At 36.3% G+C, this 72,089-nt stretch overlaps 3 protein-coding genes across 6 annotated transcripts; 2 read left to right on the top strand and 1 right to left on the bottom strand.

Moving 5' to 3' along the window:
- The first annotated feature begins 205 nt into the window (after nt 1–205).
- Nucleotides 206–9,998, top strand: LOC115412078 (E3 ubiquitin-protein ligase AMFR). 3 transcript variants are annotated; one of them, XM_030124384.1, is made up of 14 exons: nt 206–352; nt 870–1,187; nt 1,280–1,372; nt 1,931–2,095; nt 3,609–3,761; nt 4,029–4,069; nt 4,497–4,629; nt 4,727–4,860; nt 5,007–5,117; nt 5,443–5,639; nt 5,727–5,830; nt 7,000–7,134; nt 7,311–7,498; nt 8,038–8,194. In XM_030124384.1, the coding sequence occupies exons 2-14, from the start codon at nt 936–938 to the stop codon at nt 8,192–8,194; spliced, it is 1,863 nt and encodes a 620-aa protein (XP_029980244.1). In that variant the 5' UTR covers nt 206–352; nt 870–935. The 3 variants fall into 3 exon arrangements, with proteins under 3 accessions (XP_029980244.1, XP_029980232.1, XP_029980238.1); XM_030124372.1 differs by having other exon boundaries at nt 214–353; nt 875–1,187; nt 5,443–5,830; nt 8,038–9,998; XM_030124378.1 differs by having other exon boundaries at nt 214–350; nt 872–1,187; nt 5,443–5,830; nt 8,038–9,998.
- A 1,199-nt stretch (nt 9,999–11,197) lies between these two features.
- gnpnat1 (glucosamine-phosphate N-acetyltransferase 1) lies at nt 11,198–15,623 on the top strand. Of its 2 annotated transcripts, none has more exons than XM_030131027.1 (6): nt 11,198–11,376; nt 12,836–13,002; nt 13,205–13,267; nt 13,512–13,639; nt 14,437–14,498; nt 14,674–15,623. In XM_030131027.1, the coding sequence occupies exons 2-6, from the start codon at nt 12,849–12,851 to the stop codon at nt 14,819–14,821; spliced, it is 555 nt and encodes a 184-aa protein (XP_029986887.1). In that variant the 5' UTR covers nt 11,198–11,376; nt 12,836–12,848; the 3' UTR covers nt 14,822–15,623. The 2 variants fall into 2 exon arrangements, with proteins under 2 accessions (XP_029986887.1, XP_029986889.1); XM_030131029.1 differs by having other exon boundaries at nt 12,839–13,002.
- A 1,212-nt stretch (nt 15,624–16,835) lies between these two features.
- On the bottom strand, nt 16,836–24,132 carry styx (serine/threonine/tyrosine interacting protein). Its single transcript, XM_030130995.1, has 11 exons — nt 23,921–24,132; nt 23,514–23,546; nt 21,983–22,036; nt 21,796–21,893; nt 21,619–21,679; nt 21,491–21,527; nt 21,370–21,409; nt 20,731–20,781; nt 20,277–20,349; nt 17,815–17,905; nt 16,836–17,404 (listed from the first exon to the last, which is right to left on the bottom strand). Exons 1-11 carry the CDS (start codon nt 23,978–23,980, stop codon nt 17,331–17,333), a joined length of 672 nt encoding a protein of 223 aa, XP_029986855.1. The 5' UTR covers nt 23,981–24,132; the 3' UTR covers nt 16,836–17,330.
- Between the last annotated feature and the right edge of the window lie 47,957 nt (nt 24,133–72,089).

Genomic DNA, 72,089 nt, shown 5'->3' on the forward strand with positions numbered 1-72,089 from the left:
TATTTTTATTGTTATTATGAAATGTTAACCCCAGTTTAAATGTCCATCACTGATTACTTAACAATTTTATTTTATTCAGTGGGTTTTATTACAAAATACAGCGGTGTGCTTTCACTTCAGAGCTACTTCTACAACAGTCTATAACATGTTTTATTTGAATCACTATGACTTTAACGCTGTTCTCATGACGCTGTTTCATCTTCCTCCTCCTCCTCTTCCTCCTCCTCTATCCGCTCTGTGGAATAAACATGGCGATGTTGACAAGTACAATGTTTTCAACGCAGCAGCATTGATCCTCTAGATTAAATCAAAAGGACGTTGGATATTATATGTAACCGGATTAGGACACACTGTAAGTGACTTTTTACATAAACTCAGTGACCGGTGCTTGCTATCGGTGGCTACTTATGCAGCTAAAGCTAGTTAATGTTAGCTAACTAAGAAGCTAGTGTTGGGTAACCTTAGCTAGGTAAATAGCTAACGACAGGGGCGTGAACTCTTGTTATTTAGCGTCACAGATGCTAGGTTTTTCTATGAAATTTGATCAGCGATTTACATTTTTAACGACAATATCTGATTCAGATCTTTTGCTGTCCATTGTTGTTGCCTTTTTCTACTTTTGTCAACTGATTTGAGCTAAGTTAGCTTGGCTGGTCGGGAGCTCGGAGTAGATTAGCTAGCAAGCAGCTTTGCGTTAGTCTTCATCTAACTAACTTCTTACAAACTACAAAACAACGCATACAGATGTATGATTTTGTTACTTTGACTAAGCCATTAACTCAGTGTTGAAATTGTATTTATTTCGGAAATATTTCCTCGGACTTGAACAGAGTTTTGTCAGCTCAACTAACCCTCTTATGCTCTGACAGGTTGTTTGGGTTCCTGGAGCGAGACAAACAATATTCACGAGTTAAAATTGGATCGAAAATTCCACCATGCCTCTGCTGTTTTTGGAGAGGTTTCCCTGGCCCAGCCTGCAGACCTACACAGCACTGAGTGTAGCTTTGCTTGCTGGTAGCATCTTCAGTGCCTATACTACTGTGACAGATCCAGGTTTTGGGTCATTGGAAACTGATGAAACACAAGCCCCTTCAGAAGTGGATCTGGATCTTAACAATGACATTAGCAATACAGAACTGGCAACCACTGTCCTGTGGTACCTTGTCACTGATAGTCTTTTTGTATGGGTGAGTGTCATTCAACACCATGCTCTGTACTATGTTTTTTTTTTTTAAATTCTAAATATGTAATAACCATTTCTTTCCCTGTGTTCCTGTAGGTATTAGTCAACACATTCTGCTGCTCCTTGATGTTAATTGCTAAAATGATTCAGTATGTGGTGTTTGGTCCACTTAGAGTCAGTGAGAAACAGGTGAGTGTAATAAGTAATAACCTTGTCTGTGGGTAACTACTGTACACATACAATATTGTATTGATTCAACTTGAAGTAGTTTCTGAAGTTCTTTACAGGTTCAGATTTGTTTATGTTAAAATATCTAATATAAACAAAAAATTATCTTGAAATTTGATGTGATTATAAAGTTAATGTTATGCTCATGTTATTAATCTTCATTATGTTAAGTCATGCTAAGTTTATTATACTGTAACAAAAGTACGGAACATAAATGTAAATGCAGTCAAATGGTCAGAAATTACTGAAACACACCCAGGTAGTGTGCTGTTGTTGTGTGTCTTGCCCGATTAAAAATAGCTACTTCTAAAAGTTTTATCTTGTGACTCAACAATGGAAATCTGTCTTAAATTGTATTTGTATTGATAATAAAATATTTAATATTTTAAAATGTCAAAGTCTGGTGAAGACCTGAAAAGATCTTAATCTTTAATTAGCAATTTTAACACCAGTCTGTCTATAATGTTTGTATCAATCATCTTCTAACTATTTGTTTGACCTGTGTTTATTCCTCCCCAGCACCTTAAAGATAAGTTTTGGAACTTCATATTCTACAAATTCATTTTTATCTTTGGCGTTCTGAACGTGCAGACAGTAGAGGAGGTTGTCATGTGGTGCTTGTGGTTCTCTGCCCTGGTCTTTCTCCACCTTATGGTGCAGCTCTGCAAAGACCGATTCGAATATGTAAGTCTTGAAAACTCCTATTTGTTTTCACTTTTTGTCATGCCCTGAAGCAAGGCATATGATTTCTCTCCATGGTAGGCAAGAGCTATAAATAAATCATGTTTATGAAGTCCTTGACAAATTAAATTTTTCCTGACTGTGTGGATAATTGTCTTATCAGTTGAGGCATTGAACAGGAACTCAGCTCACCCCACAACCCAGAATCCCATAATTTCATATTTTTTAATACAGTAGCGACATGGAAAGTTTGCAGAGCATGCCCTCAAAGTCTTAACATGACTGATCACTTCACAGCTCTAGACCTATTAATAGGTCCTTGTGCTGGCATGCTAAGCTACTGCTACAGTTTCCCTTGCTTCGTGAACATGCTCCTGTATCAGATTGTGTTTTCATGTTGGGGAAAACAAAATATCAGATTTAATCGCCTCCTCACAAGTAGTCACATTTTAGATTGACGTTAAATTGCTGTGACGTAGTGTGGTGAGGATTACGGTTTTGTGATCTGTACTGTAAAGTGTGTTCTTAGTGTCTGATGTCATGGTTGTGTGTGTGTATCTGTTTGTCTTTGTAACTGTCACTTTCATGTTACGGTTACGCCACAGAGTTGCACGTGTAGTTGTTCTTGCACCAGTTGTGCTTGCCCAGCTGTCTTCCCTTCAACTCTTTTATGTGGGTTCCACCTTAAGGGTTAAAAAAAAAAAAAAAAATCACGCATGCAGGTTGAAACTATTCAGCATTGCAGGATTACTGGGTCAGTAGGTTGGGAAAAGTAACTTTATTATTATGTCATAAATTATATCTCTGCAAAATGTTAGCTTTTAGTTCTCCGTCTTATCATTTTCTCAGGTCATAGGTGTTTGTGAGGGCTGCACGTGAGAGGTTTATTGACTTTCAGGGATTGTGGAAAATGTGTAAGAGAAAAGTACAAGCACATTTTTCTCCCAGGTACTACATTAGTGCTGCCCTTCAAAGTTCAGTGTTACTGATGTCACTGATTAGTGGCCAGTAGTTTTCTTTGAAGCATTTTTTTTACCTGTGTTCCCCCTTTTCAAATTATATTTTTGTTTGTTTGTTTTTTTGTTTGTTTTTTAAATCTTGATGCACATGCTGGTGCATTGTGGGATTTAGTGGTAGCCTATTTATAATTCTTTTTAAAGTGAAAATAAGATAAACATTAAAATTGCTGTGTTTTTGATACCTTAGTGCCATTTATTTCTTCACTGCTGAGTTCACAATGTCACACCAGCATATTCATGCAGTATCTCAAAATGGACAAACAAAACAGTGCTTTTTGCTTTTTTTTAAAAATTAGATACTGTAGTTTCTTTTACATTAGAAAGCCCCCTCTGTCATATGAGTGTGGGTATATGTATCTGAGATCTGTGATAGTCCAAAATCTCCTATCATGGGTGTGTGATAGTCTGAGGTCTTATATAAAGCCAAGTGGTGAGGTAGATGTTTAGGTTCTTCTCAGACCACTTGAATTACAAATTTTAATGTTTCTCCCCTACAGCTGTCATTCTCGCCTTCCACCCCCATGAACAGCCATGTGCGAGTGCTGTGTCTGCTGGTTTCCCTGCTGCTGGACTGCTGTGGCCTGGCTGTGGTCTGTGGTTTGCTGGGAGCTTCCCATGGCTTGCACACACTCTCTTTCATGGCAGCAGAGGTGAGACTGTTTAGCCACAGCTGTATGAAAACAGATAAAAGCCATTTGACCATACAGAGCTGAATGAATAACTGTACAGCTCATTATTTACGTCTTTGGTTAGCCTCATGTTGAAGTTGCATATTCAGTAATTTCCTGAATGTTGAAAAAGTAAAGGTATAGAATGACAACCAAATGTGGGATTTCACCATCTTTTATATATATATGGAAAATAGAAAATAGAGTACCATTACTAGATTAAGGTAACTTGTGTCTTTTTGTCATCAGTGTCTGCTTGTGACTGTTCGCACTGGTCACGTCATCATGCGGTAAGTCTCATCACACCTCCATGCACATGCTCGCACTATTTGACATGGTCTCTGCACAATTAGAGTCAACCTAATTATATCTACACCATTTGTTTTTCACTATTTCATTTGTCACTGCTTGTGTCTCAGAGACTGTTAGCAGCTCTAATCAGCTTCTCATACATACATTAAAACCAGTAAACATTAATCAATGGTACTGCTGTAGCTTGGTACAGAATAGTATAGTTTGTGTGTTAAGTAAGTGTTGTGTACTCAATAGATAAAAGTCCCTCTGGCAGTGTAGTCCTGTGTTGCTTGGAGATATAATGTTATTGTGCCATATATATATATATATATATATATATATATATATATATATATATAGTGTCCACATGACATGTGCATGGTGTTAAATGATTTGATGTTCCTGATTCTTCTTTCTTCTCAGCTACTCCATTCATTTGTGGGATCTAAAGCATCCAGGAACTTGGGAAAGTAAGGGAACATACGTCTACTACACAGACTTCATCATGGAGTTGGCCATGCTGTTTCTGGACCTCATGCACCATATCCATATGTTGGTAAGTACACACTGGGAAAAACTATGCATATTATGTTATAAAAAACCTGTCTGCTGCTGTGTCCTTTTCATCTTTGTCTTTATATTTCTATCCTCAGCTCTTTGGTAACATTTGGTTGTCCATGGCAAGCTTGGTCATCTTCATGCAGCTGCGCTACCTCTTCCACGAGGTCCAGCGCCGTGTCCGAAGACACAAGAACTACCTACGTGTCATCAACAACATGGAGGCCAGGTTAGACTATGTTTCCATATCATTTCCTTGCTTTTTTACATTAGGTTTTGAGTTTATTTTAAATTAAATGGTTTTTCCCTTATATTTACTTGATGTTGTGCAGAGTATTTGTATTTAGTGTGTGGTTGTTTTTTTTTCCACTGCAGATTTGCTGTTGCTACTGCAGAGGAACTCGCAGCTAATGATGATGACTGTGCCATCTGCTGGGATACCATGTTGACAGCACGTAAACTACCCTGCGGACATCTCTTCCACAAGTAAACAGGGCTTTTTTTTTTAAGATAAGATAAGACTTTATTTATCCCTCCATGGGAAAATTTCATAGTGAGCAGCAGCATACAATTACATTCATCAGGTCACCTCTGGAGTTGATTCCTGGGAAGGATAGAGAAACTTTGTTGGAATTTGTAAAGAAATCTCATGTATCTGCTTGACTTAGAGCTTTGTAAGAAATCTTATATAAATCCCAACATGAACTGCATTATCTTGAGCACAAACATATACTGTAATTCAACTTTTCATCCAATGAAATAACACTTAACCATGCTTGTTTGTATAATTTGTATTATTTTGTGTCTTCAGCTCATGTCTTCGGTCATGGCTGGAGCAGGACACTTCATGTCCCACGTGTCGGACATCCCTAAATATTAATGGGGACGGGGGTCAAGCGAGGAGCCAGCAGCAGGGGGCAGGCTTAGAAGACAACATGGGTGCAGTCGGACCTGCTGCAGATGCTAGACCACATATTAACCAACACAACCACTTTTTCCACTTTGACGGTCAGTTGTTGAGCCATACGTATGCGTTTTTTTGTCACACAGGTTTACTGCATGTGAAGAATAATAATGAAACATGTTTGTTTCCAGGATCCCGCATTGCCAGCTGGCTGCCAAGTTTTTCTGTGGAAGTAATGCACACAACCAATATCTTGGGTATGGCTCAGGCCAACAACTCACAGCTCACAGCCATGGTGAGTTTGTTTACAGTAAAATTACATTAGAGTGATGATACACAGTTTAGGACTACTTTATCTTTGTGAACACAATTGCAGCATCCATTTGTTTTTAACCTACGTTTTACTTTTTACTCTTATGTTTTATTGCTTGTTTTATACTCTCCTTGTTTACTGTATGGTGTCCTTGAGTGCCAAGAAAGGCGCCTATAAATAAAATTAGGTATGCACCGATCCGATACCAGTATTGGGCATCAGCTCCGATACTCAGTGTGTGTACTCGTAAAAGTAATCTGATACAAATGCACCGATACCACTTGCGGCAGTGTGACATTCACAGTTAAGTGCAGCAGGTACGCGGCTGTGGAATGATGTGTGGGGAGTGTGAAGAGTGTTGGGGGTACGGAGCGGTGCAGACCGCCGCCAGCGGAAGTGAAAACGAAACTTATCGCTCAATTATCTTTTCTGTACCTGCTGAAGCTTCGCTTTTAAACCTTACTAGCGAAAACGCTGCAATATTAGTATCACATTAGTGCTGCCCTTGTCATCTCCATGTTTGTTATTACTGACTTTCTTCTTCTCAGAAAACCTTAGTCTTCTTCGTGGTATTTGTCCAGTATGGTTAGTTCAGAGTGGCGCTCCCTGGTGGAGTAATTGAGAAACGCTCATTCCAGCTCATTAAATGCCAGTAGCAGCACTTTGTTCCAGTCAGACTAATGACAACGACAATAAAGCACATTTACAAAAGGAACTAAGAACTGGAATGGGATTATTAAGTACTCGTATCGGTACTCGGTATCGGCAAGTACTCACATGTAAGTACTCGTACTCGTACTTGGTCTGGAAAAAAGTGGTATCGGTGCATCCCTGAATAAAATGCATTATTATAAATCCTGAAAAGAAATTTAATACTTTTCTGGCATTTCATGTGTAAAAATACTAACAGCTTGATCATAAAATCTTAGTCAAGACTTAGTTTGTATTTAGTTTGTATTGACTTAGTTTGTATATCTTAGTTTGTATTTCAGTCAAAAAAAAGAAAACTAGTTTTTTCAAATAGTTTTCCACTGATCAACCAGTAATACCATATACTACCTATTTACAAATGTTGTTTTACCCAAATATATTAATCTCTTTTCCAACCTCCTGAAAACTCCACCTCTGTTTTATCTTCTTCTTGTCATTAGGCCCATCAGATTCAGGAGATGTTCCCTCAGGTGCCGTCCTATCTGGTAATGCAGGACCTCCAACTGACACGCTCTGTGGAAGTCACCACTGACAACATCCTGGAAGGACGCATCCAGGTTCCTTTCCCCACACAGGTCAGTCAGAGGCCACTAAAGCTTGTCAGTAGATCAAAAAATTAAGCCCTGTCTTGATAACACAGTTGCTAATTATTGTTTGAGAATCAATTGAACTTATTTCTTCTCTTTTTCTTGAAACATAATGTGACCATACAGTGTGTCCCTTTAATACAGCTGTATTTATTCGTCCTCAGGCCATAGAGCGGGGCCCTATACAGGTGAACTCTGCAACGGAGGAGCAGGAGGAGGCCAGCGGATCAGCAGAACAGGCCGCTGAGCCAGACAACATCGAGGCCAGAGGAGGGCGCTTTTCCAAGTCGGCTGAGGAGAGGCAGAAGATGCTGAAGCAAAGAAAGGAGGAAATGCTCCAGCAAGCACGCAGGTTTGTACAATCTACGCAAAAATATGTTTTACATTTAGGGGTTTAGTGGGTAATATTCAGCGGCATCTGAGTTCCCTGTTTGCAACCAACTGAATACCCCTAAACCTCTAAAGGAGCCGGGGTTTTTTTCATTGTGGACTAATAACTCTCACACTTAAACATAGTTAGCAGTAATCACACCTTAATTCTGGTGGCAACCATAACATGAAAAAAAAAAAAAGAAGAGGGGTGTGATCTGGGTAACTGTAGAAACATGCATGAACATAATTACACAAGTTGAACTATAAAAAGTGAACACACTAAACCTGCTGAGACCTAGGGAAGTAAAAGTTTTGGCTTTTTTACTTTAAATATTTGCTTTAGATGAGAAAGGCATGATGCATCAGTGTTTTCAGATGCATTGTAGTCAAGCTGTTAATGTCTTGTCTCCTACAGAGGACAAAAATGCATTGCTGGGTGTCAGGAGGGTAAAACCAAATTTCTTGTATGTTTGGTTACCTGTCTTTCACCATGTGCTTCATTCTCTGTTTAATTTGTAGGAGATATCTAAACAAGACCCCAGAGGACCAAGATGAGGATTTGCCTGGGCTCGAGGAGGACTCTGCTCTGGAATTAGACTTAACTGTACTGAGACGTACAACCATGGCTGCAGCTGCAGAGAGACGCATGCAGAACCAACAAGACCCTGCACCCTGATAAACACAGATTGTCATACTGCTGGCAACATGGTCCACCACATTATCCTCCAAGAGGCACCAAAAGAGCTTGTCGAACCTTCCCCTGCGTGGTCGACTGTCATCACTCATTGAAAAATGTAGTTAAAAAGTATCATCGACATGGCCTTCGTGCCATTCAAGCTGCCTAAGTAAAACGCGACTAATGTGAATGGCCTCTACATCACTAATTCCCTAAAGCCTGTGTTTTTGGAACATCATTTTAAATTTGGAGGGTGCAAGTAAAAAAGAAAAGAAATAGAGGATGCATCTTCTTTTATTCACGTGCCACACTCTGCAACCACCAGCTTCAGTGGAGAGCCAGTATCTGCCATAACTCAGACTGGCTGTCAAACATAAGCATGCTTTGCAATCGGATTATCAAAGTCTTTATGAGAAGGGGTTAAAGGTATCATTTCTGTATAGAGCTACTCTTTGGGTTCTTGTTTGTTCTATTTTATCTGACTTTTTTTTTTTTTTTTGCCGATGGAGTGTCAGACTCCGTATTCGGGATGGAGAAACTCATGATGTATTTGTGTGTTATTTTATGGGTTTTCACTGTGAATTAAATGTAGACAAATGACAATATGTTTTACGTCTTACCTTTGAGTAAGAGAATGTCACTTTAGTATTTTTCAGCCTTTCTGTCAAATATGAATGTGTCTGTCAAAAAAATGCTGCAAAACAAAGTGTTTTTGGCCCGCATGGGTTCTTCTGTATTTAGTGTGTAATGTCACCCATTGCAGATAGTTTGCATTATATTATTTAACAAGGAGGGAGAGGACTTGTGATTCTTTGTTTTTTCTAATACTGGTCCCCTGAGACGCTTGCAGAAAAGGGGATGTATTACATTTTTGTGTAAGTGCAATGGGTGTCATCTCATTCTTTCTTAAATTACCCTTCAGTTAAGATCATCAAATATTTTTCTAAATTCTGTGTAGTAATGCTACGCATGCAGTCTTCCTCTGTTTCAGTAGTGTTTTCCTCTGGAAGAAAATGATTAAACCTCTTGAATGAGCAGCAAAACAATATGTGAGACTGAATCCCATTGGCTTTGTAAATTCTCTATTAACTGGATGACTAAAAATGTTTGTGGACAATTTTTGAGGGTGATTATTTGTCTGCTCACATTGAGGTAAAAAATTATACCTGCAAGGAACATAATCACCCTCTGGTCAAACATGATTTTTCTGTAATTTTCCAGCAATGTGCAGCATTGCCCTTGAAGCTTTTTGGTATTGAGTCTGTAGCCGGTTGACACATATCAGCTGAAATACAGATGTAGACTGTGTATTATAAAGGTTTGAGTTATGTGGTTACAGTGCAAGAGCAGTTTGGGGTGAGATGTGCATGAATCTAGCAAGTGCTTTTGTTTCCTTTCACTTTATCCCAAAGAGAAGTCCACAAACCCCCATGAAAATCTCAAGTGTTGTGATCTTTACTCTGTTATTTTATTTTCAATCTCTGTTTGGGGGTGTTGTAAGAAGATAGATTCAAGACTCAAAATGTAAAAAAAATAAAAATAAATTCCAGTTTTGTTTTCATTTTCAGTTTTGTCGTTCAGTAACTTTTAATATCCATGATATATTTTCCTATTCATGGGTTGTCTTTCGTAACCATGACTTATTTAATCAAAACTGAAATACTTTCTTCGACTGAACATTCTTGTAATTTTGTGCCTAAATCAAGAATGGTTCAGTTATGGATAATTTCTGTAAATCTAGTTTTTGTAAAATACGTTACTACAAAATACTCAATAAACAGAGCTTTACAGCTTTTTAACAAAATGAAGTGCCTTGTTTTATTTATTTTTTTTATTTTTTTATGTTTTACATTCAGTTGTATAGATTTAGTTTTTTGTATCTGTCATATGACATTTATACTTTATACTTTTATAACATGTTTTCTGAGTACATCTAATAGAAGATGAGAAACAATATCAAAAATAAATATAGAATTAACAACATGACAAAATAATGCACTCAATATTAACATCAACCCTCTTGTATAATTTGTACTTGTTATATGGGTAAATATTGGGCAAAATTGTAAAATAAAGTTACTCGATTTTAGTAGAAATTCAGAATTGAATTATTTAATCATCCTTATATGATTATTATTATTATTATTATTATTATTATTTTTTTTTTTTTACAATTTGTATTCTTTCATCACAGTTTTAAAACAAGGTGTTTGGATGTTGGTATATTTACAACCTAAATGATATTTCATTAATCCAATTATACCAGGGGGAATAGCTTTAATAAGTAGAGAAACAAATTCTTTGACTTATAAAATTGTTCCAAAAAAAAGAATGAAAGAAAATATAACAGTAACATTTCAGTAACAAAACTGATAATATGTTAGTAAAACGTATAAATATCTAACCCACTTTTATTTGTATAGCACATTTTACCAACACAAAGTCTCTAAAGTGCTGCACAGGGTACAAATTAGCATAAATAAAATAAAAAATAAATAAATAAAACACGTGTTCATAGGTACGGAAGCCACCAACAATATAATAAATATATAGAAGTATTGTGAACTATTATAGTGACTATTTCTGTATAAATAGAGGTATTTAAAGAGCTACAGCTTCGTATGTAAAATCATTTAAGGGCTTTTATATGTAACGGAAGCTCATTGTGGAATACTAAAAATGTTACAAACTAGAAAGCCATCCTTTCTTTCTTTTTTTTTTTTTAATAGTGTTCAGCACACCTCCATAAATATTGTTCAGCTGAGAAAAATAATAAGGGTGTGAAATGTTTGGGTGAAGTCAGTCGTGTGCATCAAACAAACAATGGAAAAATAAATGAGTAGTTTAATTTTCATCACATAAAACATACGGTGATGCAGATTTTATGTAGTGATTTATTAGTCGTAATTCCAAATTGTTGTAACACTCATTCATTCCTTTCATTCGTTCGTTTGTTCAGTGACGTCATCGTGCTGCGCCCCATACGTTCTGCGTCTGCGCCACGTCATACGGAAGGGTTCCTTCCAGGCAGAGCCCAACCGCTGACACCCACGCTGTAAGATTAATGCCAATGATGTAGTCTGGTTTCATAGTGAAACCAGCAGAAGAGGCTAATTGTCATTCTACAGAACCTCGGTGTGGGAATTCAACTGGACCTTCTCCTCTCTCTTGGGTGTTTACCGGTAAGTAGGTTAGCTCTTTGGCTAACAGATTAGCACGACAGGAGATCCATACGGAAGTTTAATATGACAGAAGAGCTGAGTGACTGTGCCTGCTTTTAATTAAGTGTAGCCTTGTGTAACCCACTGACAGAACGCAGGGAGTTTTTTTTTGTTTCTTGAACATGTTATGGTTCTATAACGTAGCCGTGACGATTTATAATGTATAGTTATTGCCGATTTTGACAAAGTTGACAGCTCATAACACACGCTATTATGAGAACTTATTTTGACTTCTTACATGTAACCAAACCTATGTTTAGTCCGTACAAGGAAGTAATAACACTGAGGAGTAATAGTGCTTTGGTGCCATGGAAACCAAAAGTCTTGTTCTGCTGATTAAATGGCGATGATTGATGTAAGAGAAAGAGGAGTGAACCAGAAAACACAACCACCAGCTCTAGTCTTGTTACCTCCTGGCCAGGACTTTATGAATGGGTTCATGTGGGATGGGCTGGTTTCACATTACATCCTGAACTGGATCCGGCTGGATTATGTCCCCTGGAGAAAATCACAAATGAATGCAGGGTAGTGGAGTCTCTATTATGTATTGAGGTGTATTTTATTGATGTGGGTGTGCCCATCAGTGTACCATTTGACTGGTCATCTCATGAGTCTTTCGATTTTCAAGTTACAACATATTTCTGACAGCTAAATTTGTGTATTTGCCAGGTCAAAGTTCTCTGTGACTGAGAACAAATACACCCTGTATTTGGGGAAGCAAAATTTACAATATTTTGAGGCAGGGATTGAAAGACAGTGTATGACCAGTTAGTTTATTGAACGTCATGAGAATTTATTTGCCACAAGAAAATTTACATAATAGAAAATGTTTTTATTCTGTGTCCTTTCTCAATAACTGCCTTCACACGCTTCCTGAAACTTGCGCAAGTGTTCCTCAAATATTCGGGTGACAACTTCTCCCATTCTTCTTTAATAGTATCTTCCAGACTTTCTTGTAATAGTTTTGCTCATAGTCATTCTCTTCTTTACATTATAAACAGTCTTTATGGACACTCCAAGTATTTTTGAAATCTCCTTTGGTGTGACGAGTGCATTCAGCAAATCACACACTCTTTGACGTTTGCTTTCCTGATTACTCATATGGGCAAAAGTTTCTGAAAAGGTATGGATAATAGTGTTAGGTACGATTATGACATCAATATATGTTTGGTTTCAAAACAATTGACGTAGTGCCTGCTGAGAAAAAACAACTAAATGTTCATTGTAAATTTTGCTTCCCCACCCTGTATATTTCCAAAAGAGGCTGGGAATATGGCACCGTCAAATGTTTGCCAGTGCATCTATTTAAGGATTGTGAAGTTGTGATTGTCAGTGTTTTATATATGGGTGTGTGTGTGTGTGTGTGTTCATTGTACACATTTGGATTTACCTGTCCCTCTCTCTCCCTCTGTTTCTGAAGTAGAGTTTGTGGAATGCTGCTGGACGAGACTCCACTCTTTGACCCGTCTCTGCTTCAGGAGCTAGACTGGAGTAGCAATAGTGTTTCTTTCTCTCCTCCCATCTCCCCCTCCAGCCCCGGTGAGGGTCTGGTGATCAGGCCGCTCTGCACAGCCGACTTCAACCGGGGTAAATATGGAAAAGACTTGGAGAAATCTTATATGTCTACTTGGAGAAAAAACAGAATACGGCTACAGGATGAACATGATACTCTTTGTGACAGATGTTTTAACATAAGTAGTATTTGTAGTGTTAACACATATCGATAAGATTTGACTTTATCTCCTAGGAAAATCTTTCATCTAGAAACAACTTTGCTTTTATGTTGCAGGGTTTTTCAAGGTTTTATCTCAACTCACCCAGACTGGTGACGTCACACCAGAGCAATTTACAAGTAAGTAATATTTAAAGGCATGCCAGTTTGACTTAGTAGCAAACATTTGTAGCAAACATTTTTCTATTTCGAATTAATATGAATATAGTCCAACACTGCCTTCTAATGTTGCATTTCGTGCCTTTGCACCTTTACAGATATCAGAGGCTATAGCGCAAAGAGGAAACATTTACCCAGAAAAACATTGAAATATAAATAAATGACATAGGATCTAACTACAACATGTTTGCTTTTTGTCTTTTAGAAAAGTTTGAGCACATGAAGAAAACAGGAGACTACTATGTTGTGGTGGTGGAGGACACAACTCTAGGACAGATTGTTGCCACGGCAACATTGATCACAGAACATAAATTCATCCACTCCTGTGCTAAGGTACATTGCAATCCCATAAACGATATATGTGCATCTAGAGCTAATTCAGCTGCCTTATAGTCAGATTCCATTTGGTTATCTACTAAAGAGGCATTTATTTGAAAGCTGGATAATCATTAACCCATAAAGACCCAGTACTACTTTTGTGGTGGTTCCAAAATATTTTTTCCCTCTATATTTAACTTTTCTTAAGTGATTTATCACCATTTCTTACATTATCCTCTGTATTTTGCATTTTTCAGTGAACATCAGGTATTTTTCTATATTTGATTTACTGATCATGTGGACGTTCAGAAAAGCTCAGATTAAAGTTGATGGTTATTTTATCAAAAACAGAGAAAACTGAAGAAAAAGTGACTTTTATTTTGCAGAATACTTCATTAACTGAACATAAAAACAAGTGTCTCCATCCACTGTCATTGATCCAACTCCATGGGTTTTACTGGTGAATCAGTGTTGTAGAAGATGACAGTGTTTCCTCGTTCACTACGGAGCCTCTGAACGTCCAAATGAGTCATATCTGATGACCATGAAAAGATGACAAACTGTATTTTACACCAGTTATTTACATGTATTGATGGGATTACTGATTCAGAATTTATTAAACATTTTAGATCAGTAGATGGTTTTGGTTGTCAGTGGCTGTCTGGGTCTTTATGGGTTAACTTAGGTCATTTATTGTCTTCCTTTTTTAGACCACAGCAGTTGAAATGTTCATATTATAAAGATAAATGTAAATCTCTCAGACTTAAGTAATATTCTATGGAGTAAAGAGCCCCACTGTGTTCTGTTTGCAGAGAGGCCGAGTGGAGGAGGTCGTGGTCAGCGATGTGTGCAGAGGGAAGCAACTGGGGAAACTGTGAGTAGGCCTGTGTATGCCTGACACAAGGACATACTGTTTTAGTGCATTTAATCATATATTCAATGAGTGGCCTTTTTCTCTCAAATCTAAAGACATGTTTTAGTCATAAAAAAAACTCTAGTATAGGAATTATCCGGTAAATATTACTTTCTCCTCTTCTCACTTCTTGCAGGTTAGTTTCAACTCTTCTTCTGCTCAGCAAAAAACTTGATTGCTACAAAATCACACTGGAATGTGCACCCAAAAATGTGGCTTTCTACCAGAAGTTTGGCTACAAAGCTTCAGATGAGACCTACATGCAGTGCAGATTCTTTGACTGAGGACAAAGCAGCGGAAAGTCCCTGTTTTTTGGGGCATGGACCTCACATTCTTTCACCCGCAAACATGAGAACTTCTTGAGAATTTGTGGTTTGGATTATGAGTTGTTGTGACAAATGTACGTTGAAGAAGCCCTCCTTTCAGTCAGTGAACTTCTGCCCCTTTGGTAACCAAGGCTACCTCAACAGGGTGGAGCTCTAGCAATGTCTGTTCCCCTGTGATCTGAAGAGAAGGAACACCAATTACAGCAAATTTAATGTCTTATTTTGTAACATTATTTGCTTTTGCACTGACACATAATACATTTTTTTTCTGTAGCTGCGATGCAATTGCAGTAAATACATGAGCTTGGAAAATCACGATGGTATCAAATCATGCTCTATATCTGAAACAGATTAGTAATAGTAAAAATGGTTCACTACAGCCACGAACGCTTGATTCATATGTTGTCTTACAAATATGATCGTCAGAGGCAAATCACCAAAGAAAAGCTGCTTTTCTTTAAAGTGACTAATCTGTTCTCTCAAGATTTTGGGCTTTTCTGGGTTGCATTTTTCTAATAAGTTTTTTTTTTTTAGTATAACAAGAACCAGACAGTTCAAGAGGTTTTGTATTCGGTCAGTATGTGAAATTCCATCTGAATCATAGGAGGAAACTTCTCACAGGCCAAGGATAGAAGTGATTTTTGTAAAACTCTTATTTAAGTTTTTTAATTATGCTGTTATTTCTGGTGAACAGGGATCATATTTAATGTAATTTATTTTCAGATATCCAATAGTCAAATAAAATATTCTATCCATCTGATCTCTTTGCCTGTTTTCTGGTAAGATTTGCTCCACATCCAAGGGTGACAATCTTTTTCTTACCAAGTTGTGAGGTTGGCAGCTCCTGTCGAATTTTACCTACAGATCAAATGGTCATACACATTGAACCCCTTTGAGAAAGTTGTCTTTGAGGCCTTAAACCCCTGATTTGGGAGTTTTAACATGCCTCTGCCATGAATGTTTTACTTGTTTTTCCAGTTACTTTTTATTGAATTTTTTACAGCAATAGTGCAGAAAAAATGCATAAAAAATAGGAATTGTTTTTATACAGAACATACACAAAACACATCATGACACATTTCATATGTATGTGTGTATGCATTTGTATGTACAGGGTTGGGAAGCAAAATTTACAATATTTTGAGACAGGGATTGAAAGACAGTGTATGACCAATTAGTTTATTGAAAGTCATGAGAATTTAAATCTTCAAATCATATTTTACTGCATTTCTAACAGTCTTGTTGTCTACCTCAAGTTCAATTGCCATTTTTCTCATGGATTTGGTTGGATCCTTTAGGATTTTGGATTTGAGAGCTTTAATAAATGCTTTGGTACGTTTTTTGTTGCTTCCTCCACTTCCAGACTTTCTCGTAATAGTTTTGCTCATAGTCATTCTCTTCTTTCCATTATAAACAGTCTTTATGGACACTCCAACTATTTTTGAAATCTCCTTTGGTGTGACGAGTGCATTCAGCAAATCACACACTCTTTGACGTTTGCTTTCCTGATTACTCATATGGGCAAAAGTTTCAGAAAAAGTATGGATAATAGTGTTAGGTATGATTATGACATCAATATATGTTTGGTTTCAAAACAATTGACGTAGTGCCTGCTGAGAAAAAACAACTAAATGTTCATTGTAAATGTTGCTTCCCCACCCTGTATATATGTAGCAGTTTATTCGGCTGTTAATTACTTTAAACAAAAAAAACCTAACATATCAATTGTTCCATATACAATGCAACCAAAAGGGTTTAGGCTGAAGTAAACTTATTTGCGCCTAAAAAAACTAAAAACAAACAAGATTTGTCCTAGAGGATAGGTGGCTTGTTCAGCGATTTTTTTTTTTGTTTGTTTTGTATGTGTGTTTCATGTATGAATGTTTTACTTAGAAATAAACTTTTGGAGACAGTTTTAAGGTCATGAGGGACAGCAGTAGACTACTAGAAAAAAAACCAGAGCTGAACAGGATTCAGTCAGACTTCTCTTTATTAAGCAGTAAGTTGTTATTTTTCCATTTCTTACTATTCCACGTTAAGCCTGATATTAGTCCATAGTCCTAGTACTCTGAAAATAAAGGCATTAGCTATCTCTGTTCTCATGTCTTCCACTGGGCGACGTCCTGGCTACTTTCCCTTTTGCCAGCTGCCCCCTTCTGGTCATCTATTCAAGTATCAAAAGTGCATTATTGCAATACTGTCCCGCTGCAAATGCAAAATGCTTTAAATACTATAAAACTGCAAAAAATCTCCCATCAGTGCATACAGCTCGAGGAAAAAAAGAAGTTATCAAATTTGCCCGTTCCCCGTCAGAACTCCATGTCTCAGACATGAGTTGTCCCCCTCCCACCCTTATCCCTTCCCCTTTAGAAAAAGTTCAAATATTTACATTTTTAATCCCATTAAAAATGTAAAAAAAAGAAAAGTATTGAGTGCACTGCGCCACATGGCTAAATATCAGCAAAGCTCATCCATTCTGTGCTGCTGTGACCTGCATTGCTCCAAAGTCCTCATCCTCCTCCAGGCTGCGTTTCCGACTTCCTGTTGAAGACATAATGGAGACAAATGTCAAACTGAAATATTTATAAGGACACGTTCTTGAGTGTTTCATATCACCTGTGTGTCTTTTCAAAACAAGTTGATATAGATACACCTAATGTAGTAAGTTATGAAAATCACAAATATGCAACATGATGAGGCAAAATCAGCATCTCATTAAAACAACCATATGCTGCTTTTTAGAAATGAAAAACATACCCCATCTCTAGAGGTATTATCAGCAAATACTGGAAATACATTTTATTATGCAATCCTGTCTGATTCAAACAAACATGATTTAAAGGTTCTACATGTACGTCAGCTAAAATCTGAACCCCTCCTCATGTGTCAGAGTAAATCAACAGTAAACAGAGGGGTGTGGCTGTGCAGCATGAGATGCAATATGTACAAACCTGGCATCCCGGCCTGTAAGAAAGACCTGCCCAACTGCATCGGTGACATCATTTTAATGGTCAATTTAGCTAAGTAGATCGCTTCATATTCCTAGGGGGAGATAAAAAACAAAAAAAACAAAACACTAAACATTAGCGGAGCAGGATTATACAGGCAATGTCAGTATCATCAAACATGTTTCATTCCCTGACTTTACCGTTGACTTTTATCACCATGTTCTTTCACAGGGTTCCTACAGGTTTCTACAAGTTACATTTAAGTCTATTTAAGACTGATTTAAGACTATATTAAGACTACATTTCACACCTTTCGCAGTTGGGCTGAATGTTCTGTGATCATTCCTCCTTGGAGCCTGCAAAGTTAGCGATAATTGGTTCCTAATTTCATACAAATTGTTGAGTTGGAACAGGTAGAAATGAGTCAACTAATGTTACTTTCTTTGCAGTTTGGACATTTCCCAGAAACATTTAAACACAATACAGCCAACAAGTTTATAGCAACATATCTTAAAACCTACCATATCAAATTTAATAACTTTCAAAGACTTTTTTAAAGGTATTAGATACAGATTTGTAAAATTCAAGAGTTTTAAGACTTTTTAAGACGGCGCAGGAACCCTGCTTTCAGAAATGTATATAATTTAATTTGTTCAAAGATATTGTGATGAGCGCCTGAAGACCTGAAGTTCAGTTATTGTTTTAATAATAAACATTTCCTTGGCTCAAAAAGGGAAAAATAACAAAAATAAAATAAAGAGAAAATGGCATCAGTATCTGGCATTAGCCCACATCTTCCAAATCTGTGCATCCCCAGTTCTACCAAGTTTAGAATAGTTATTTGCATAAAAATGACTGTCACAGATCTCGCTAAATATAGCTTCAGCTTTGAAACTATTAAGTCAAAGCATTCATGTTTGCTGCAGGGATAGAAATTAGGAATCAAATCCATGATATGAACAAAAATGCAATAGAAGCTAATTTAGTCCTCGGTAACACATCGTAAACCTGTCTGTAGAATCAGATTATACTCCTGAACCAAAAAACAGCCTCTCGGCCATTAAATGACATACGGAGTCAACAAAATCTTGAACGCTGCTTGGGACAACTGTTTTTATGCTGACATTTTTTTCTGGTCACAATGAGTTGTGTTGTTAAAAAACAGACCAAGTTATACTGTGCAATGACTGAAGAGATGATGTAAGCGTTTTACAGATACCAACATTATTTCTGCAGCATCACAAGAAAAACATGTGAATGTGAATGAATGTGTTGGAGCATTCTGTGTGGATACAGAAACATTTAGCATTGAAAAACTGTGACATTACTCTTTTTGTAAAAGGGTAATAAATAAAAGACCACTTGAGGGCAGGTTCATCTGCGGATTCCGCTGCTGGATTAGTGATACATACAGTTGCAGAAAAAATTATTAGGCTAGACCACCCTTGTTTTCTTCAATTTCTTGTTTGTTTAATGCCTGGTACAACTAAAGGTACATTTGTCTGCACAAATATAATGATAACAATAAAAATAACTCATAAGAGTTTAATTTAAGAGCTGATATCTAGTCATTTTCCATGTTTTCTTGATAACCAAAATCACTTAAGTCAGGGGTCAGCAACCCTGGTCCAAGAGAGCCACTATCCTGCATGTTTTAGATGTTTCCCTCTTCCAGCACACCTGATGGTCATTATCAGGCTTCTGCAGAGCTCGATGATTTGAATCAGGTGTGTTGGAAGAGGGATACATCTAAAACACGCAGGATAGTGATTCTCTAGGACCAGGGTTGCTGACCCCTGACTTCAGTTCTTACATCAATAGCTATGGCATTGTACTCCCAAAAACAGTGCTTTTAGGCATTCCATGTTTTCTTTTCTGTCTGTTTTAGTCACACAATACACACCAGCATTAGTACTTGATTGCATAACCACTGTTTCTGATGACTTTTGATGGTCTCATAATTTTTTCCGCAATTGTAGACCCTGTAATATTTTAGATTAGAGCACAACACAGTAAACAGTGCTGAGGAGGAGCTCAGAACGAGAATGAGTTTTACATTCATGTTTTAACTTAACTCTAGTGAAGATTCAACAGATTATATATTTTGGATATAGTTATTAGGCCACCAGTGAATTTCTACAGAAATATCCATTAAAGAGATGACTTAATAATCCGTTTTTGGAATATTACTTGTTCCTAAATTATTATTTTTTAATCATCAACTATTCTTAATTCATATGTTACTTGTTATTGAGAAAAATTTTATTGGTTGTCATGAGCTTACAAAAGCTTAGGCTTGGAGTACATTTGTAAAGAACATATTTCGTGTGCGTTTAGTCAGATTTTTATCACACACTTGTCCCATTTATAACATGGTTTTTTTTTTCCACTTCTTTGCCACAGCAGTCCAATACTTATTTCCAAAGCTGTATTTACATTTCACATCATTATGGGTAAAGTCGTACCTGTAGTTGATGAACAAAGCCCACATTGGGGTTGATGCAGAACCTCCTCTCCTGGACATGGCTGAATGCATCCCTGTAGAGAAACAACAGTAGTATTAGATAAGAAACCAAAGCCTCAAACACAATGAGATGAGCCACTATAAATAGTAGCTATTATGAGCAATTAATGTCAATCTACGCAACTACTGCATAGATGTAAAACATTTTATATTGAAGTACATATTTTCATCTACCAACAATAAAATGGTAATTGTGTCCTCAGTGAAACAATTTTTTTTCCTGACAATATCCACATTTTTCAGAATTTTTTTTCTGGAGATAAATGTTTAAGCTTAGATGCATCAAAAAACACCATGTGAAAAGACACACATCAGACACATGTAAGGTGAGGCTTATTTTGTTTGTCTGATCAAGATAAAGCAGATTTATTCTGGACAAATCTAAGGAGACTTACCTGTATTTCATCCCAAATGTTTCCATAAGGTATGCGATCACTAAGGCAGCACTGAAATATGAGAAAAAAAATACAGCTTTCATTTTCAATCTATATTGTAATGTCAGCCATAAACAAACAAACAAATTAACACGTGGTGCCAGGCACAACAAACCCCGCCCCTCATACATACTGTAGCTTATTTTGGCATCGATCCAGCAGATGTCATCATGTCTATACGTGTGGTGATGTCAGCCTATCAATTGCCTCTATATATGTGCCAAGTTTGAAGTAAATTGAAACAAAATTGATGTTTTTGTAGACATTTGAAATTTTGCCCATTATAAGTAAATGGGAGAAAAAAAGAGATTTTAAAAATTCATTAAAAATTTTAACTTCGACCAACTTTTCCCAAAATGTAATGACATCTATTCTCAATCACTGGCGATCTACAAACCCAGTTTGGTATGAAATCAACCAATAGTTTTGCTACTAGAGTGTTAACAAAGAAACAAACTGAACCAAAAACAATACCCCTTGCCACCCCTTCAGGGGGCGGGGTAATAAATGCAAATTTCTGTAATGATGGGAATCAATACATGAAGTGAATTACATTATTAATCACAATAATGTCAAAAATAAGCACAAAACCAATCTTACCTTCTTGATATCCCTGCATTACCATGAACCAGTACTTTTCCTGAATAAGCAAGACAAATGATGGTATTAGGACTGTTCTGTGTCATTCTTTGTAGGTTCACTCTGACTGATGCATCCTTACCTCCTGTTGCTAAGCAGCTATCAATAAATTCTTTAGTCTGTTGAGAAAACAAAGTACGTAAAGCTAAATAAATACACTGCAACTTTCTGGACATCACAAGCATGTCAAGAAAGCACTTTTCAACTCACCATAGGGAAAAATCTTATGATATTTTCCACTGGATTGTCAGCAATATCTAACACAAGGTATCTGCAAACAGAAAGTTAGCATAATGATGAGTGTCTTTCATGTTAAAAGATCGTGCATAAATACATGAATGCAGGACAAACGTCACAGTACTTCTAATGTGGCCACACAGGACTTACCTAAATGTATGAGGGAAATTAGGCTTGATAAAATTGGCCTCAATGTCTTGGCGGACACACACAATGTGTGTTATGCCCTGTGTTTCAAGAATTGGCAGCTGGAAAAAGAAGAGGAGCAGTTTACGATATACAGTCATATGTGTGTAAACAATACCAACTTGCATGGACTGAAGGGCATTAAAATTACCTTGCTTTTCATTGCAGCAGAGTAAGGACCTAAAAACAGTCCAGGTAATATCTCCTGAAAACAAGATGTAGAATGATAATGTTACTAACACACATAGGCAGGGATGTTTCTCAAACACATGTTGCACTGTTTGGATGAAATATTGTTGATAAATGAGAACCCTGTGTAGCAAACTGGTTTAGTGAAAAGTCAGTCTAGTAACCCTGAAATGGGAGTTTTCCATTTGACTGAGCAAGTTTAGGTGAACTGTAGTTAGTGTAGGAGCTGAGACGACGATGTCTGTCCAAAGGACAGATACATCAATCATCCAAACACATTCATCAGTTAAAGGGAGGGAGACCACACTCACCTTTACAGTTTGTCTTACATTAACTTGTGGTCATAGTTACTAACTATATTGTACAGGTGCTGCATTGGTTCCTGTAAGGTTCGATGCTGAATAAATATAACTCTTTAAAGATATGAATGACCAACATGAAATAAGTTGTTGATGTCAGAAGGCCTACAATGATGTTTTCACTTCTTTTTTCACTTTTAAATTTTTTTTTTTAAGAAAACTGCACAAGCAGTACAATTCCCAAAGCCATGCATATGCACTTGATTTTCTCTCTGCAGACTTAATAGAGCCTTTACATTTCACTTTTTTCATTCACCTGTCATGTGCTTAATTCAGAGTGAACAGATTCAGAGTTGACCGATCTAACTCTGATCAACGATTCTGAAACCCAACACTCAGGGTTCCCCTTCTCTGGGTTTATCAACTGAAAGTGTTCATGGTTTGACTCAACAATTGTTGCTTGCATAAAACAGGTAAGATGTCTTTGGCTCTTCTTTGGTCAAGTAAGATAAAAAAAGGTCATGATATTCTATGGCTGGGGCAAATTATTTACACATGAATATATCATACAGTATTTATATCATGTTGTATTTGCACCATATTTTGTTAACATATAAAGGAGGCCAAGCCTAGTGGGTTGGAGTAGCAGCTTGTGAGAGAAGCACTGAAGTTTGATTCTCTGTACGGGCAGATAAATTGTTGGCTGATGTGCTCTTGAGCATTAGCTCCCTGGGTGCTGACATGGCAGCTCACTGCTCTTAAGCTGCAGTGTGTGGTGTGGTCCTGCATGTTCAGCTGGTGATAGTGGAGGGTACATATTTGTGTTACATGTACAATATATACTGACACAAAGATTAAAGCAAAAACACCTAGATGCAAAAATGCTGTCAGTCTCCCTGTTTTACAAAGCACCTAAACTTTTGTCTTTAAGCATTTATTTGTACATCGATTCATCTCAGGTGTCAAATTTTGTGAAAATGGCTCGTCCTAGTTATAATAGTACAGTACTGTATATGATTCAAAGCTCTTTGACATTCTGTATCTGTATTTAAAAGATCTAACTGTGTTTTCCCCTTTGGTTAAAGGAATTAAAATTAAGTGAGAAATGGAAGTGCAGTGAAATACAAACATAAAAGAGGAGAAGGACACTGTGATGTGAGCATGACCCTTCAAAGTTCACACAGACTTCCATACCTGCATTTCTCTCCTCATTGGATAAGCCCAGTCCTGTTAAAGAGAGTTTAGGGAAGGGTTAGAGGCGGAATCACTTTCTGGTTTGAGGACATAACAGCTGTCGGAGGTATTTCAGCCTCCAGACAGAGGGAGAAACGGACACTAGCTTAACTGACTTTATGTATTGACGTGGCTATAGTCTGGATGCTAACATACCCTGTGTTGACCCAGTGAACATACATTGTACAGGCAGTTAACAAAGAAAACTGAGATATCGATTAAAAATGTTCCACAGACACACGTTCGGAGATTATACATAAAGCAACACTTGTGTTTTCGTGCTGAGGGGTTGTTAGCTGTCGGACAATGAGGCTGTGGCAGAGCTAGCTCACTTTAGCCTCAGTGGACATGTTGGATACCGCACTCACCAGAAGCTCCTCCTTGGTCGCGGGCAGAGACGGGAACTGGAGTTTGTTCTCCCCGTCCATCCTGCAGTGTGTTCGGCCACCGCCGCCCCGACCTCACGCACGGAATTGGTGATTTTCCCGGCGGGGTTAGCTAGTCAATCGATGCAATTTGTTTTGAGGCTCCACATGCATGTCCGCCATGCTGTCCCCTGTCAGGTGAGTCACGTGACAGCACGGCAGATGGTAAACGGGCGCGTGAGGGAAAACAGAGGAAAGAGGGCGACATCTGGCGGTGGGTTGGTGAAGTGCTTCATTGAAGACCACAAATGTATACAATGAAATATTCTCAGAGAAAGATTATGGTTTTCATCCAGGTTTCATATGTTGATTTTAAGTTTAAATATATAGGCATCTTCACATCACTCAACATTAATGAACTGACAGCAGTATGTAAATTATGACCCATATGACAGGTGGTACCAGCAGTTGATCTGACCCCCAGAGACAGAGAAACACCCTGATACCTGACCAGTTCTAGGGTCAAATACACCTATAATATCAGTCAGAATAAGAGTCAAATGTCATCTGATTCAGGAGTACCTCGATTACTTACAGATCATTTAAAGCCATAATTTTCCTGAGAGATGATGATGATAATAATAATAATAATAATAATAACAATAATAATAATAATAACTAGAAGCACTCGGAGAGCGCAGACCTCCACCAAGGCTGATCAGTGGCGCCCCCCGTGGGCCCCCCCACCCCCGATCACCACCAAAATGTAATCATTTCTTCCTTATCCCATTTCCAACAAACCCTGAAAATTTCATCCAAATCTGTCCATAACTTTTTGAGTTATGTTGCACACTAACGGACAGACAAACAAACAGACAAACAAACAGACAAACAAACAAACAAACCCTGGCAAAAACATAACCTCCTTGGCGGAGGTAATAATAATAATAATAATAATAATAATAATAATGATAATAATAATAGTAATAATAGTAATAATAATAATAGTGCTCGCCAGAATGTGATATTTTTTGCTTTGTTATTCAGACAAAATAGTAGTAGTATAGTAATTTTTCTTTTATCAAGATAATTGAATGTAGATGTTTATAACTTCCAAATAGATTACTGCCTGCTTCTAACCTTTTCAAAGCAAATTGGAGCTATTAATTGTCTAAAAGTTGGAAATTATGATGAACTGGAGGTGCACATTCACAATGTTAGGGTTTAAACACAGTCACTATGGAGTCTCTACATGTCCAAATAAGTCAAAATATCACTGAAAGCTGAGAAACTCCACTTTACTTCACTTTGTTAAAGCATATGTATGGATTAGCACAGTGTTTTTCAACCTTGGGGTCGGGACCCCACGTGGGGTCGCCTGGAGTTCAAATGGGGTTGCCTGAAATTTCTAGAAATTGATAAAAATAAGAATTTACTAATTAAAAATATATGGTGAGTTGACAGAGACAATCCCAATCCTTAAAAGACATGACAAACTGTGAGTCTGAAAGTGAAGCACTGTGGTACTGTTTATCTTTCAAATGTTCATTGTGGTCGGTTTCAGATGCTGCAGCTCTTTCATAATTCATAGTTTGAGTTCTTGTTTGTTCAGTATTAATTGTCAGCCTTGTGAATACAAGCTGGACTGACTGTACATATCCTGACCAAGGAAAATAAAATTCTCACTTTGTGCAGTAATCTACACCTGGCTTTACTGCCTCTGTCCGTAATAATATACATTATATAGACTAAATGTCATCTAAAATTAATGTTTATTTGCAACACAGGATAGCAAACTATTACATGATCAAAAACAAATTAGTTTTAGCAAAAAAAAAAAAAAAAAGTCTGCGTTTTGAATGTCTGGGGTTGCCAGAAATTTATGATGTTAAAATGGGGTCACGAGCCAAAAAAGGTTGGGAACCACTGGATTAGCAGTTCCAATGTTACTGAACAATGCTGACTAATAACTATACTAATACCACAAATGGTGGTCTCAGACAGCCTTCACTCCAACATGGTGTAGGTTTAGCTTTAGCTGCTATGCACTGATTTTGCACAAAAATCTTACAAATATCTTCCATAAGAGGTGGAAATTAAAGCAAAAACACAGTATTTTGTCAGTTTTCAGAGACTTGGCTGCAAAGCAGCTCTGTTTGCATAAAATTCTCTTGGAGTGGAGTGATATTTTAACTTTCTGCTCTTGTCAGTATATAAATTCTGTTTATGGATCTGCTCCAACATTCCAGTTTGTTGTTGCAGTAGAAGTAAACTCTACCTTTCTGCACTGAATTCTTAGTCATCTGACTCCCTCTAAGTAGATCAAAAATCTCTGAAATTTTAAGAGTGCCCTGCTGGCTGTGGTAATAAAATATTAGGGTATTTACAATTCCACCTTCAGCCTCTATCAAATATTCTTCTTTACTTCTTCAGAAAGTTGTCTGTTGACAGTTACTGGCTTAAAAGTAAAAGAAAAAACCCCCAAATAAAATAAAACTAGAGCTTTTATATTTCCTCCACTGCATTGACTGTGTCAAGACTTGCTGAGCGTGTCACCACTGTTGACATAAGACATAAAGGAGTCGGAGCCTGGAGAGACAAGCTCCCTGTGGGTGCTCAGCACAGCACGATGAACTCTGACAGAGTCACTCTATCCATCACGGCAGAAGAACCGACAAGAAACACACTCGTCGAACGGTGTCTGAGGCCTAGACTGACCTGATCTGAGCTCAGACTTTAACAACGACACATGCCCACCAGGTCACAGCACAATTCCATTATGAAAGGCAAGTCCATCAGCGAAGTGCAGACGTGGAAATCTCTCTTTTTTTGTATCCTTCCAAACAACACTCACATGCAATCAGATTAAATTCACACCAGTGAAGACCACAAGGCCTGATTTCATTTAAATGCAGATTGCATTCATTATAAACCCACACACTTTCACTGAACTGTCATCTTGCCTCTTTTTTTTTTTTCTCTGTCCCTCATCTTTCATTCAGTCCCTTGTATCTCTTATCAAATCTCTGTCAAGTCTTTAATCCCTCGTCTGGTTACATGACAGAAACAAAAACCACACAACGTCTTATGAATATTTCGAGATGGTTGTTTGGTGTATCAGCTGTGTCTGTTTATTGTGTGATTTTTGTTTTCCGTCTGGCCCGTGGGAGGGGAAGGCCCTTTTTTCACAGATCAGAAGAAGATGTAATCTCACAGCAGAACAGCTCCAGTCGGCAAAGGCTTGTAAGTGTGTTTTGTCTGTGAGTGCATATGTGTGACTGAATAAAATCTCCAGTTTTGAAGCACCACTGGTCAGCATGCAAGGTGTCATGTCTTATCAGTCCCAGGGACAGACGTAGCTCCTGCTGCTGCTCCTCCACCATCACACGCCTTAAAAAACAAATCTTTGAAGACTATATTTTCTCCATCAGGAGGCGTTATCAGTCTGTTTAATAATGTTGAGCAGTTTCTCCATAGTGCAGACATCCTGTTGACGATGTCTCTTGTTGTTCCAGTCTGAATTTGAAAAGAGCAGCCATGTCAAATTCTTAAGGCGGAAATGTGAGGGATGAGATTAGAAGTAAAGCAGATACGAATTTGAAAAAAAATGACAAAAGGAAAAGAGGAAAGGTGGACAGCTATAGGAGGGGGTTGAGATTAAAAAAGGATAAGATGGCTGATCTAATTGTCAGATCAGATGGTATTAAGAGAGATCAGTCAAAAAGGTAACATGACGGTAAATCTGCAGGTTTATGAAAAAGTTAAGTTATAAAGTTTTGCTTATTTAATCTTTACCTGATGCATTAAAGCAGTGAAATAGTCAGTGAATTTTCTTCATCATAAAAGCATAACTATACTCATGTTGTACTCTTGAAAAGACATTTTGTGAAGATTGTTAGTATTTATTCACTTTTAGCTTTATTTTATAAATCGTATACTCATCTCATGGGATCTGGCACATAACAAAAAAATGGGTTATTTTATTTAATTTAACAATAAGAAATAGAATGCTTTAAGTAAATCCTCAAACTGTAAGTTTTCAGCTACGTTTTAATTGGATATTTTCCTCTTAAATATATCCATCCCATCCATCCATCCATCCATCCATCCATCCATCCATCCATCCATCCATCCATCCATCCATCCATCCATCCATCCATCCATCCATCCATCCATCCATGTCCATAACATACACACATTGCATTAACCAATGAAAAATGATTGAAAAGCCATAATTTAATCTTAAAGCTACAAAGCTTCATATTTGGTTTTGGTTTTCAGTGTCATTATTTGTCTGATTGCTCTAATTCAGGTGGTCTGAGAGGAAACAAGGATTCAACACCAACCTCTGGACTCTACTTATAGTTTGTAGAGACTTTACTTATAGGGGCTCATAGGTATTCTCAGGTAGAGGGAATAAATATGTGACTGACTACTATAATTATGATTACTTTTCAGATTCCACAAGTGTGCAAAAGAGCCATCACTTTTCCTTAGTGTATTTTTAGATTCTGGTATTTTTTTCCACCTTGATTTTGGCTTCTGCAGCTTTAAGTCGGTTATAATATATCATGCTTTCTAAATGTGTCTTTCTGTTCAGTCCAGTGTGTTGAAAACGCAGTTATTTATTTATTTATTTTTTTTACATAATTAAAGATGAAAGCAAGTTTGTCAGCATAAAAACAAAAAGAGTACCACACAGCATGGTTATTGCTGTGGCCCTCCCTCTGTATAACAGGGTGGGGAAGCAAAATTTACAATGAACATTTAGTTGTTTTTTCTCAGCAGGCACTACGTCAATTGTTTTGAAACCAAACATATATTGATGTCATAATCATACCTAACACTATTATCCATACCTTTTCAGAAACTTTTGCCCATATGAGTAATCAGGAAAGCAAACGTCAAAGAGTGTGTGATTTGCTGAATGCACTCGTCACACCAAAGGAGATTTCAAAAATAGTTGGAGTGTCCATAAAGACTGTTTATAATGGAAAGAAGAGAATGACTATGAGCAAAACTATTACAAGAAAGTCTGGAAGATACTATTAAAGAAGAATGGGAGAAGTTGTCACCCGAATATTTGAGGAACACTTGCGCAAGTTTCAGGAAGCGTGTGAAGGCAGTTATTGAGAAAGAAGGAGGACACATAGAATAAAAACATTTTCTATTATGTCAATTTTCTTGTGGCAAATAAATTCTCATGACTTTCAATAAACTAATTGGTCATACACTGTCTTTCAATCCCTGCCTCAAAATATTGTGAATTTTGCTTCCCCACCCTGTATATAAAAAAACACAACACATATGAACTTTAGATAGTGTTATTGTGATGCAAAGGACAGGAGATGTAGAAAAATCTGCATGCTCCCATGCCTTATGAGACCTGTGACTACATTCCATATGCCACATAACTCACTCTGTCTCTATAAAAGGAACATTAATTAACATTAACACAACTTATGCATTATTTTTTTCATTCATTTATGTCTACATCAATGGACTTTAAACTGTTCAAAATAAGCTATGAATTTTACTGCTGTTCAAAATAAACTTGTAAAATTTTATTCCTACTTATTATTATTTTCATGTTATTACCGTTATAACTGTATGTAGTTATGGGACCTGACAATGAGACCAAATTAGTATTATGCAGTCCTGATTTAATGACCCTCTAAATGGGATATTTATTGCTACAAAAAGAAGAATGACCATAACACGTCTGCAGTAAGGCCTTTGGCGCTGGCTATCAGTCATTGTTATAGTCATTATAGTTTCTTTTAAAACTTCTTTCCAGCTCATAGGTCTCTGTAATACAATGTCCCGGTCGATCTGAATACTAGACGCTACGAAGCATTTCATTGGAGATCATCAACAAACATTTGTCCACATTGTTATATACCTTGATGAATTCAACTATAAGTTACACTCACTTTAAAAGGGTCTTCATCAAATGACTGTGCTTAATTCAGACCTCTAAAAGGGCCTTACAATTGAATACATCAAAACAATACAACATATTTAAACATGGGCTAGTGGAGATTCAGCCAGATCTGTCATAAAGTCTACTTGCAGCTGTCACATTGAGCTGTGTGTGGTGAATTAATGTAGCTTTAAGCTGTTGTACCTCCTGTTGAAGGTTCAGTGCTTTTTAGCCTGAAGAATGTTTTCCTCATCAGATTTGTGAATTATGAAAAAAAGCTGTATATGTACTGTATGTACCAGTGAGCAATTTAAAGAAAAATATATTCCAACCAGTAGGGCATTTAGAGAGCTTTGCCAATGCCAGTAGTCCATTGTACCTATTGTGCAATAATGCTATGAATCCATAAAACCTGTGTTTGTTTCTTTATTTGATTGTTAACACTCTAGCAGCAAAACTATTGGTTTAATTCATACCAAACTGGGTTTACAGATTGCCAGTGACCCAGAATAGATGTTGATGCTGCTGATAACACTGTGAATTTCCCCATTGTGGGATCAATAAAGGAATATCTTATCTTATCTTATCTTATCTTATCTTATCTTATCTTATCTTATCTTATCTTATCTTATCTTATCTTATCTTATTACATTTTGGGACAAGTAGGTCAAAGTTCAAAATTTTTATGAATTTTTAATTTATTTTTTTTTCCCATTTACTTATAAAGGCCAGATTTTCACATGTCTATAAAAACATCAATTTTGTTTCAATGTACTTCAAACTTGGTACATATATAGCGGCAATTCATATGCTGACACCAGCACATGAATAGACATGATGACATCAGCTGGATCGATGCCAAAATAAGCTACAATATGTGCGAGGAGCAGGGTTTGTTATGCCTGGCGCCACTTGGTCCATGCTGTTTAAAAGCCTGTCACAAAGATTCCAATGTGAAATGTAAAAACAATCCCAGCCTCTATCCCATTTTTTTTCAGTTCCAATATTTAATGAAGCAGCTTGTAATATTTCAAATAATTTCAAAATGCTGTAAAATTATAATAAATACTCAGGAGTAACAATTTTGACATTATATCAAAGATATCACCAATTTTTTTGCAGCACTATCCACATATCTAGAACCATAATGCAGTCCCCTAATACCACTTTGTACCACTGGACACAGTAGTGACCCACTTCAGCCTTGACTCTGCCCGTCTCAGATCCTCAGGTCCTGCCCCATGTGTCCCAGACTTATGGATTTTGAGATGCAATCGCAGTAAGTCCCAGAGGACCTGAGTCTGTCCCTGACCTGAGGACTAGGTCACAGATATATTGAGTCCTTCATGATCACTTTCTGTAAGTTAGCATTTCTGCGCACATCACCTGAGGGAATTGTCCATGATTCATAGTGTTACAAAATTAAATTTGAAATTTCTGGGAGAAGCCATGACGTAGTGAACATGTTTAGTTATTTATTTTTAATTGTACGATTATTTGATTAACTACTTGCTCTTTATTGCTCATGTGTTTGTGTTCAAGCTAATGTCAGATGTATTGCTGTCCCATTCCTTTTAAACCATTTCAAACTCCTGATGGTTTGGTGTCATAAAAATCACTGCGGTAGTTTGTGTGTTATCCCTTGTGAGAGTTAGATCAACAGGAGCAACAAAAGCACATTTATATATATATATAGTTTTGCTACATTTTATTGCATTGTAGAATGGTTGATAACATCAAATGAATCTCAGTTAGGATAGAAACTGGGGTCGACTATTTTTTTTTTTTTTTTTTCTTCCTTTCTATCAGACAGCTTAAATAACTCCCCTAAATCTCTTTGTGGCTCATGAACAGTTAAATGACTAAAAAGTAATGATCAAGAAAGAAATGTTCAAAGATCAAACTGATTGAGTTGAGGCTGAAATTAAACTGTGACAGATGCAAAGAGATGGAAGATCTTCTCCACATTGAATATTGTTTCTTAGTTCATTACATCAATTACTCCTCATCAGCTATGGCTGTTATATTGCTGGTCTGTGCGGTTATTTTAGACACTTGTGGTAAGAGGTTTTTCACTGGTGCTGTGGTCTGGATGAAGAACAGCACACACATATTCTGAAATTTGTATCCGAAAATATGTATACACCACACATATTGAATATGCTCTTTCATATATATATATATATATATATATATATATATATATATATATATATATATATATATATATATACATACATATATATATATATATATATATATATATATATATATATATATCTGTGCCTGGTTTGGTGTAAATGTGAAAACAAATTAAACAGAACTGTAAAAATGAAAAGAAAAATTGTAGGTAAACCCTCAAAAGCCCCTGATCAACCTCTACACGGAGAGGACAAGGAGGAAAACAAGGAGTATCCTGGCAGATTTCTTCAAATGCCATTACTTTCCTCAATTGACGCTAAATGACCAAAACAATGATTACATGGACTGCCTGAATATACTGTTTTTATCTTTACTGTACCTTATTTACACTGTATTTTATTTTGTATTAATTTATATACTTGAATTTAACTTTTTAATCATGATTTTAGCTGTCATTTTATCCATATTTTTTGTATTATTTATATATATTTTAATATTTTAGTAGTGAATGCTTTATAACAGTTGTCTGCCCTGGTGGAAAATAAAGTTTGTAAATGTCAAAATTAGATTCTGGCCGGTTGAAGTTTCTTTTTTTGTTTTCTTTGCAGTGAGGTAAAAATGTGCGCAATTTTATTTATCTTTTTTAAATAAACTTTGTAAGTAAGTAAGTAAGTAAGTACATTTTATTTGAATAGCACTTTTCACAGATAAAATCACAAAGTACTTTACAGTTGAGAATAAAATGTCATACATACACCAAGATAAAAACAAAACAATAGCACAGAAACAGTTAATAACACAAGCCCAAAAAGAAAAGACAAAACACCAAGCCGTGCTAAACGCCTGCTTGAAAAGATACATTTTAAGCTCCTTCTTAAAGAAGTCAACGGACTCTATACTATGTAGATAATAACCTTTGATACAATAAATATTTATTTCTTTATCTTATCATGTGTGTCATGTGTGATCAGCTGTTGTCTGCGTCGTCCCAGATATTAAGTGTGAAAGCATGTTGCGTACAACAGGTAGGTCAGGCTGATGAGGAGACTCTATTATCCCTCTGCCTCATGCATGACTGAAGACATCGCAGCCGTTTTAGACAGAAAACAACAGAATACTTCTTCGATTCTGTTTATTAGCACCATGTGTTGCATGGCCTCCACTGCCACCTGCTGAGGACACAACGCAGCCTCTAGTAATCATTCTAAACCAAGTTTTGGATACACACATAATTTGCATTTTCTCTATCAAAAGCTTCAAATTCATTAACTTTTTATAGAAACACAACTATTATAAAGTGCTTGAGTAACATCAAGGTAGAAAGGGACAACATAATTTCAAGTCCATTTATCATTTATACCCATCATATACAGAGGTTATGAGCAAATGTAGTGATGCGCCTTTGAGCACATTGTATTGATATAAAAAAAAAAAAAAAAAAAAAAAAATCATCATAACTGATAGATAATGGAGGTAAATGCTGTGTGGAGTATTATTCATCATGTTCCAATCCTATACACAGACAAGTATGTTTGATGAGTTGGTTGTTTTTAATCAAAAGCTTTAGACATGAAAAAGAATATAATGTATTGGTCTCAGCTCCACATTGCAATGTGGGTTCTGTATCACATGTTTTATGGGTGTGTGTTATTTAAGATGTTCAGTTAACCCAAAATCCTGATTATGATCTGTATTTGTGATCTTTCTTTTGAATCCTATTAGGTGAAAACAGAAAAATGATCGATACTTCAGAGATCGGCATTCACAACAACAAACATTTCACTCCTGAGCTCTACTTCAAAGAGAGGTGCTGTTACACATCATTTTTTAGAACAGCCTGATGAGAATAATAACGAACAGAAATGAGTAAAAGTCAATTACCCTCAACCTCCTTTTCATCTAGTATGATGTGTATCTACAACAAAAAGAAAAAAAAAAATCCCTGAAGCAGCGCCTTGAGGGTCACTTCCTATTACAGCAAAGGTCTCCCACAATACAAATGTTTTCAGGAAGTTCTGTACATAGACATGAGAGTCAGCAGATGACGCAACAGACAAACATCACAACAAAAATGCAGTCGTTTGTACAATTAATTACAAAGATGAATGATCCAAAAACCTAATTATCTCTGACAGGCTCACCAAAGCAAAACGCCTCTGAGATTTGTGTAAAGAAGTTAAAATATAATAGCTTTGCGTTTGCTTTTCTTTACCTCTATGATAGACTGTTAATGCTTAATTAACACAACACAATAACCGTTACAAGCCAGAGCCTGCCATGATGTATTCTTCCTCTTCTATTATAATGCTTCTCCGTGGTTCCCAAATGCCTAGTTAATTGTTACCTTTTATTATTTTTCTCTCTTGTCAGATCATTCATCCATGTAGTTGACACTTGGTATATTTGGACGTGTGAGAACTGTCTGCTCCATAGTGGATGGATGATGACAAGATTAGAATAACGAGTTAATGTCATTTTATTGTAAACTATATATAGAATTATTAAAGTGTTGAATTTAATATACAGGATATCTTTTATGAACACATTGGTTTGAATAGAACTATGGTCTCCTTACAAAATGCTTTAATAAAAAAAAAAAAAAAAGTAAGTCTCCATTAATGTACCTCCTCCTTAACCCTTTCATGCATACTGGTCACTACAGTGGACAGTTCTTCTCCAGCTGTTCTCTTGTATATTCATGGGTTTTGTTGTTTTAGTTCCATATCAGCCAACACAGCGGACACTTATGCCCCATCCCATACACTGACATTCAGACCATTACTGTAACTTTACTGTTCTAGATAAACCTGATCTGCACTAACAAGTTTGAGTGTAAATCATTTGCAAAGCATTATTAGACTGTAGGCTAATTAACAGCTTTTTTTTTTTTTTTTTTTTTTTTTTTTTTATAAAAAAGATTGTTTTATGTACATTATCTCCATGAAGTGAGTAATAACTATTATTAGAATATGTTAAAATGTGAGAAAATATTAGATTAGCAGCATTAGAAATGTTTTTATTTCATTGTTTTCATATCACTTTCTGATATTGGGTTTTAAATACATGCTTCTTTGCTTCAAAAATTAAAAGTATGGTGTAGCTGAGTGGACATTTTTGTAACTCCATGAAAAAAAAAAAAAGTCAATCGCGTTGTTTTTTTCATGCCTAAGGAGGGAAAAAACACTCTTGACTAATGTTCTCATGATAGATGCATGAAAGGGTTAATGGTGTTAAGATAAGATCTGCTAAAGTATCTCTTTTAATGTCAGTATATAATGACAGTAACATATGGAGCCACTGTAGGTACAAAGGGATTATTTGTTAACAATAAGGCTGAACACCACATACTCTTTTCCCTTTTTTTTTATTTTTTTTTTTACACCTTTTGCAAAAAGAACCCTGTGCATAATGGCATTATTTTTCAGAAGTCACATTCGTAGTTCATAATATCCAGTTTTCCTCTGGGAGAAGAATTCAAGTCTCTGGAGTTTAATATAGCACCTCAGCCTTCTTCCTTCTCTCAAAAACTTTAACATTTTCAACTAATATACGCCTTCAGCACTGTTACAAAGAAACTTTTATCCTCTTGGGAGAAAGTTGACCCTGTAGATATCAATGTTTTATACAACCATCTATAGCAGGTGAGTCTTTCAGATGCTGCATAGAGTTCATCCAAAAAGGTATTTGCTGGGATCGAAGCTTGGAACCTGAGGGAAACTACTGTCTTTTAAGGAGAAAGGAAGGGTTATCAGATAGATGGAGGGATAGATATCTTGATGGACAGATGGATAGATGTTTTAACTCAAAGTCCTTGTGCCATTCTTCAGATCCTACCTATACGTGCGTGGCAGTCTTATTCTACCATCAATTTTCTGGTAAACACTAGATGGCAGTCAAACATAGATGTTCATTCAGAGAGCCACAGCAACCCCCACTGACACCAACTGGTGCTGTGCATGTCTGGAACTATTGATGGGAATATCTGATGGTAGGTTGTTTTTGTTGAAAACACTCTTTGTACAAGACATGGTGCTGAGAACAGATCATAAATGCACGCTCAATCGCTCCAGCGCACCTTTCTTTTCGACACTACCCTTAGCCCAAAGCTCTTGTGTTTGATGAAAAGGCCCAGAGCATGAAACATTATCAATATTAAAGTGAATGTCAGAGCTGATGAGTGTACTGCCTTTGTTTTTTGTCCTATAGCGTATCAGTTAAATGCATTGTTAGCACCTACAGGTTTAACATCCATAGAGGGCTTTTGGTAGACAGAAAAGATTGTGTACATCTCATGTATTGGTAAAAACTCAGATTTTAACAACGTGGCAACAATCCAAACTTGTAAATGAACGGCGTACAAAAACACAAACCTACACTTGGTGTCTCATTCGTTATTGAGTCAGCAGCTCAGCACATCATTACTAAATTACTGATTACAGACGTAAAGTGATACAAATGAGGAGGTTGCCCCTGATGCTTAATTGTTAGGATGTAATAAAGGAACGGTGATATGTGGGCCCTTAATTGTGTGTTTACTGCACTATTTATTGGAGAGCGTTCCTCCCTTGGCTGGTCGCTGATGAGGTGAGCTGTGTTTCCGCTGGCGTGCTATCAATCCTGCTTCATTAAGGACACACACAGGATAGGAAGTGAGAAGAACGCAGAGTTTGCCTTCCAGCTTGACGTGGGCAGAGGAGTCAGCCCTGTTAATGAATTTCAATTCCCCGCTGACAGGAGGTGCATGTAGAAAAGCAATCTAGAAAAAATTAGATACATAGCTTATTTTAGTTAAGGCAAGATGAAGATGCTGAGTAAGGAAATAGAGATAGTGGTTTTGAAATGATAGCACCTTTTTATGGACGTACAAACCCGATTATAAGTAATTTAGTTTCAGTGACTGAGTGGCTGCAAATATAGGACATGTCAGGGGTAGAAACTTTAAAGTTCCACCTTGTTACTGAATGTTACAAATAATAGATGACTGATATTGTATCGTCGTATTGTGTATTATGGTGAGGTTGCATCTTAATAGAAGTCTGCAAACTGTAATTTTTTGTTCCATTAATTTTAAATCAGTTATTACACATCGCAGAAAAACAGTCAGTATGTAACAGATTCTAAATAAATTAGATAAATCATGTAAGTATTTTCCTTCAGTGTGGATGACATTCTCAAGTTGAAGGGAAATACAAAAACCAGCTTGTTCAGGGTGAGCAGATTTTTTTTTTTTTTTTTTTTTTTTTTAACTATGAAGGACTCATTGAGATTAAAAATCTTTTTCAAGAGTGTTTTGGCTCACACAAGCAGCAGCACAGTTGAAAGGGTTAGACTGTGTTACAGCTAAACATACATGGACACACATTATATACATTCCATGTCAACAAATGAATTCAAAATGCATAAAAGGGACAAGTAAATCAACAAATGGTCATCTGAAAGCTATTAATATACAACTAAAACTCTAGTAAAACATTTACATCCAGAGGTTTCTTCCTCCAGGGTAAAGGTTAGGGTCATTTAAAATCACTTTAAAAACATCTCCATACACCATCTTTAAGTTTTAAGTTATTTTGCAAACTACTAAGCACAAGAAGCAGCATGTTGAAATGTTTTACCCTCATTTCAGGTCAAACCTTTGGTACAGACAAAGGAATTCATATGTGCTTTGTTCATTTTTGGTAAAACGCATTATGTTACTATAGTTGTTTGACAATAAAGTTTTGATAAAATTGGATAATTTGATGCAATCTGTGCATGTTTTCTATATATGTATCTAGAAAGAATATTCATAATTATTCTTTTCTGAACTGCAGTTCTCTCCTAGGAACATATGATAACTACCCAAAAGCAACAAAACAGATCTCTATCGCTTTAAAGATTCAAGGTTCTTTATTATGATCACACGTCTCCACATGAACGCAATTTGTCCTCAGGACCAGCAGTGTACATTAGACACTAAATCCTATAATAACTAAGACTAAAATAACTATAAAATTAATAAAATGTGATGCAAATGACAAATTTAATAGATTTGACCAGATACGCTGGTTATGTAATCAGAAACCACACTAATATATGCAGCTTAAATGTGATATTAGTTCTCGGATTTTACTTTCAATTAATGTACTTCTATATGCAGTTCACAGTAATCAGACAGTTTATGTCTTTTCATGTGGTTTCCATCCTACATGACCAGCTGTGAAGCCTGGTAAAGACAGCGGGGTGGCAGTGAGTGAGTCTCCTGAAGAGGATCATACAGATGTCTGTACAGTATAATTTAACACAGGGTTTAACTGAATAATAAATCAGTGCTTTATACCCTGTCATTGAAGGAATTTAGATTTTTAAAAAAGATCTTAATTAAGCTTCTTACCAGGATAAAAGCCCGTCATTGATCTGGCCAATCTGATAAAAAACCATGATGTGACACCAGGATCGGACACATTTTATTGCTGCAGATATTCATCCTTGACAGAAGCTCAGGAGAGATGTATTATGCAGTACACTTACATAAAGCACAGTAATCCAGCAAACAGTATCTAAAAAACACACAGTGGTTGAAACCTATTAGACCTCTGGTGTTACTTTTGCTTTTATTTCTAGTTTCTGCTTGTAGTATTCACACATTTAGAACTGCTCAGTCTTAGCTAGAATGCATAGTTGCCCTGGGGAAATCTACCCCAGGCTCGCATAAAGCAAGGCCAATCAAAATAAATTGGGAAGGCTCCTGTCACATCAACTGCAGCTGCTCCACAGTCATGTTTTCATTTCTGACCTCCCTGCAGAGAGATGAGAAAGGACTTTATGCAGAGCACTGCATCTTTTATAAAGAGATGTACATGTATCATAGTCTAAATGTTGAAACATAGTAAAATGTTCACAATATTATTGAATTTCAAATGTAGTGATCTGTGATTTTCCCTGTTAAACATCATTCCTTATCAAAATATGAGCTTGTGTGTAATCTAAAGCACATTTGTAATGTTCTCTGTTTGCTGACATTGTTAGAGATGTAAATTTAAGTGTCCATCTCACACAGAATACCAGTGTATTAAAAGTATTTTAAATGGAACAACATTTGCAGTCTGTTATGATGAAGAGGGAGCTGTAAGCCGAAAGGTGAAGCTCTCAGTTTATGTATGTGTAAGGCTCAGAAGATAAAATAATTTGTGTTGAAGGAATATAAAGTTTAACAATGGAATAAATTACAGGGAATAAGTTAATTCATGTATTTGTTAAAAAATATATTGACAGTGTTTACCCAAATAACTATTTAAATTTATGTTTGCAAAATTATTATTTACACATATACACATTTAATTATTTTCATTTGTTGTATGAACGCAGCTAAAATAACCTGTTGAATGTGCCTTTTTTAAATCACTAACATTTACCGATCTAGGTACTGTTAGTTCCTGATTGGCTGGTTTGGTCTTGTGAGATGATGTTTTCAGGAAGTGTTGTGGTGGCAGTTACAGTATATGAAAAGTAAAGCACTGTTGCAAGAAGAAATCCGTCTCCATCCTGCAGTCTCATTTTATAAACAATGAACTATTAACCGCCAACGAACCCTCACGTTACATATGTATGTTCGTGTATTCGCCTATGGGTCATGAGTTGTGGGTGGTGACAGAAAGAATGAAATTACAGATGTAAGTGAAAGAAATGAGTTTCCTCTACAGCAGGGGTGTCAAACTCATTTTAGTTCAGGGGCCACATCCGGCCTAATATGATATAAAGTGGGCCGGACCAGTAAAATAATGTAAACAATAAAAAGTAAATTCCGTAAAATAAAAAATACACTTAAATATGCTCAAAAATCCCAAAATACACACAAAAATACACTTAAATATGCTTAAATATCCTACAATACACGCAGAAATACACTTTAAATTCCATAATTAAAATGTTTACATCTTTGAATTGTACTTGAACATAACATGAACAAACATGAAAATTCTTTAGTAAAATAAGTGCAATGTTAACAATATTACGCCTTAGTTTATCATTTATACACATGAATCACAACTTACAGATCACAGTGGATCTACAAATACACCAAACATTAAATAACAGGGAGAATATTATTAAAATTCCACATACTTCTCTTAAGACATTACAGATATTCACATTTTTTTTGTAAAAGACTAGTCTGTAAATGTAAACATTTTTGTATAATTTTTATTTTTTACACTAAAACAAAGAGACAAATTTACACTTTTCATTATTTATAGTTTATTATGATAGTATTTTACTGTTCTGATCCATTTTAGAATTAACTGACCTAAAATTATTTTAACATCCTTGATTGTTAATATTTTCAGTGTAATTTTTGTATTTCACAAATTCATCCCACGGGCCGGACTGAACCCTTTGGGGGGCCGGATTTGGCCCCCGGGCCACATGTTTGACACCCCTGCTCTACAGGGTCACTGGGTTGTTCCTTAGGGATTGGACGAGCAGCTCAACCATTAGGGAGGAGATCAGAGAAGAAATGAGAAGAACATCGAGAGGTACCAGCTAAGGTGATTTGAGCGTCTGGTTATGATGCCTCCTGAATGTGGCCCTGGTGAGATGGTTCAGGCTTGTCCAACCAGGAGGAGACCCGAGGGCAGACTCAGGACATGTTGGAGGGGTTAGATCTCTTGGCTGCCTTAGGTCTGCCCTCAGTGTCTTCCTGGAAGAAGTAGAAGAGGCAGAGGCAAGAAGGACATGTGGATGGATGGATTTATACAGCACATTTTTATTTTATTCATTCTCAAAGTGGTCAACAAAATGCCTCATTCACCCATTCATACCCTGACAGTGGCAAAGCTGTCATAGAGTTTACTTTTGTTTATTTATCTCAACAATAAAAGCAAGAGATCTCACTTACATATGCACCCATCAATGGTAATTAATTACAGAAAAGTAATGAAATACAATAAATTTGACATAATATCAACTCATAAAACACAGTTTGCATCTTATGGTTCAGTATGTGGCCCAAGGCTTATTAATATGAGGAGTCATAATTTTTTTCCACCTAAATTTGTTCATAATAAGCCAAAAAGAAAGTAAAAACTGGATGATTTCAAAAACATACACTACTTGTTTTTTGTTTTTTTTTTTGCATTTTTAAATAATTTGGTTTCGTCTGTTTTTTTTTCTCAAGATTGATTTTCATGTAAATTACATCTGTTGACCACAAAACACAAAAAGTTGTTTAAACGTTGCGGTAATGAGGTTGGAATCATGGCCAAAATGTATAACACTGACCTTGTACTTAGAGGGAATACATCCTGATGAAACTTTGAGTCATCTACAGACCATAAATTCCAAATAAAATGTATAAATTGTGGTATTAATTAGAAATGTCATCAGCTCAAAAAGGTTAACCGAGAACTAGGTGATGATATAGACTTCAAACCAGTCAAATCAGACTGGATGACTGTGACATGTGGAAGAAACAAGGATGAACAAGAGAACTGAGGAAACCTTTTGGCTGAGGTGAAAGGTAAGACAGTAAAAAAAGTCAAGTTCCCTTCCTCAAAGCACTTAGGATATATCCTGACCTGAATGACTATGAATGTTCAGACATTTTTAACAAGAGAAGAAATCTCATCTATAATGCAGATCAGTCCATTTTAGTGTCAAGCATAAAAGAATCCAATTTGCCAGAAAATCTAGATACAAGTCAAAACAAGGTGAGGATGTAGACTTATAATCTAAATGAGAAAAGAATAGACTGCAAAGATTATAAAATTTTAATTGTAAATGATCTTGCAGGTCACACGCTTCATCTTGAATGCATGAGTATGAGAAAGACATCAATTTGCAAGAGTAAGAAAAGAACAGTCAGTGTAACCCTCCCCCAGCTCATTGTAGTATTGAAATAAAACACTATATTAAACAAAAATAGAAGAATGAGTGGAAAATATTGGCTCTTTATAATCTACTTTTTTGTCTTGTACCACATCTTATTTGTATCAACCGTCATTTATCTGTTTTATGCATTTACTCTCCTGTCATTGGGTCTGTGAGTGGCTGTGGAATGTATGGAGCTGCTGAGGGAGTCAGGACAAACCGCTTCTACAGGAAAAAAGGTAAGATGATGATCCCACCTTTTTTCCTCCGTTTAATTTCCACAGCCGAGCCAAAGGAGTAACAGAAGTGACACAGGCTGGACTTTTACACAGCGGACCTGCATTCTGGAATCAAAGGGGTGGTGACGCAGCGCAGTGTATAGTGTGACGTATAACTTGCACATCGGAAATACCCTGAGCACAGCGTTGTTGCTAACCTCTCTTTCTCCGTCCCACAAATGTTAGCATGGATAGAGTCCTCTGCCCGAAGTGACAACAGCTTGCAGATCTTGGTTAGTTCACTAGTTGGACATCTTTCTGGTTGCATTGATATGTTTGTTTACTGTACAGGGCATTTTTAAATCCCCCCAGTGCAGGAGTCACACACACAATATGCTATCAAAACGACACCTTGGTTGCGGAACGAGAGGTGTTCCTTTTACGTAGCATTCCAGAGTCATGATTCCACCTTTATCACGTCTCTGTTCCTACCTCCAGAGGCGTTACAGAGCCGTGACAGAGGTGGCACCAAACGATCCCATCATTTCGTTTACACAGACATCATTCTGGAATAAAGGTGAAATATTCCTGTAACAGAAGTGCTGTGTAAAAGGGGCTAGGACATTTAGATCAGCTCTTTCAGTCTTTCATCCTATTCTGTATGAGAAAGCAACAGGAGTTTGATTTATTAATTTGTGGACCTGGTGAGTTTCTTAATAATTCATTCCTAGTAGTTTTTAGAAATTCAACTGGAGCAATTTTGATCTTGAAAACATTTAATCTCTCATTTGAGAGACTTCATCAGTTCTGGTTAATAATTGTATTTGCTCTCAGGAGCCATAGTATCTGACCAGGGTGAGGGTTCACCTTCCCTGTCGATCAGACATGGGGTCAGTTATAGCTGATCCACGGTTTACAGTGGATCATTTACTGTGAATCAGACACATTCCAGATTCTTTTTCTTGTCATTGTATACACAGAGCATACACAACAAAACTCTGATGCACTTGAACAAACAGCACTGTTCGAGTAACAAAGAAAAAGGAAATATACAATGCAAAATATTTAAATAGTATTAAATAGCATAAACGGTAGACAGTAAATAAAGACACACACCCCCCGCCCCTCTCCCATACAGTCAAGTCACACAGTCTCACATTTGTACCTAGTTAAGGTGCTGTGGACAGTGAAAGGTAAATACATAAGTTCATGAGTTTGTTGGTATAGGCCTGGTGTTGGATGATATGTTTGTGAAGGCCACACAGATTATGGTGTTAGGAGTTCCTACATTCATTTTGGTTGAATAGTTGAAAAATGAGCCGTCTTGCTTTGGTAAGTTTGCTTGTGAATTCGCAAGAGTTTGTTTTGGTTGTAAAAGTGTTCATGTACCTGAACCATCATGCACAAACTCTGGACGTGTCATTTACAGTTAAGCATGTGAACGGGTTCTGTGATTTTTATGCAAGCTCTGGTATGAAATGTTTCAAGTGGTTAAGACAGTGAGGTAGGGCACAGAAAATCTGACAGAGCTGAGAGGCATGTTTCGGAAGACAATGACAATGATGGACAGACAGTAGGAAGAGTGATTTGTGGTGTGGAGAACCGAGGTCCAGCATCTGGTGAATCTGACACTGTTAATTTAGAGAATGAAATGATAGTAGAAGTAGTGCTGTCAAACAATTCAAATTTTTTTTCTCAGAATAATCACAGGGTTGCTGTGGATTAATTTTGATTAATCGTGATTAAACATCATTCATTTTTAATCTATATTCATTGCGTTTCATTTTGCATGAGCAAACAGACTCAAGAAAGAAGGGAATATATATGCACTTAAGGTGTTAATTAAAAACCTTCAACAATTCCAACAAAACAACTTGAAACAACTGTTCCATCTTGGGGTTTTTTGTCCTCATATTTCCATCCAGAGGACCAACGTGCTGTTCAGTGTCTTCCATGTTTATGGGTTGGTTCTGCTGCCTGTCACTACCGGATCAACTGCCCATTTGCATATGTGTGACACAAACTCTACTTGGACGAACTGCCCCAAATGCATTGGCAGAGACGTTCAGAGTCATTCTGTGCTGCAGATGGATTAACTGCATTAAAATTTTTAATCAGATTAATCATATGATGGATTAATCTGCTTTAACACATTAATTTTGACAGCCCTAATTTGAAGATGACTCCCCGTCACTGTTTTCTGACATTGTTTCACAGGATGAATAGCATCAGTCATATTCATTAACGATCCTGTTAATAACACTTTCCTACATGAAACTAGTAGTCTGTGGAGATGGCTGGTTTCTCCCTGATATGGCTAGGTTTATTCATTCAGTTCTAAAGATAAGGAGGCAGGTAGGTTATGAACAACTAAGCAAACAGCCAAGGTTTTGTCTGAGGAAGATATTGACTAAACTGAGGAAAGAAAACAGGGTAAAGGCCTCTTCAAAGGCTCAAAAATAATAATGAAAATGGGTGAATTCACTGAAGGTGGTCCTTCCATCTGGGAAAGGATTTACTGCCCTCTCTTTTTTTTTTCTCTGCTTTTCATGGAGAGTTTAAGGATAGGATCTTTAAATATAAATGGAGGGAAGGACAGGGATAAGAGAGCTGTGTTAGCTGAGCTGAGCAAAACCAAAAACATAGGTGTATTCTTCTTGTAGGAGACGCACAGAACAGCAGATAACAAAGTTGACTGGGAAAAGAGCTGGAGAGGGCAGTTTTTTTTTTTTTTTTTTTTTTATAAACTATGACATTAACCTCAGCTCAGGTGTTTTCACAGTATCTTCCTCTGACAAATGTTGTGTTAGGCAGAAGAAGGTAGGAACAACAATCATTAATACACAGTTTGCATTTATGAATGTATATGCCTACAACTCTGGTGCTGACCATGACTGTTTCACAAATTTAATGATAAACTGGAAGAGTTCAATAGTAGATTAGAGGAGACTGGAACTGTACCACACATCCAATGGACAGGAATACAGAAGAACCTCATCCACAGTCAAGCTTCCTCTTTGTCCAGTGTGGTTGCAGAGAATTGTTTTACAGATGTCTTGAGACAATTTCACCCAAAAGCTAGACAGCATACATGAGGAAAAGTCCCAGAGGGCAGTGTGAGAGCAGTCAAGTTTGACACGACCCATGGTAATCACACCTACAACAGTACAGTAATCAAAGAAGCAACAGTATCTTTAGGTGTTTCAGATCAACATTTAGTGGCCTTAGATTTTTCTTTACTGGTATGACAATTAAATATATTTTTTGTCTGCAGTATAAATCACATACAGCAGCTATTGAAAAGATGTGTTTTGAGGAGCTACAAAGGGAAACTGGAATACTTGAAGATAAAAAAATTGTATGGATAGATAGTGATAAGAAAACCTGGTAGAATACAAAGACAGCACTAGGTAACCAAATGGTTCATCTTAAACTTCTGGAAGTGACTGTGATGATTCACCAGAAATGAGGAGACTTTTACACTGGCTCCTTCGGTGTTGAAACCTATTATCCAGAGTCTGTTTGATGGAAATACAGGAAGGACTTCCTCAACTTGATGAAGCACAGTCTGCTTCACAGGAGTTTACCATCTCCTTTGAGTAAATGACTGCAGGGGCTAACAGCTCAGCTGTGGTCATTCATGGGAACTTGACAGACTTCCTTCAGAGTTTTATCAAAGGTTGTGAATTCTTTTTTGAAATCTTTCAAGAATGTCTGAGTTCGGGACACCATTTCCCAACAAAAAGGATTTGGGCAAGAACTGGCAAGAACTTACGGTAAACCGAAATGTGCTATACTGAGCAGTTTATTTCTACTCCATAATACTGTTGATTTGCCCAAGCTCCAAAATCTTTACATTTTCTCCATAGACCAGGAATAAAAAAACTTTTGACACAGTTGACCATTGTTACTTGATTAAAATTTTTTAAGCTTTTGGTTTTGGTAAACAATTCATATCATGAACTAAGTTATAAAAGCACTCTACCGCCCATATGCACACTACAGAAAAGAGCAATAAGGACAATAAACAAAGCAGGATTCAGAGAACACACAAACCCACTATTTATAAAATCACACACATTGAAATTCATGGATTTGGTTAAATTTAAAACAGCGCAGATAATGTACACAGCAAGAAATAATCTACTGCCAAAAAATATCTGGGGAATGTTCACTGAAAGAGAAGGAGGCTACAATCTAAGGGAGGAGCTAAATTTTAAAAAACACAAAGTAAGAAAAACAATGAAAAGTGTACGCATAACAAGCTGTGGAGTGACTTTGTGGAACAATCTAGAACAGGAGATAAAGGAAAGTACAAACATAAATATATTTAAAAAGAGGTATAAAGAATTGTTTCTAAATAGGTATATGGAATATGAAGGATAAAGATAGTATTGTCTCAAATACCAGTCGTGGTTCTTGGAATTAAGAGAGAGTAATTCGAATTTCAGAGATTTTCATATGTGTGAGTGGATTGAAGGGAGGACAAATGTGAAGTCTAGGTGAACTGGGATTGTGGGTGTGAAATTATGGAATGGACCTTATGATGCATTTAAATTATCCACTCCTTTGGCGAAGTTTAAAAAAAAAAAAAGTACCTTAGGTTTAAAATTATCCAGAAATATTGAGATGTTAGATATGTTTTTGTTTTTGTTTTTAATTTGTTATTATTATGGTGTGAATGCTGGATGTTGCACACATTTAAGTTGATGTAAGCAGTGTATTAGTTGAAAAGGATAGGCAAAAAAATAAGCTTTTGCTTCTAGCCTATTCCTTTTTTGGTTGTTATGTTTATTACAATTAATGTACTGAGTACAATGACTGATGTAAAACCAAAAATAAATAAATAAATAAATAAATAAATAAATAAATAAATAAATTCATTCATTCATAAGTTATTGTATTCAAGAGGAAATTCAAGAGCATTAAAGGTTAAGGACCCATCTGCCACCTCACATCCAGAGGGGCATCAAGCACAGATGCTATTTGTCAGGACTGCTCGATGCTCTGGCCATTGATCTGTTAAACTGACTTCAGTAGAATTTAACAGGATTATTCTGTTCTGAGAAGTCAAAAAACAGTCTTATCTTATCATTTGCTGATGATGTCACTGCTTTTGTTTCTGGACAGATTTCTGATGCAAAAATAATTCAGATATATAAAAATGAGTGTGCTCTGCAAGGGTTTAATTACTGACGTGTGACAGCCTTCTGCTAGGTAACTGGCACGAGAAAGAATGACCATCTTTACAAGATGGGCTGCAGTAGAGCAGTACTTGGGGATCTTTTTGGGCAGCAATGACTCTCAAATTCAGCCTTAATTATCAAAGATGTCCAGAAAACACTGGTGAACTTATTCTGGGTCGGTTTCCACTGGACAAGACCAGGTGTGCTGTACCTGTATCTGAAGTTTGATCAATGTTCAACTTCATGTTACAGTTTTCCCTGATTCAAACTGTACAGAGCATGTTTTATCATAAATGACAGCTGACGTCTGAAACACTGTATATGTCTCCCAGACTGGTTGCACTATTTTCTTTGCTAGAACACTAGCTTCACAATTTAGGATTAAGGCTGCCCGATTTTGGCAAAAAATAAAATCCAGATTTTTTACGTTAAAAACTCGATTTTCAATTTTTTGGGTAAAACTACAAAAGACAACAGAAGTCAGCATGTTGTTTTCATGAGCAGCCTACAATGCAAGGCACTGCTCCCTACCTCAAATCTGTGATGGTATCACGTGCTGGGCCCACAGAAGTGATACCAGTCAGTGACAGGCATCAGTCATGCGTGTGTGCCTGCGTGGACCATGTAATAGGAGTGATCCCCACACGGTTCTATTTAAATTGGGGGATCCATGCATGGAAGAGACTGACCCAGGAGCTGGTGGATGTGTCTGGGGAGAGGGCTGTCTGGGCTGCTCTGCTGAGGCTGCTGACCCTGCGACCCGGATTGGAAGAAGACAGTACAGTACAGATCCGTGTGGAACAATGTAAGATGAGAGATCCCCATGCAGTTATATTTTAATTGCGGGATCCGTGCATGAAACCACGGCTTACATTGGTATCACTACTGAGGGCCCATCACAGATTTAAGGTCCGTGTAATGAGGAGAGGAGAGCCACCAGACCCCCTGAACATAAATTCATCATCTACAGATTCTTACTTTGTCATAGTTTGCAGATGTTTTCCTACGTTATTTTCTAAACCACCCTCTTGTGTGTCCTTGTCAATTTACTTGCTGTCTTTGTGTCCCCTCCCCCACTCTTTTGTCTCTTCTGTCTTGTATGTTCCTGTTGTGTTCCACCTGTGTACCTCCTCCACTGTGCTGCCCACCTCCTCCTCAGTAGTCTTCTATTGTCCTAACCACCCCTCCTCCCTCTTGCAGTTTCTCCACCAATACTCACTGGTTCTGTGTTCTGTACTCACACAGTCTACATAAACCACCCACCTTCCCTTCGTTCCCTGCTGGTTTGTAACGTTTGTAGACTTGTGCTCTGAGTGTTCCCTTGTGCTGCTTCTCTGTTTGTGGAATCTCATCAGTTCATTGGTATTTTCTGTTGAACTGTCTTTTGATTGTGGGTTTTGGTTTGTGTTTCATAAATGACCTTTGCACCAACATCTGCATCTGTTTCCTCCCGTCATCCACAAAACTTGATAGTCCTCTTCATACTCAGGCTATATCCTAGGTAGAGCTGCACGATTAATTGATTTTAAATCGAAATCAGATTTTTTAATTAGGATGATTTTTAAAAAAGGGAAATTGTCAAATCGATTTCATCTCTCTCGTGCCTTCGGGCCACGTGCCTGTGGGCTACCGTAGGCTCCTCCTATCTGTGAGAGTGGTCCTCCACAGAAGTCCGTGTAATGAATCCTCTCCTCTCCTCTCCTCTCCTCTCCTCTCCTCTCCTCTCCTCTCCTCTCCTCTCCTCTCCTCTCCTCTCCTCTCCTCTCCTCTCCTCTCCTCTCCTCTCTTTGTTTCTCCTCTCCTCTCCTCTCCTCTCCTCTCCTCTCCTCTCCTCTCCTCTCCTCTCCTCTCCTCTCCTCTCCTCTCCTCTCCTCTCCTCTCCTCTCTTTGTTTCTCCTCTCCTCTCCTCTCCTTGTTTCTCCTCTCCTCTCCTTGTTTCTCCTCTCCTTGTTTCTCCTCTCCTTGTTTCTCCTCTCCTCGTTTCTCCTCTCCTCGTTTCTCCTCTCCTCTCCTCTCCTCGTTTCTCCTCTCCTCTCCTCTCCTCGTTTCTCCTCTCCTCTCCTCTCCTCTCCTCTCCTCTCCTCTCCTCTCCTCTCCTCTCCTCTCCTCTCCAGGCAGACATTTCTTTGATCCAAGGATCCCACGCCTTTCACCCCCCTCACCAATCCTCTTGGGGTCTTATTAACAGACACGCAGTTCTCATGTTTTATTGCCTATGATAAAACCTTGCCTCTGATCTCTCATTACAGGCTGGCTCTTTGGAAATGGGCCCCGCATCCCTCGGCTTAATATTGCCCGTAACGGGGCGAAAAGCTAAATGCACAATCTGAATATGTCGGCTGCACACCAGGTCCCTGTACATTAATAAGCTCTCAGATCTTCCTGGGTTCAGCCTGATTCTGGTCTCTCTGCGGATTTTACATGGGAATAAATCTTTAGAAATGGCCACATTCAGGCATGTAACAGGATTTACACATGTAAACACAGAGCCTCACACATATTATGCTAATTCCAATAAACATGCGGTAGAAGTGCACACAAACAGACAGAAAAAAACAAACTGGCTGCAAATTTCAGGTTGGAGTGACTTACATGTTTGCACAGATATCTTACATGATGTATTTGGTGCTGAGTCTGTCTTTCACCTCTCTGGGGGGAACAGCTACACTCCTTCAGTCTCTGTCACACGTCCTTCTGGTCCCTTTGGGCGATTTAATGACAGGAAACCAGTGGTGTAAGAAAATACATTTGAATGTCTTTTCCCTTTTCATTTTTGCATGTCTTTCGTCCCCACAGATTTGGATTTTTATCCATTTTTAGGTCATACATATATGAATAAAATAAAATTATTGTCTACTTTTAAAGGAAGGTCATCCATCAGAAGGCCTAATACCATTATTTTTTGGTAATGCATAACATCATTCTAGAAATAGTATAATGTATTATCCTTTGTCTTATACAGATAGAATTGTGACTAGTGCAATGTATTTAGCCCACTTCTGTATCGTTAACACTGTACTTTTCTAATAGTTAAGACTTGATGGATGTAGAGTGATAAATTGATTATCATAAAAGTGTAATTTACCTTTAGTCATAGTGTAACAATCATAATTTAGCATACGATATTTTTATTATAAGTCTTATTTCACCTTTTAACATTACTCAATTCAAATGGGGTTGCCTCAAATTTCTAGTATGGGATTAAAAAAACAAACAAACAAAAAAAACACTTACTAATAAAAAATATATGGTGAGTTGAGAGAGACAATCACAATACATAAAAGACATAACAAACTCTGAAGCTGAAAATAAAATTCTCACTTTGTGCAGTAATCTCAATCTGGCTTTTCTGCCTCCGTCCATAACAATATACATTATATAGCCTAAATGTCATCTAAAATTAATGTTTATTTGCAGCATAGTCTAGCAAACTATTACATGATCAAAAACAAACTAATTTTTAGAAAAAAAAAAGTCTCTGTTTTGAATGTCTGGGGTTGCCAGAAATTTGTGACGTTAAAATGCGGCCAAAAAATGATGGGAACCACTGCCTTAACACAAATCTAAAAGCTTTATAATGGAAATCACCTTGCAGTATCGATGGCATTCAGAATTAGTACACCCATCTCTAATCTTTTATCCATCGTCTCCTGTTCCTCATCCTTTTTGCACCGCTGTTGTGACATTACCATCTTTAATAACAGAATCTTACCTGTCAGATGAAAGAAATACAAAACATTTAATTATTCCAAATGAACTCAGACAATTATGTTCCAGCAAACTAACAACTGGGGCAGTGCAAGCTTTAATTTGCCGTGAAAATTAGAGAACATCTGAGTAAATGTTGAAGAGACCTGTTGCTGTATGTATTTCACCACAGATATAATGCAAAGATGTCTTGTGTGTGTGTGTGTGTGTGTGTGTGTGTGTGCGCGTGTGTGGGCATAGTGTGTTCTGTTTATCCTGTTCACACCAAGAATTTAATTATCACGCGCTAATTAGAGTCTCAGTGTAAATAGAGGTCAATTTTATGCATATTTTTGCCAGATTGTTAATGATGACTTATTGTTGTATTTGTGTCCACCTTTTAGCTGTAGTTTCAAATATTAACAGCTGACACCCAGCTGTTTATCCAAATTGATGGCATAAATATGAATATTTTTCACAGTATACTGACTATGTGTCCAATTACAATTTGATATAAACATGGACGAGGTTAAAGGGTCCATATATATATATATATAGTATTTGTACTTTTAAAAAACTATTCTAAAAAGTGACTATAAACTATCATTAGAATATTTAGAATAAAGAGTTATGAGGTTATTCCAAACACAGTAATGTGCTGGACTTCAGGGAAATGAACTGAATATTTTCATACTGACAAGAACTATGTGACCACTACAGGGAGTAGTGAGTCACTCTGCAGGTTTCCCATGGTGAGGAAAACTAATGCCACAGGGCCTTTCACCAAAGCATCAAAAAGTGATAAGATGGGGTGAGAACTGCTAAGAAACAACATTTAGAGTCAAAGAAATTGAAAAAGTGATAAAAGCTGCAAGTTATTATCACCACTGGACACAGCTCTAAATGAAAAGAATGGAGTTTGATAATGAAATTGCTGTGTTTCTTCTACACCGGTGAGTTTGATTATCAGGTTTATGAAGATATAAATGGAATATTTGATGTTATTATCTTTGCTAAGTTGGCTGTTTGTTGATCCATGGTTCAGACTAAACTGTGACACTTCTGATCTTGTTTGGACGATTACAAACAGATCTTTAGTATACCTGAGGACGACACAAACTGTACAGAAAACACAAGTGATTTGTATGAATGAATGAATGATTTATTTATTTTGAAAATGGGACAGTTTGTATTAATGAACATTTATACGTAAATACAAGAGATTATAACCATACAATTAATTTCCGTCTCGAGTCCCATTGGCAGGTATAAAGAAAACCACAAAAAAACAACTTACAAATAACATAATACCATAACTGAACTGAGACATACAAAAAGAAAAAAAAAATAGGACCAATGGCCCTGTAGCTTACCGGCACTTCCTATGTCTTATAATGGGGAAATTATTCAAAGTCGCACCAAATCCAGAATCAGAGCCAGATCCAAATAATTTCACTAACTTTTGTTGACATCACCATAAAGAAGCTGTATACCAAGTTTGAAGTCAATCGGAATTGTAGTTTTGGAGAAGAAGATGATTGAAAGTTTTGTAACGGACGACTGACGATGACAGATGACAACGCCGGAGGCCGCATGACAACAATAGCTTACAGCCTATCGGCCGGTAAGCTAACAAGCAACAAAACATAGTGTGCACAAACAGACAAAAACAGGGGGACCAAGGCAAGGCACCAAGCAAAAACTGATTAAGGTTTGCACATGATTATATTATAAACAGCTCACTGTGGCTATTGCACATGATTATATTGCAAATGATTGATTTGCGGTTTTACTGTGGCTGTTTTCTCTCTAAACCAGAGCTAAGCTAACAAAGCTATAGTGTAAACTATTAGCTGACATGCACATAAATATTCTGAGACACAGTGATATTTTGACTCACTGTCAAAAATAACTCGCTATGAGCTTAGTTCAACAAAGAAAACTTCATGATGTCATAACACAGATGAGCGTGAACAGGGAGCTTTGTACTTTATTCGTGTCTGTTATAGTTTTTAGCTTACCGGGCGACAGACTGTAAGCTACTGTCATCTTGCGGCGTCCGTCGTTGTCATCGTTGGCATCATCTGTCGTCTGTTGTCCGTTACAAAAATTTCAATTGTCTTCTTCTCCGAAACTACAATTCCAGTTGACTTCAAACTTGGTATACAGCTTCTGTCTGATGATGTCAACAAAAGTTAGTGAAATTATTTGGATCCGGATCTGATTCTGGATTTGGTGCCACTTTGAAAAATTTCCCCATTATCAGAGATAGGAAGTGGATCGATGCAAAAACTCAGTAAATATAAATGATATCCAGTGTAAATTTCTACAGTCCAGCCCTGATGGGGAGATGACCAAAACATAATGTCCACATGCTGATCAGGATCTTCTTCTGGATCCGGGAACTTACGCAAAATTTAACATGGGGTCCTATGGGGAAAACATTTCAATCGTCGTCCTCTCCCAAACTACAGTTCTGATTGACATCAAACTTGGTATACAGCTTCTTTATGATGATGTCAACACAAGGTATTGCAATTATTTCAATCTGGATCTGATTCTGGATTTGGTGCGACTTTGAAAAATTTTCCCATTATAACAGGAAGTGGATCGAATTAGTAAGTATCAATGATATCAAGTTGGAATTTGAATTTTTTACAGATCTGATTGGAATATGACCAAAACATGGGCTATTTTTGTAATAGAATACATACACATAACTGGGTGATAATAAATGGCATCTGGATACATTTCCCAAAGCTTTTAATTTGGCTGGTAAGCTACAAGGCCATTGGTCCTATTTTTTAGATGTGTAGCAGTGATTTGATGCTAGTTTTTAATAGTTATAAGTGTGTTCTGATGCACATCTTCCCCATGCTGTTGAGCGTTTGAGTTTGGAATATAAATTCTACATACGACCCCTTTAAATAATAAAATAATAAAATAACAACAACTCTAAAATCAAAACATACTCAGACAGAAACCTCTCAAATAAAAACACAGTACAGACAACATCACTTGGACTCTTTGATTACTGCCTATATATATATATATATATATATATATATATTATTACATCCTTATTGTTAAGCTTTTATTTTTATGAGAGTTTTCTAATCAGAGTCATTCTTGATCTCACTTTAATAATCAGCTCATCCAGTTGCATTACAGCGTCTATGACCCGCTGTCAGCCTGCCAGACAGGATAGAGGAGCAGAGATGTAGAGAATAATTAACAGGATTTGACAGTCTGCCTCTGAGTGTTCAGGGTTTGACTGACAAGTGGAGTGTGAGGGTCGCACTCTGTCTTCTTTCCCTTTCCTCGTCTCGCTCACTCCTCCGTTGTTCTAACTTTAAATTGGAACGGTATAAAAAGATGGCCCACAGAGGTCTAATCACTAAAAGAGTCGGACACTTGCTCGGATGTGAGCTGTGTGTTCCTTCTTTTTTCACGACGAATGAAGCAAAGAACACATTCAAAGCCGTGAGCCTTTTACAAACACAAACCCACCCTCACTGTGTCCCAGCAGGCCTCTCTCCTCCTTTCATGCACCTGGTTCAAACATACCCCACAGTTACAGCTTATCTGTTCTTCAGCAGGTATTGTTGACTTGCTTTGTGTGATTTTTTTCCCCCTTTTTTTTTTTTTGCCTCAAAGGACATAAAATTAATTTACTGTGAAAGGCCACTGAATGCTCTCTCACCAGCCAACACCATCACCCTTCTAAGAAAACAGCACCTTTAGGAAATTACCTTTCTCTTATGTATAATGTAGAATATGACTACAGCAAATGTTTTATCTTTTGGAAATATCTCATAAATCCTCATCATGGTACAATGCAATATCACCGGAGCTGTGAGCTAAAAACAAATAAGCGAGCTGCACTGCTCTGCTGATCCACTCTCCTTAAGATTTTTTCCTCATGTTTTCTCTGATTAATAAAGGTAATTAAATCAGGGAATAAAGCCCATCCATACAAGAGGGCTTGGCTTTAATTATTACTGCTGGCACTGCACAGTCCGAGCAGCACAATAAAGTCAGAGAACCTGAAGACTTAATTAGAAGGGGTGCCATATTTACAGGCGCCCACCCGTCGACTGCCGCCTGAGATTTACTTGATTGCAGTTAGATTGGAGAAGAAAATGAGAAATGGAGGGGCTTTAGCTCCACAATTACTCCCTGGCTTTCATTAGGCCAGTGTTGTGATATGAGGGCATATTTAGTATCATGCATATCACCCTGGGGCTCGCATACACAACAAGGAACACAACAGTATCCATCACATTGAGAAGTGTGTGTGTGTGTGTGTGAAGGTGAACATTGGACACACCTAGGAGATGTAATTTTGAGTAGTGACGAGGGAAATACGGACATACACGCAGTCATAAACAAACACACAAAAATGCACGCACAACTGCACACTACTCCACAGCTCAGTTTATCGTGTGTGTGTCTAGAATGTAACGAGTCTAATTACTGGATCCTCAGCTGCAGGCCAGTACTAGCAGTAGATAATTTAACCCGTAAGTCCAGGCCATGGATTTCATTAACACGTCCATTCGCTGCACATTCACAGAGCGTGTACACCACTGTGTTTGTGTGCCAGCAGATGCGTTCGTCGACCTTGTAATACCTGTGTCTGCATTCGCAAACGTGTCACAGTGGGTCAGAGATTACAGAGATTCCAAATAATTTCTGCAGTTGGTTCATCAGCATGACCTAAGCTGTTGTAATCAGACGGATAATTGCACCGCAGGACTCCTCTCTCTAAGGTGAGCTGTGGGAAATTGGTGTAGTCTGTGTTGTTTTTGGTTTCCAGATTCATGGAGGGACAACTGCCCACTCGCACACTAATCACACTTTAAACAGCTCTGCATAGAAACACACACATCCCACCGTCCCTCATTTCTCTGCGTTTTTAAAACTAATTTCTCCCCTCCTATACTGTTCCTGGATGCATGTTGACATTTGAACTCGTAGTGTGAAGTATTTTAGTAACGCGATAAACGGCGATGCAGGGTGACACTTCTTGTCTGTTTTGACATTTTACTGCAGAAGTGAATGTGAATAGGGATAAAATGCAGCAGAACAAAATACGAGTCGACAAGGTAAGGGTTGATATGTCACCAATTATTGAAAATTCATTCTGCCTTTTCTTCCTTCTTCTCTCTCAGACGAATAATAAGTGAAACAACATTAAAACAGTGACTGAACACTATTTGTAAGCGTGGAAATGAATCTGTTAAAGCATCACGAGGATGTTTAGAGAGGTGCATTTAATAAAGTGGAAAAGGGACACGTTCCAGCAGTATAATACTAGGTGAATTAGGGGAAGAAGGTAAATATACTTGACATCCTTTTTTACTGATTGCTGATGGGACAACAGACTCGATTCATCTACTCCATGGCTCAACAAAGAAGCAACATAAACATGTCCCACATCTTTCTGTTGCTCCAGGCATGAGAAGACTCAAAATGAACACTTTAATAGAACTAGTTGATTATAACAAGCAAATTACTTAAGCAGCATTTGTACATTCTGTCTTAGGTTCTGATCCATATTTGACAACATTATTCTGCATCTACTTCTATGTTGTTTTGTTGTCATAAGTTAATACACTGAAAATAAATCACTGAAACCTCACACTGTTTCTGTCAAACCTTAAACAAAAGCTGCTAAACTACACAGAATATCAGCTTTGCACTGGGCTTTGCAACATAGTCATTTGTTCATTCCTTGAACCATGTTTGTACAGAGAAATTAAAAAAAAAAAAAAGAGTGGTGCCAGGCACAACAAGCCCCGCCCCTCACACATATTTTACCCATATAAGTAAATGGGAAGATTAAAAAAAAATCATAAAAAAATTTCATTTTGATCTACTTTTCCCAAAATGTAATGACATCTATTCTGGGTCACTGACAATCTATAAAGCCAATTTGTTATGAATTCACCAAATAGTTTTGCTGCTACAGACATGTGAAATTCTGCCCATTGGGAATATGGGTAAATGGGAAAAAAAAAGATTAAAAAAAAAAATTCTTAAAAAAATGGAAACTTTACCTACTTTTACCAAAATGTAATGAGATCTATTCTGGGTCACTGGCAATCTATAAACCAAATTTGGTATGAATTCAATCAATAGCAACCGAAAACAATACCCTTTGCCTCCCCTTTGAGGGATGGGGTAATAAAAACAAGTGGTGCCAGGCACAACAAACCCCGCCCCCCACACATATTGTAGCTTATTTTAGCATCGATCCAGCTGATGTCCTCATGTTTATGCATGTGCTGATGTCAGAATAGACATAGACAGCATGGATACATTTCAGCCATTATAAGTAAATGGGGGAAAAAAAGACTTTAACCCTTTCATGCATGAATTATGAAAAAAGTATCTAGATTTTTTTTTTTTTTTTGATTGATTGATTTTATTACTCAAAATTAGGCTAAAGTTGAAATGCATTCTGAATTGTTTTTTAAATATGGTGTTATTAAGACTTTTAACCTCCTGATACCCAGGAATATACAAATATACACATTTTGGCTTTTTTTTTTTTTTTTTCAAAATTGAATAATTGACGACATTGGAAAGATTATGATGCAACAGTTTTTTCAAATGCTTTTTTTTTTTTTTTTTTTTTTTTAAATTTTGTATGGAATGTCCTTTGTGGTGGACAGTTTTTTGTTGGTTTGTTTGTTTGTTTGTTTTTAAAGCTGTGAAACTCTTGTCCTCAAACAGACAGTAAACCCATAGATGGGTCTTCGGAGGTTAACTTTGTGAGATCACAGAGGATCCAAATTCTAAAACTAAGATGATACTTTTTTTTTTCATTGTATTGCTTAGAGTCTATAGAGACTTCCCCCATGTGGTTTGGAGAATATTACCTTTATAACCCTTTGGAAAGTGAGCTTAAACTATGTGTCCACAAATGTGGACGTCATGCATGAAAGAGTTAAAAATTCATAAAAAAAATTGAATTATGATCTACTTTTCCCAAAATATAATGACATCTATTCTGGGTCACTGGCAATCTATAAACCCAATTTGGTATGAATTCAACCAATAGTTTTGCCGCTAAAGTGTTAACAAACAAAGAAACTGAACCAAAAACAATACCCCTTGCCTCTCCTTCGGGGGCAGGGTAATAAATAAAAAAACACTCAATCTGACAAGAAAACAGACACGTTTAGCCACACTGTGGCATGCATGAAATTCATATCTGAGTAGTGGTGTTGCAAATTTCAGTGGAAATTTCACTGTGATAAACTCTTCCTGGCTGGCTGTGGGGCTTTGACATGCCTTCCTGAACCATAATTCAAGGCATCGTTAGTTTGATTGATTGCTCACGTCGAACAGACTGTTTGAGAGTCAAAACTTTGGACAGTGAAGATTGATAGGCCCGGTGAAGGAGGGAAACTGCCACAGAAAGAAAGCAGCTTTACAGCTCTGTCCCTGTCCCCCCATACTGACACTGTTGTCATTCGATGAAGAGCTCTCTATAACATCCAAAATCTTATTCTTTGAACTTTAGACACTGAAATAACACTGTTAAACAGAGTTTCTATGGGCACTGCATGAATATATTCAGCTGTATGAGCTGCATGATTTGTTTGCTGACTCATTCCGAGCACTCATTTCCACAGAGAATGCATTAGCAATTTAAAGCATTTTCTTCCCTCTAAACCGTATCCATCTGATTGTTTAGTGAAACCCTGGCCAGTCTCCATTTGCATACGAGACTTTAGATCTGAATATATGATCAGATTCTGGAGGAAGCAGAGATCCTGAGTTCTTAAACAAAGACAAATGACACAAATTTTCTTAAATAAAATGAACGTGTTTTGTCTTAGTGGTTTATGAGCTACGGATGTGTTAGCAAATATTAAAAATCCTCATCACCTTGAGAAATAAAACATATCATGCTGCTTCTACAGGATCGTTTGTTTCTGAAATTGATGCAGGGCACAGGGTTATAAACTAAATATTAAACATACCTCAAAGAAAGGAAAAGAAACATTCTATTCACCATTCAGAACAGACAGACAGAACTGAAGCAATTAAAAGTATAAAATGTGTGACTCCATTTCTTGAATACATGTTTGCAGGTAAAAAAATAACAGAATATGTGAACCATCAGGTCTCAGTTGTTAAATTTTCCTGCTTTTCTAGTTCAGTAAGCTGTTTTGCTGAATCTATGGGCAAAGGTTACACATTTTCTACTAAGCTGCAGTATTTTAACTTTAATAGCCCTACATACGAGAAATTGCACGTTATTACTCTGGTCTGCATTCGTGCAATTAATATTAATGAATATGAACAACTCTGAGCAAAAGCCAGGGGCTAGGGAGCTAAGACTCATCAGGATGTAAAATCTAAAGCTCCCTTGGTGAGAGCTGGATGAGCATTTACTGTATTTTCCACTGGAAACTTCAACTTTTAAGGTATGCTCTGTTACTCCCTTAGGGAAACTGTATGGGGTAAATCATTTATTTCCCTTTTTTGACTAAAATTCTGAAGTTAGATTCCAAACTGATTCTTTCAAATTATACTAGGGGGCAGCTAGTCTTTTTTGCATCCTGTAAATGCACCAAAATGATGAATAACATCATATAACTTTCAATAAAAACATTTGTTAATATATTATTTCAATTGCAAATAGGTTTTACACAGGCTGTTTTATTCCTATGAAACTGGATTTTACACCTCTGGGGAATCCAATGCAGTCGCTGGAATAAAATCTTGCCATTCTACGCTTCTGTAAAACATAGCCATGTAAAATTTCAGTATAATAATAATATATTGAATAATATTGAAGAATCTGTAACTTCACAAGAAACTTTACTATCAGAGACAAGAAGTCATATCCCAACTTCTCCTTTTTTTTTTTTAAATTAAATTTTAAGCACATATTTGCAGCCCTTTTCTGTATTAATTCAAGCTCCATCAAGTGCCATTTCTGAAAAAAAAAAAAAAAAGATTGTTTTTCTAGGTCCATTCTATGCCTGTCTGCTGTCTTAAAACACCATAGTGGTTGATAAACTTTTTTTTTTCCATATTGTAAATGAGTAACCAATGGATGTATCCGTATATGTTGACTGAGAAACCTGGAAACACAGCTGTTTGTCTTGTAAAACTATTCATTTAACCCAAAAAGACCCAAACAGCCACTGGTGACCAAAACCATCTACTGATCTAAAACATCCAATACCTGCTGATCCACTAATCCTATCAATACATGTGAATAACTGGTGTAACATACAGTTTGTCATCTTTTCATGGTCATCAGATATGACCCATTTGGACGTTTTGGAGGCTCTGTAGTGAATGTGGAAACACTGTCATCTTCTACAACATTATGTCACCAGTAAAACCCATGGAGTTTGATCGATGACAGTGGATGGAAGTGTTGAGCCACATTATGTAATAAATTCCCATTATGTAATAAAAGTTCAAAATGTAATAAGAATGTCAAGTCATCTTGTAATAAAGCCGCATTATGTAATAAACTGACGCATTTTGTAATAAACTACGTCAACGCATTATATAGTCAATTTTTTTCACATTATGTAGTAAGTTATTACAATTTGAGAAATTTATTACCAAATGCACTTGACACATTTTTATTTAAAAAAAAAATGTAATAACATGGTTCATTATGTAATAACAATCCAAATTAATATAATTTCAGAGTAATTTAGAAGAAATTAGTCACAGGAGCTACAGGTAATGTAATCAGAACTTTAACCACACAGTTTAAAGATTAATTTAGCACATTGCTATTATATTGCCGTGTCAGTTGTGTCTGATAACAGTATCTTATGATCTTAGAAAAATGTTCCTGACACCCTCAGATTGAACAGCAAACATTTATTGTGTGTTTTATCAATTAATGTCACAGAGATAAGCTCCAGTCCATACGTGAACGGTCTTCCCTGTCTCTCTGCACCTTCCAAAAATTTACTACATAATGCGTTGACGTAGTTTATTACAAAATGCGTCAGTTTATTACATGATGCGGCTTTATTACAAGATGACGTGACATTTGTATTACATTTTGAACTGTAATTGCATAATGGGAATTTATTACATAATGCAACTCAACAATCCCATTCATCACATTCATCATATTCATCACATCCATCACATTCATCATATTCATCACATCCATCACATTCATCATATTCATCACATTCATCACATCCATCACATTCATCACATCCATCACATTCATCATATTCATCACATTCATCACTTGCATCATATTCATTACATTCATCATAGTCATCGTATTAATCACATTCATCATATTCATCATATCATTCATCATCGTATTCATCATATTCATCATATTCATCATCACATTCATCAAATTCATCATATTCATGATCATCATCATCATATTCATCATACTCATAATCATATTCATCATATTCATGATCATGTTCATCATATTCATCATCATTATGATCATTATCATCATTATCATCACTATATTCATCATACTCATTGTCATATTCATCATCGTATTCATCATATTCATCACACTCATCATATTCATCATACTCATCATATTCATCATACTCATCATATTCATGATCATGTTCATCATATTCATCATCATTATCATCATCATCATCATCATCACCATATTCATCATCATATTCATCATCGTATTCATCATATTCATCACATTCATCATGATCATCACATTCATCATATTCATCACATTCATCACATTCATCAAATTCGTCATATTCATCATATTCATCATATTCACCATATTCATCACATTCATCATATTCATCACATTCATCACATTCATCAAATTCGTCATATTCATCATATTCATCATATTCACCATATTCATCACATTCACCATATTCATCATTCATCATAGTCATCACATTCATCATCACCATATTCATCAAATTCATCCCATTCATCCCATTCATCATATTCATCACATTCATCAAATTCTTCATTTTTATCCCATTCATGATATTCATCATATTCATCACATTCACCATATTCATCATATTCATCACATTCATTGCATTCATCACATTCATCATATTCATCACATTCATCATATTCATCACATTCATCAAATTCTTCATTTTTATCCCATTCATCCCATTCATGATATTCACCATATTCATCATATTCATCACATTCATTGCATTCATCAAATTCATCATTTTCATCCCATTCATCATATTCATCACATTCATCATATTCACCATATTCATCAAATTCATCATTCATCATATTCATCACATTCATCATATTCACCATATTCATCACATTCATCATATTCACCATATTCATCACATTCATTGCATTCATTGCATTCATCATTTTCATCCCATTCATCCCATTCATCATATTCATCATATTCATCACATTCATCATATTCACCATATTCATCACATTCATCATATTCATCATATTCATCACATTGATCACATTGATCACATTCACCACATTCACCATATTCATCACATTCATCATATTCATCACATTCACCACATTCATCACATTTATCATATTCATCATATTCATCACATTCATCACATTCATAATATTCATCATATTCATCAAATTCATCATATTCATCACATTCATCATATTCATCACATTTATCATATTCATCATCACATTAATCATATTTATCATGATATTCATCATAATCATATTAATCATCATATCCATCATATTCATGACCATATTCATCATACTCATCATCATACTCATCGTATTCATCATATTCATCATCATTTTCATCATCATCATCATCATATTCATGATCATATACATCATATTTATCATATTCATCATCACATTAATCATATTCATCATATTCATCATATTTATCAAATTCATCATCATATTCATCATATTCATGATCATATTCATCATATTCATCATCATATTCGTCATTATCATCATCATATTCATGATCATATTCATCATATTCATCATCATATTCATTGTATTCATCATCATAATCATCATCATCATCATCATCATCATCATCATCATATTCATCATATTCATCATCATATTCATCATTCATCTTGACACATTTTTATTTTCAGGAAAATGTAATGTGCTAAATTAATCTTTAAACTGTGTGGTTAAAGTTCTGATTACATTACCTTTAGCTCCTTTGACTAATTTTTTCTAAATTACTCTGAAATTATATTAATTTGGATTGTTATTACTTAATGAACCATGCTATTACACTTTTTTTTTAAATAAAAATGTGTCAAGTGCATTTTGTAATAAATTTCTCAAATTGTAATAACTTACTATATAATGTGAAAAAAAAATTACTATATAATGCGTTGCTGTAGTTTATTATAAAATGCATCCGTTTATTACATAATGCAGCTTTATTACAAGATGACGTGACATTCTTATTACATTTTGAACTTTTATTACATAATGGGAATTTATTACATAATGGGAATTTATTGCGTAATGTGGCTCAAGATGGAGACACTTGGTTTATGTTCAGTTAACAAGAGATTTTAGTGAAAAACTCACTTTTTCTTCAGTTTTCTATGTTTTTTATATAATAACCCTCAAATGTAGTCTTACCATGATGATTAAAGTACATGATCTGTGAATTAAATATAGAAAAATACACTACCAGGCAAAAGTTTGGACTCACCTGTTTTTTCTTTATTTTTATGACTATTTTCATTGCAGATTCTCACTGAAGGCATCAAAACTATGAATGAACACATATGGAATTATGTAGTTTAAAAAGGTGTGACAAAACTCAAAGCATGTTTTATATTTTAGATTCTTCAAAATAGCCACATTTTGCTTTTATTACTGCTTTGTGCATTCTTGGCATTCTCTTGATGAGCTTCATGAGGTAATCACCTGAAATGTTTTCCAAAAGTCTGGAAGGAGTTCCAAATGATGCTGAGCTCTTGTTGGCCATCTGTGGTCCATCTCATGTCATTTAAATAAGAAGGTGAGTCCAAACTTTTGCCTGGTAGTGTACATGATTTTCAGTGGAAAAAAATGAAAAATACACAGGATAATTTTGTCATAAATGGTGATGAATATAAAAAAAAATAATTTGGGAACTGCCTTAAAAGTAGCGCTGGGTCTTTATGGGTTAAGAGATCAAAAATTTCCTGTCAGTCTATTGTTATGCAACTGCTCTGACAGAAAACAAGGATACTACTAAGTAAGTAAGTAAGTACATTTTATTCATAGAGCACTTTTCACAGACAGAGTCACAAAGTGCTTTACAGTGCAAAGTACAAATAAACAGTACAAATAAAATACAATTAATATACCATTAAAACACAATAAAATACAATTGAAATATGATAAATACATAAAGTGCAATCAGTTTGTAGCAACTCATTTGGACTCTGTTTTGAGGCTATAGAACGTCAACTCAGACACAGACTTTAGCTAATCAATGGTGTTTTCAGATGGCTTAAATATAGAAGGGTTAAATATGTGACTTAAATATATATCTTAACTTTAATCTGCATTTTTATGAACATCGACATGATCTGTAAATTAAATACAGGAAAATGTCTGATTTTCACTTGGTAAAATTCCAAATTCAGAGGAAAATATTGTAATAAATGATGATAAATGACTTAAGAAAGGTTAAATAAGAGAGAAGAATTCATTTGAGAACTGACACAAAAGTAGCACTGGGTCTTTATGGGTTAATATAAACATTTCCTGTATGTTGTGACATTTTCTACTGGAATACTGGAATAATGAGCATAAATTTTTTTTCAATGGCAGTTCATTCTTTTTTAATTAATGTGCCTTTCAGCTTTATTCTGGAACTTGCTGGGTCTGAATTTGTGGCACTTTGATGGAGGTGTTCAGGTTCACTCAGATCTCAGGTTCACTGTGTACTTCAGTGGAAGAACTGCTGAACAGGCGTTGTTCCCTCACAGTGGCAGCCTTTACTCTGTCCTCTTGTACGGATCAGCCTGTACAACAGCATTTTAACTTTTGTGTTTATCAGTGAAGAAACATGGTTGAAGGAGTCCTTTCACATGTGACTTTATGTCTGTGAAGCTGATTAGAGATAGGTCTTAAGGTGTGCATCCCCCCTAGAAACCAGATTTTATTTTGTTATAATTGTTAAACAAATAAGTGATGACATGAAATGAAATGAAATTTTTATTTCGAACATGTAGACAATAAAATAAAAACAAAAATCAACCAGCAAAATATAAGTATTGGTACATAAATGATTGATAAGCAAACAAACCACAAAAATAAATACATAATAATAATAATAATAATAATAATAATAATAATAATAATAATAATAATAATAATAATAATAATAACACTGGATTACAAAAAGAAGTTTTTTGCAAGTTGTCTAGTTTTTTTCAACTGAATTAGGACCATTTTGCACCGATAAATCCAAAAATGACATTTGTTTTTCTCAATCAGGTCAGGGTTTTTTGCTAATCTGATTTTGAAAAATTTGATCTTCTCACAAAATTGATTCCATTTTTGTGACTATCAGTTGATTTTTTTATATAGTTCTCACCCAAAATAGGTTTTAAGAGAAAAAAAAAAATCATTTTCTAACAGAATGTATTTATTAAGTGTTACAAACTTTAATTCCTGTAAATTGGCTTATTTTTGCAAGATCTTCTAGTCGAAGCCATTTCATTCACCTGTAATATTAAAAAAAACATTAATCATAAATTGGCAAAAGTCAAATCTTCAGAACTCGTTTATTGCAAGAAATATGAAAGAATTTTGTATCATATGATGTGAAAATGCCCATAAATGTAAGCAAAAATGTTAAAAAGTCAATATATAGCATAGTTCAGAAAGACCTGATTGAGCAAAATTAATGTGATTTTGGGATTCAGCACACCAAAATTATCCTAAATCAGCTCAAAAAACTTAAATAATAAATTTGTTGCTGACCAGTGTAGTAGTAGTAGTAGTAGTAGTAATAATAATAATAATAATAATAATAATAATAATAATAATAATAATAAGGTAAAGAAAACAAAGGAAATTGAATTATAGATGCTCGAAAAGGAGTAGGAAGAAATAAAAGTTATATACTCCTACCCCCAATTACTATTCCTTATGATAAAGGTAGTTTTGTAATTCACTAATTATTATACATAAATTATGACTAGTTCTTCCAGGTAATAAGTCACAGTATCAAATCTCCATGTTATCTTTAAACAGATTTGGAACATAAGACATGATTTCAGCAGAATAATGTAGGCCAGAAAAGTTGATTTGTATATATTATATTTACTCCTCGGCTGAGGGGTATTGTTATCCTTTTGTTGTCTGTCTGTCCATTCAACGACATAATTGCATTATCTGAAGAATGCATTAAGATATCTATACCAAATGTAAACTGTGGATGCATCTGGGCATGGAGCAGAAACCTAATGAAAACAGGTGATCTTGACCTACTTTTTCAAGGTCAAATGGCCTTGTGCTTTGTACAGTTATAATATCTGAGTACTTTCACATTTAAATATGTATGTCATAAGTTTTACACAAAGACAATCCTACCTAAATTATAGGGCAGTGACTTTCAGCAGAATCAAACACTATATTTGGCCAAGGGGTATTAGAAGTTAGAAGCAGCATGTTATGTTTATTTGTATAGCATCATTCATACACAAGGTGATTCAAAGTGCTTTACAAAGGCATATAGAAATACATTAAGTCAAATAAAATTATGTTAAAATCATAGAATTAAGACAAAATCCATTAAATAAATTACAGCAAAAAATGGCATTTAAAGATAAAAGACACTAAAATCCTTAAAACAGCACAAATACTAGATGAGTAAAAGTGTATTAAGAAAACAAGAATGAAGAATTCTGAGAAAGCTGCAGTAAACAATGATGTTTTCAGTGTTGATTAGGTGAAGAAGATCACTTTTGTTCAAGTGGAAATGTGTTTGTGAGCAATGCAACACAGATGAGAATCATTAGCTCTCAGGCAGTTGTTTTGGTGATAAATACAGACTAATGTAACACTTTCACCCTCTACACCCAGGTGTGACACAAGGAGTCTGGGGTGTATAGTATGTTATAGGTGTGTATTGGTCCCAAAAATCCCAAAGCTGCTGCCATGGTGTGAGGAATCTGTGTGCTTGTCTCTAGTATAAAGACGTCTTTAACATCCAATTTTGTGCAGGAGCTCAACCTCATTTGCTGGAGAATTCAGTCTTCAGGAGGTTGAAATACACCAAATTGTAACTATCAGACAGACTGTGTTACCTGCTTGCATTTGTCAGCCATTTAGTCAAACTCTTGTAGTGAACACTTTGTAAGAGAGAGCCCCCTGCATGCTAAAACACGGCATCCTCCACAATTAGCATGATGATAGGATCCACCATAATGAGACGGCTTATTGCCAACACAACACATGCTAATGATAATTGTAATAGCGGCAATCATTTCTGTGATACTCTCCCTTCTCATTTGCATTCTCTGCTTGCTTCTTCCCTTCTCCACTGTCTGTGTTTTTGTAATTTTACTATCTTGTCTTTGTTTTGCACCCAACTTTTTTGGCAACTTTATTTATTCGGCGTCTCTCTCAGTTTCCATCCCTGTCTCACTCAACTGCCTCATTCCTATTGTTTTCTTTCATTATTACTTCCCCTGACACAAACTGCCAGCCTGGCAACAAATCAACGTCTCTTTAACTTTAGCACCACTTAACTTGTATTGTGCTTATTCTGCAGCTTGTTTTGTTGTGGGAGATGGATACAGGGTGTGATAAAGTGATACAAACGCTGTGCAGTGTGCACGTTGGCTGATTCATACGGGGATTTAAATCAGTGTTATTGTTCCTTGCGTGGCCAAGTCGTTATGAAATACAGCTGTCAAGTTGCTGTAACTCAGCTCAATTTCCACCGAGACCCGACATTACACTCAGTCATGGAGGAAATCATGATTTGTTAACTGCTCGTTAGTCATAAATAAAACCCTAACACATGTAATGCATTGTTAATTGCACAACTTATGAGAGGCCAAGGAAACTGAGGGGTGCTGTGTGTTCATCATTCTGCATTAAAGTCATGTTTAGACATCAGGGGAGGATACTTTCTCTGCTGGCTGCACAAAGTGGCTTAAGTGGACTCAATGAGGGACAGGGAGTGGTTCCACAGTACAATATAGTTCTGCTGAATTACTGATGTATTAAGAACACCACTGCAGTGTAATACAATACAATCCTTGTGAAGTTTACAACACATAGTTTAGTTAGTTTTTGCATTGCACTGGATTTTTGTTGTTTAGTTTTAATGAAAACACAAAAATGTTTTTGTATTTTGTTGTAACCAGTTGCTTTACCTACTCTTAATGTTGTCTACAATTCAAGAGATTTGCCTAATTTAGAAGAAAGATTAATTATAATACTGTGGTGCTAGGCACAACAAACCCCGCCCTTCACACATATTGTTGCTTATTTTGGCATCGATCCAGCTGATGTCATCATGTCTATGCATGTGCTGATGTCAGCATATCAATTGCCTCCATATATGTGCCAAGTCTGAAGTAAATTGAAACAAAATTTATGCTTTAATAGATGTGAAAAGAAAAAAAGATAAAAAAAAAAATAAAAAAAAATCCTAAAAAATGTAAACTTTGACCTACTTTTCCCAAAATGTAATGACATCTATTCTGGGTCACTTGCAATTTATAAACCCAATTTGGTATGAATTCCACCACTAGTTTTGCTGTTACAGACATGTGAATGGTTGCCATTTATAAGTAAATGGAGAAAAACAAGGATTTTAAAAAATCATTAAAAAATTTTTCACTTTGACCTACTGTTCCCACAATGTCATCAGATCTGTTCTGGATCACTGGCAATCTATAAATCCAATTTGGTATGAATTCAACCATTAGTTTTGCTGCTAGAGTGTTAACAAACAAACAAAGAAGCAAACTGAATCAAAAACAATACCCCTTGCCTCCCCTTCGGGGGCGGGGTAAAGATAACAAATCTGGTCAGAGATATATTCAAAATGTTCATGAAAATATCCATTAATGATACGTTTGGGTTAATGACGTACCAAGTCAGTTAATGCAACATGATAAAATCTTGTATTTAGATGAGACAACACTGTTTTACTTATAAAATTACATCTTTCTTAATCGTACCATGATCAATAAGTAAGATTATAAATGAAGAGTTAAACCAGTTGGCAAAAAAAAATGTTGATATTGCATGATTCTGCAAATGTCAGATATGAGCCTGAAAGTTTGTGACCAAAGATAGATATTATGTAAACATTTCCAGAGATAAGTACATCAATATCAGATAGGCTAATATAATATAACACAATAATAGCAATTAGCAGCATTTATTTATTGTGAAGAAATTACACCAGGATTTAGTTTCATACAGTTTAAATTCTTAATCTTCTACAAATTCTATGATATTTGTAGATTCATTATTATTTAAACCAAGGTGCAATCTGGTTTTAACCAATAACAAAAGTGTTTTTACTGTTTATAATAAAAGAAAATACTTAAAGGAGTTGAGATGTGATTTCCAGTCTATATTTGGGGAGTCTACATCAGCCAGCAACTCTAACCTGATGAGGAATGGAAAAAATTACAGCTTCCTCAAGAAAAAAAATATACTGATGTCTCACATATCTATGTTTTGCAGAAATATACAATGGCAAAATTTTCTTCTGGTAACTACTTTGGATTTCCTAAATAAAATAGAATAAAGGCTCAAAATAACACAACAGCCAATGAAAAGGCTGGTAACAGGAATTATTTTACTGAAAGTTACATAGTGTTATTCCTCCTCATTTAGGTGTATCTGCAGGGAATTATAAAGAATAGCCGTCCTATAGTAGCATCTTTAAGAATCATTTTGGAGTCTTACCTTCAGTTTAAGGACCAAAAGTTCAGAAATGATTTGGCCAAGTACAGTTTCCTTTAGGGAGTATTAGAGCATACATTTAACTTTTAAGTTTCCAGTAGAAAATACAATAAATGCTCATGCAACTCTCACCAAGGGAGCTTTATGTTTTACATCCTAATGAGTCCTCAGCTCCTTTAACCCTAACCACAGAAAAAAGCTGTAGTCCTGAAATGTACATGTGCACCTTAATTACATAATTCTCAGAAACATTGACATGTACCTGTGTTTTGCAGAAACACATATGATTCAATTTACTGGAAACTTTATTCTAAATTCTGTGGTCTGTTATTTCTCTATAATAAACAATTTGCTATGAATAACAGACTATTACTAGAACTAAGTTCTGGTCAAAGTGTAGGCTTATTTATACAGCCATGTAATGAGATAATAACCAGTAAGGTGGTCATTATAGTGACATAAACCTGTTTCAGCCTGAAGTATCTATCTATCTATCTATCTATCTATCTATCTATCTATCTATCTATCTATCTATCTATCTATCTGTCTGTCTGTCTGTCTGTCTGTCTGTCTGTCTGTCTGTCTGTCTGTCTGTCTGTCTGTCTGTCTGTCTGTCTGTCTGTCTGTCTGTCTGTCTATCTATCTATCTATCTATCTATCTATCTATCTATCTATCTATCTATCTATCTATCTATCTATCTATCTATCTATCTATCTATCTATCTATCTATCTATCTATCAGGATGCTGTGAATTACCCTTGGTGACTTGGTTCCATTTACATATACACATATAATGGTTTTAACCGCAGGTTTCACTCACAAAGGTGAGGCATTGAAGATAATTTCTCTGTTTGACTTTTGTTTGTCTAACCTGCCAGACGTTTCTTAAAATAACTGATAAACATGATGACAAATTTGTTGATCAAAATAGCCTCTCTGCACTGTCTCCCAAAGCTATCCATTTCTGTTGACATATTGAATCGCACTCTGCTTTTGAAATCTAATTTATTTTTAGCAGGACTCAAATTTTCCAGGCTGTGAGCTTTTGGCTTCACTTCTGCTCTGAAGCGTTTCTCGAGGACGAAGAAGACAACTGACTCCTTCTCTGTAGTAATGGAATCTTTCTTTCTTTCTTGCCAGTCATGACCCTTCTCTCTCCCTTTTGTCTAGTGATGTCTCTCTCTCCTCCATTTTTTCCTCAAGTCATCAACCACTGACTGCACTAAGTTGTCCTCCTCACCACTCTTCTCCCCACTCATCTCCCTCTCCCCTCCTCCCTTGAACCTCTCCATCACTGTCACCCTCCGCTCTACTTCGCTGGACAACAGCCATCAGCGCCACACATACACTCATGCACTCACACATACACCGGCTTCTTTCTCTTATTCACACGCACGCACAAAAATCATTCTTCTCTTTTTCTCGCAGTCACTCTCTCTCTCTCTTGCACACACAAAATGCCCATCTCTGTCTCTCTCTGTCAATGTTGTGGAACGCCTCGACTCGCTTTGGGATGCCTGGACTCATCCATCAATGTGGGGCGAGACTTGGATGTGTTATGTCACCTCCTCTCCAGCATATTGCTGCATTTGTGTATTTGTCTAAGTGTGTGTGTTGGATTTTTCCTGTTTTTATGCGTCTTAAATGTGTATGCATGTACACGTACATGTACATGTCTTGTATGTATTTTTATGTTCCCATCCACAAACTCTACCAAGGAAATACTGCACCAGAGGATCAGTGGATGGTATGGACAGAGGTCTACATGTCCATGTAAATTAAATACCAACAGTGCATAGGGTGCAGTAAGTGCAAACATGAATAAATTATAGTGATGTAATGTAAGGGTGGAATTGCACTGAACCTGAACTGATGGGAATTTTTGGCCACTTGGGGGCACCAGAAGAAGCTGTAAACTATTCATACATTCATTCATTTTCTGAACCTGCTTTATCCTCACTGGGGTCTCGGGGGTCGCTGGAGCCCATCCCAGCTACTTATGGGTGAAGGTGGGGTACACCCTGGACATGTCGCCATGAATGCGTTTGCACGTGAAAAATCAGCATTAGCATTCATGTTTCTAGTTTCCTAAGGAATGTACATCATATGTTTTTTTACCTTGCAACATTGTCCAGGCAAAACTGTCCACCTGTTCTCTGGAAGTGACCCCAGCATTGAGATCCTTGTATGTGTACATCATCCACAACCTTGAGTGCAGATCGATTGATAATAGTCATTGTGGAACCTTGAGTCTTGCTGGAAATTA

This window comes from Sphaeramia orbicularis, chromosome 3 (genome assembly GCF_902148855.1).
Source record: "Sphaeramia orbicularis chromosome 3, fSphaOr1.1, whole genome shotgun sequence".
In the NCBI taxonomy this organism is placed as follows: domain Eukaryota; kingdom Metazoa; phylum Chordata; class Actinopteri; order Kurtiformes; family Apogonidae; genus Sphaeramia; species Sphaeramia orbicularis.

Bases quoted from the DNA above. Each gene is read 5' to 3' on its own strand.
- gnpnat1 (XM_030131027.1), top strand. From the start codon at position 12,849: ATGCTGCTGGACGAGACTCCACTCTTTGACCCGTCTCTGCTTCAGGAG. The intron at 13,003-13,204 runs GTAAATATGGAA...TTTATGTTGCAG, and splicing joins CACAGCCGACTTCAACCGGG to GGTTTTTCAAGGTTTTATCT. The intron at 13,640-14,436 runs GTACATTGCAAT...TTCTGTTTGCAG, and splicing joins TCATCCACTCCTGTGCTAAG to AGAGGCCGAGTGGAGGAGGT.
- LOC115412078 (XM_030124372.1), top strand. From the start codon at position 936: ATGCCTCTGCTGTTTTTGGAGAGGTTTCCCTGGCCCAGCCTGCAGACC. The intron at 4,861-5,006 runs GTTAGACTATGT...TTTCCACTGCAG, and splicing joins ATCAACAACATGGAGGCCAG to ATTTGCTGTTGCTACTGCAG. The intron at 5,831-6,999 runs GTGAGTTTGTTT...TCTTGTCATTAG, and splicing joins ACTCACAGCTCACAGCCATG to GCCCATCAGATTCAGGAGAT.
- styx (XM_030130995.1), bottom strand. From the start codon at position 23,980: ATGGACGGGGAGAACAAACTCCAGTTCCCGTCTCTGCCCGCGACCAAG. The intron at 20,782-21,369 runs GTAAGATTGGTT...CTCATATTTCAG, and splicing joins AATGCAGGGATATCAAGAAG to TGCTGCCTTAGTGATCGCAT. The intron at 17,405-17,814 runs GTTTGTACATAT...TGTCTTCAACAG, and splicing joins CTTACAGGCCGGGATGCCAG to GAAGTCGGAAACGCAGCCTG.